At 43.6% G+C, this 72,089-nt stretch overlaps 1 pseudogene; it reads left to right on the top strand.

Moving 5' to 3' along the window:
- The first annotated feature begins 27,989 nt into the window (after positions 1-27,989).
- On the top strand, positions 27,990-33,480 carry LOC148316048 (uncharacterized; annotated as a pseudogene).
- The last annotated feature ends 38,609 nt before the right edge of the window (positions 33,481-72,089 follow it).

The following is a 72,089-nucleotide window of genomic DNA, read 5'->3' on the forward strand; positions in this document are numbered from 1 at the left end:
GCGATAACTGAGGGTTCACTGTACTCCATAAAATTTACAAAAAGCGAGGTGAAACACTCAACCAGAGCTGCTTTTTTTTAACATTTCTCGAGGGCCATGGCGAGCCATTTCAAAAAAGCTGCACAACTAACGTATAAAATATTGATAAATTTGCTCGGCCTGATGTGTGTGTAAAGTTTCACGAGTTGTCGTTCATATTTAGAACCTCATAATCAGCGTTGTTTTATTGCCGAACAGTGCAATGCCACTCCCACAACTTTTCACGAAAAATCACGAATTTCGTATTGTGACATCCTCATGGCCGAAACAGTCATCCGAGCATATATGAGGGCGACCTTGTTGAGTTGCACGGAGAAAAACATCCAAGAAAATAACTTGTATTAGCTTTTACCAGTTGGTGGCGCTACTACTACGATGTAAAATAAGTTGGTAGATGTCTTCTGGGCTGAAGTATCCTCAAATGTGTACAACTTCGAGAAGATAGGATCATCTGAGTCATGTTGCCGGAGCTTTTGTTGCCACAGAGTACAATCGGACTTTTCAGCACCTTAATAGCCACGCCTTTTGCCAAAACGTCACAAAATTCGGCAGAGAGTAAGATCATTGTCTTGAGTCTTTTCTGACTAATTTTCAGTCGGATTCGTCAAAAGGGCACCGTGCAGTACGTGAAAATTAAAATAAAAAAAAATTTTTGATTCCACTTGGCGGCACTGTGTGTATAACAAAATAATAACATTAAGATGTCTTCAGGTCGGGACGTTTTATTTACAGGTGAAGGTTTGGATTTTTAGGAGCATGTGCAGGGGAGTTATTAAGCATTCATTTATTTGTATTAGGTTCATTTTGTCTTCTTATTATTGATATTTGACTGATTCATTAAAAGCAGACAATTATGTTTTAGGTTAATTTTTTACCTGACATGTTTCGGCGAGTCTTTCGCCTTCTTCAGAGTGTCGCATGATGGTGTCTTGAGACCCGTCTTTATCAGCTGATGTTCCATGAGGGTGTGACTTACCTGTCAAAAAAATGAAAAAATCAGAGCAGTAAAAGAACAAGCACAACATGAACATTACAAATCAGCAATCACTGACCACTGCAAAAGGGAAAACCACATCATGGACCGGGAGAAGGGCAGGGTCATCCGCACAGAAGAGAACAAACAACAGCGCTGGATCAGAGAGGCCATTGAGATCTGCAAGCGAGGCATAAAAACCATGAACAGAGACAAGGGAGCCTTCATCCTCTCTACCACCTGGACCAGCATCTTGGCGGAGTGAACGGACAGCGGGGGGCGTGACTTGCCTTCATTCTTGTGACAGGTAAGTCACGCCCTCATGGAACATCAGCTGATAAAGACGGGTCACAAGACAGCATCATGTGACACTCTGAAGAAGGCGAAAGACTTTTGTATTGTGACATGCTCAAGGCCTAAACACTCATCCGAGCAAATATAAGGTAGATTTTGTTCACCTGCCCGGAGAAAAACATCAACGAAAATAATTTGTATTTGTTTTAACCAGTTGGTGGCGCTACCACTGCGATCAAAAATAAGTTGGCAGCCGTCTTCAGGGCCTGAATATCCTCAAATGTGAAAGATTTCCAGAAGATGGATCATCTGAATCATTTTGCAGGAACTTTTGTTGCCACGGAGAATAATCAGACTCTGCGGCACCGTAATAGCCACGCCCTTTGAAGGAAAGTCATAAAAATAGGGATAGAGTAAGATCAATGTCTTGAGTCTTTTCTAGCCAATTTTCAATCGGATTCGTTAAAAGGGCACCATGCAGTACGTCAAAATGTAAAAAATGATATTGATTGGCGCAAGGTGTATAACTGAATATAAACATATAGATGTCTTCAGGTACAGACTCTTTATGTACATGTGAAGTTTTGGATTTTTAGCAGCATGTGCAGGAGAGTTATTAAGCATTTTGTCCATTGCGGCGAAGGAAATCTTAAGTGAAAACTTTGAAGCCCCGCCCCCGTCATATAGTATTTCGGAAACAAAAAATTTTAGCCCCAGTGTTTGTCCCAGGTCTTCAGATGCTACAGACAGAATTTTAAGGCAATCAGATGAAGCCTTTAGGATCAGGGTGCAAAAGAATGACCCCTGTAAACATGCAAAAAACGGCAAAAGTCGGACTTTCAAAAATTCATAACTCACTTCCTGTTCATATTAGACGTTAAAATATCAAATTTTTCGCCATGCCCGATGAGACTGCCAAATTTGGTGAGTTTTTGTGCATGTTTCGGGGGTCAAAAATGCGATCGAACAATCGGAAAAATAATAATAATAATAATTTCTACAAAAACAATAGGGACTTCGCAGCGGTCGCTGCTCAGGCCCTAATAATAATAATAATAATAATAATAAAAGTAATAATGTTTTCTACAAAAACAATAGGGACCTCGCCGCGGTCGCTGCTCGGGCCCCAATAATAATTTCTACACAAAGTCCATTGTGGTGACCCGCCCCCTTTTAAATAAATTCAAAATGGCCGACTTCCTGTAAAACCTAGCTCATTGCTCCAAGAGACTTTTTTGTAGGTCTTGGTCTTATACATACAGTGAACCCTCGCTACTTCGCGGTTCACCTTTCGCGGGTTCAGTGCTTCGCGGGTCTAAAAAATATTCGGGGGCATTGTAGTTTCGCCGAGCGGCACGACGGGGCGCTGGAGCGGTTAGACGGCCGGCGTGCGCCGAAGAAGAGCGTGGGCGAAGAGGAGAGTGGACGAAGAAGAGCACGTTCCCCCGGACACGATCGGTGGCGACGTTTCGCGCGGTTCGGACCGTACCAGAGCTCCGGCCGGCGTGCGTGGCAGTTAAGCCGTAGAGGAGCACCTTCCCCGGGCACGGGCGGTTCCAAGCGGCCCCTAAGTTTAACCGAATGGAAGCTCCGGAGGAGGAGGGCATGCTCGCGTCACAGTAAGCCGAAGAGGAGCACCTTCCCCGGGCACGGGCGGTGCCAAGCGGCCCCTAAGTTTAACCGAATGGAAGCTCCGGGGGAGGAGGGCGGGCGTGTGTCACAGTTAAGCCAAATTGGAGCACCTCTTCTGCCCGGGCACGAGCGGAGCGCGAGGCTGTCAGTTATGAATGAATAAATGAATAAATAAATAAAGAATGCCACCTTTCATTTCACAGGGCACACCGGACGGCGTACCAGCAGGTAAAAGTCGGAGTAATTAAATAAATACTAAAAGAATGGCTGGGGAATAAAAAAATAATACGTTTTAATAATAATTTGGTTTTTTTGTTATAACATGAATTTCACTCTCTCTCTCCCCGTATATATATATATATATATATATATATATATATTTATTATATATATTGTTTATTTTTTTTAAGCATTTTTGAAGGTGCGCCGCTACTTCGCGGATTTTCAGTTTTCGCGGGTGGTCTCGGTCCCCGTTAACCGCGATAACCGAGGGTTCACTGTACTCCATAAAATTTACAAAAAGCGAGGTGAAACACTCAACCAGAGCTGCTTTTTTTAACATTTCTCGAGGGCCATGGCGAGCCATTTCAAAAAAGCTGCACAACTAACGTATAAAATATTGATAAATTTGCTCGGCCTGATGTGTGTGTAAAGTTTTACGAGTTGTCGTTCATATTTAGAACCTCATAATCAGCTTTGTTTTATTGCCGAACAGTGCAATGCCACTCCCACAACTTTTCATGAAAAAGGACGAATTTCGTATTGTGACATCCTCATGGCCGAAACAGTCATCCGAGCATATATGAGGGCGACCTTGTTGAGTTGCACGGAGAAAAACATCCAAGAAAATAACTTGTATTAGCTTTTACCAGTTGGTGGCGCTACTACTACGATGTAAAATAAGTTGGTAGATGTCTTCAGGGCTGAAGTATCCTCAAATGTGTACAACTTCGAGAAGATAGGATCATCTGAGTCATGTTGCCGGAGCTTTTGTTGCCACAGAGTACAATCGGACTTTTCAGCACCTTAATAGCCACGCCTTTTGCCAAAACGTCACAAAATTCGGCAGAGAGTAAGATCATTGTCTTGAATCTTTTCTGACTCATTTTCAGTCGGATTCGTCAAAAGGGCACCGTGCAGTACGTGAAAATTAAAATAAAAACAAATTTTTGATTCCACTTGGCGGCACTGTGTGTATAACAAAATAATAACATTAAGATGTCTTCAGGTCGGGACGTTTTATTTACAGATGAAGGTTTGGATTTTTAGGAGCATGTGCAGGGGAGTTATTAAGCATTCATTTATTTGTATTAGGTTCATTTTGTCTTCTTATTATTGATATTTGACTGATTCATTAAAAGCAGACAATTATGTTTTAGGTTAATTTTTTACCTGACATGTTTCGGCGAGTCTTTTGCCTTCTTCAGAGTGTCGCATGATGGTGTCTTGAGCTGATGTTCCATGAGGGTGTGACTTACCTGTCAAAAAAATGAAAAAATCAGAGCAGTAAAAGAACAAGCACAACATGAACATTACAAATCAGCAATCACTGACCACTGCAAAAGGGAAAACCACATCATGGACCGGGAGAAGGGCAGGGTCATCCGCACAGAAGAGAACAAACAACAGCGCTGGATCAGAGAGGCCATTGAGATCTGCAAGCGAGGCATAAAAACCATGAACAGAGACAAGGGAGCCTTCATCCTCTCTACCACCTGGAGCAGCATCTTGGCGGAGTGAACGGACAGCGGGGGGCGTGACTTGCCTTCATTCTTGTGACAGGTAAGTCACGCCCTCATGGAACATCAGCTGATAAAGACGGGTCACAAGACAGCATCATGTGACACTCTGAAGAAGGCGAAAGACTTTCGTATTGTGACATGCTCAAGGCCTAAACACTCATCCGAGCAAATATAAGGTAGATTTTGTTCACCTGCCCGGAGAAAAACATCAACGAAAATAATTTGTATTTGTTTTAACCAGTTGGTGGCACTACCACTGCGATCAAAAATAAGTTGGCAGCCGTCTTCAGGGCCTGAATATCCTCAAATGTGAAAGATTTCCAGAAGATGGATCATCTGAATCATTTTGCAGGAACTTTTGTTGCCACGGAGAATAATCAGACTCTGCGGCACCGTAATAGCCACGCCCTTTGAAGGAAAGTCGTAAAAATAGGGATAGAGTAAGATCAATGTCTTGAGTCTTTTCTAGCCAATTTTCAATCAGATTCGTTAAAAGGGCTACGTGCAGTACGTCAAAATGTAAAAAATTATATTGATTGGCGCAAGGTGTATAACTGAATATAAACATATAGATGTCTTCAGGTACAGACTCTTTATGTACATGTGAAGTTTTGGATTTTTAGCAGCATGTGCAGGAGAGTTATTAAGCATTTTGTCCATTGCGGCGAAGGAAATCTTAAGTGAAAACTTTGATGCCCCGCCCCCGTCATATAGTATTTCGGAAACAAAAAATTTTAGCCCCAGTGTTTGTCCCAGGTCTTCAGATGCTACAGACAGAATTTTAAGGCAATCAGATGAAGCCTTTAGGATCAGGGTGCAAAAGAATGACCCCTGTAAACATGCAAAAAAGGGCAAAAGTCGGACTTTCATAAATTCATAACTCACTTCCTGTTCATATTAGACGTTAAAATATCAAATTTTTCGCCATGCCCGATGAGACTGCCAAGTTTGGTGAGTTTTTGTGCATGTTTCGGGGGTCAAAAATGCGATCGAACAATCGGAAAAATAATAATAATAATAATTTCTACAAAAACAATAGGGACTTCGCAGCGGTCGCTGCTCAGGCCCTAATAATAATAATAATAATAATAATAAAAGTAATAATATTTTCTACAAAAACAATAGGGACCTCGCCGCGGTCGCTGCTCGGGCCCCAATAATAATTTCTACACAAAGTCCATTGTGGTGACCCGCCCCCTTTTAAGTAAATTCAAAATGGCCGACTTCCTGTAAAACCTAGCTCATTGCTCCAAGAGACTTTTTTGTAGGTCTTGGTCTTATACATACAGTGAACCCTCGCTACTTCGCGGTTCACCTTTCGCGGGTTCAGTGCTTCGCGGGTCTAAAAAATATTCGGGGGCATTGTAGTTTCGCCGAGCGGCACGATGGGGCGCTGGAGCGGTTAGACGGCCGGCGTGCGCCGAAGAAGAGCGTGGGCGAAGAGGAGAGTGGACGAAGAAGAGCACGTTCCCCCGGACACGATCGGTGGCGACGTTTCGCGCGGTTCGGACCGTACCAGAGCTCCGGCCAGCGTGCGTGGCAGTTAAGCCGTAGAGGAGCACCTTCCCCGGGCACGGGCGGTGCCAAGCGGCCCCTAAGTTTAACCGAATGGAAGCTCCGGAGGAGGAGGGCATGCTCGCGTCACAGTAAGCCGAAGAGGAGCACCGTCCCCGGGCACGGGCGGTTCCAAGCGGCCCCTAAGTTTAACCGAATGGAAGCTCCGGAGGAGGAGGGCATGCTCGCGTCACAGTAAGCCGAAGAGGAGCACCTTCCCCGGGCACGGGCGGTGCCAAGCGGCCCCTAAGTTTAACCGAATGGAATCTCCGGGGGAGGAGGACGGGCGTGTGTCACAGTTAAGCCAAATTGGAGCACCTCTTCTGCCCGGGCACGAGCGGAGCGCGAGGCTGTCAGTTATGAATGAATAAATGAATAAATAAATAAAGAATGCCACCTTTCATTTCACAGGGCACACCGGACGGCGTACCAGCAGGTAAAAGTTGGAGTAATTAAATAAATACAAAAAGAATGGCTGGGGAATAAAAAAATAATACGTTTTAATAATAATTAGTTTTTTTTGTTAAAACATGAATTTCACTCTCTCTCTCCCCGTATATATATATATATATATATATATATATATATATATATATATATATATATATATATATATATATATATATTTATTATATATATTGTATATTTTTTTAAGCATTTTTGAAGGTGCGCCGCTACTTCGCGGATTTTCAGTTTTCGCGGGTGGTCTCGGTCCCCATTAACCGCGATAACCGAGGGTTCACTGTACTCCATAAAATTTACAAAAAGCGAGGTGAAACACTCAACCAGAGCTGCTTTTTTTTAACATTTCTCGAGGGCCATGGCGAGCCATTTCAAAAAAGCTGCACAACTAACGTATAAAATATTGATAAATTTGCTCGGCCTGATGTGTGTGTAAAGTTTCACGAGTTGTCGTTCATATTTAGAACCTCATAATCAGCGTTGTTTTATTGCCGAACAGTGCAATGCCACTCCCACAACTTTTCACGAAAAAGGACTAATTTCGTATTGTGACATCCTCATGGCCGAAACAGTCATCCGAGCATATATGAGGGCGACCTTGTTGAGTTGCACGGAGAAAAACATCCAAGAAAATAACTTGTATTAGCTTTTACCAGTTGGTGGCGCTACTACTACAATGTAAAATAAGTTGGTAGATGTCTTCAGGGCTGAAGTATCCTCAAATGTGTACAACTTCGAGAAGATAGGATCATCTGAGTCATGTTGCCGGAGCTTTTGTTGCCACAGAGTACAATCGGACTTTTCAGCACCTTAATAGCCACGCCTTTTGCCAAAACGTCACAAAATTCGGCAGAGAGTAAGATCATTGTCTTGAGTCTTTTCTGACTAATTTTCAGTCGGATTCGTCAAAAGGGCACCGTGCAGTACGTGAAAATTAAAATTAAAAAAAATTTTTGATTCCACTTGGCGGCACTGTGTGTATAACAAAATAATAACATTAAGATGTCTTCAGGTCGGGACGTTTTATTTACAGGTGAAGGTTTGGATTTTTAGGAGCATGTGCAGGGGAGTTATTAAGCATTCATTTATTTGTATTAGGTTCATTTTGTCTTCTTATTATTGAGATTTGACTGATTCATTAAAAGCAGACAATTATGTTTTAGGTTAATTTTTTACCTGACATGTTTCGGCGAGTCTTTCGCCTACTTCAGAGTGTCGCATGATGGTGTCTTGAGACCCGTCTTTATCAGCTGATGTTCCATGAGGGTGTGACTTACCTGTCAAAAAAATGAAAAAATCAGAGCAGTAAAAGAACAAGCACAACATGAACATTACAAATCAGCAATCACTGACCACTGCAAAAGGGAAAACCACATCATGGACCGGGAGAAGGGCAGGGTCATCCGCACAGAAGAGAACAAACAACAGCGCTGGATCAGAGAGGCCATTGAGATCTGCAAGCGAGGCATAAAAACCATGAACAGAGACAAGGGAGCCTTCATCCTCTCTACCACCTGGACCAGCATCTTGGCGGAGTGAACGGACAGCGGGGGGCGTGACTTGCCTTCATTCTTGTGACAGGTAAGTCACGCCCTCATGGAACATCAGCTGATAAAGACGGGTCACAAGACAGCATCATGTGACACTCTGAAGAAGGCGAAAGACTTTTGTATTGTGACATGCTCAAGGCCTAAACACTCATCCGAGCAAATATAAGGTAGATTTTGTTCACCTGCCCGGAGAAAAACATCAACGAAAATAATTTGTATTTGTTTTAACCAGTTGGTGGCGCTACCACTGCGATCAAAAATAAGTTGGCAGCCGTCTTCAGGGCCTGAATATCCTCAAATGTGAAAGATTTCCAGAAGATGGATCATCTGAATCATTTTGCAGGAACTTTTGTTGCCACGGAGAATAATCAGACTCTGCGGCACCGTAATAGCCACGCCCTTTGAAGGAAAGTCATAAAAATAGGGATAGAGTAAGATCAATGTCTTGAGTCTTTTCTAGCCAATTTTCAATCGGATTCGTTAAAAGGGCACCATGCAGTACGTCAAAATGTAAAAAATGATATTGATTGGCGCAAGGTGTATAACTGAATATAAACATATAGATGTCTTCAGGTACAGACTCTTTATGTACATGTGAAGTTTTGGATTTTTAGCAGCATGTGCAGGAGAGTTATTAAGCATTTTGTCCATTGCGGCGAAGGAAATCTTAAGTGAAAACTTTGAAGCCCCGCCCCCGTCATATAGTATTTCGGAAACAAAAAATTTTAGCCCCAGTGTTTGTCCCAGGTCTTCAGATGCTACAGACAGAATTTTAAGGCAATCAGATGAAGCCTTTAGGATCAGGGTGCAAAAGAATGACCCCTGTAAACATGCAAAAAAGGGCAAAAGTCGGACTTTCAAAAATTCATAACTCACTTCCTGTTCATATTAGACGTTAAAATATCAAATTTTTCGCCATGCCCGATGAGACTGCCAAGTTTGGTGAGTTTTTGTGCATGTTTCGGGGGTCAAAAATGCGATCGAACAATCGGAAAAATAATAATAATAATAATTTCTACAAAAACAATAGGGACTTCGCAGCGGTCGCTGCTCAGGCCCTAATAATAATAATAATAATAATAATAAAAGTAATAATGTTTTCTACAAAAACAATAGGGACCTCGCCGCGGTCGCTGCTCGGGCCCCAATAATAATTTCTACACAAAGTCCATTGTGGTGACCCGCCCCCTTTTAAGTAAATTCAAAATGGCCGACTTCCTGTAAAACCTAGCTCATTGCTCCAAGAGACTTTTTTGTAGGTCTTGGTCTTATACATACAGTGAACCCTCGCTACTTTGCGGTTCACCTTTCGCGGGTTCAGTGCTTCGCGGGTCTAAAAAATATTCGGGGGCATTGTAGTTTCGCCGAGCGGCACGACGGGGCGCTGGAGCGGTTAGACGGCCGGCGTGCGCCGAAGAAGAGCGTGGGCGAAGAGGAGAGTGGACGAAGAAGAGCACGTTCCCCCGGACACGATCGGTGGCGACGTTTCGCGCGGTTCGGACCGTACCAGAGCTCCGGCCGGCGTGCGTGGCAGTTAAGCCGTAGAGGAGCACCTTCCCCGGGCACGGGCGGTTCCAAGCGGCCCCTAAGTTTAACCGAATGGAAGCTCCGGAGGAGGAGGGCATGCTCGCGTCACAGTAAGCCGAAGAGGAGCACCTTCCCCGGGCACGGGCGGTGCCAAGCGGCCCCTAAGTTTAACCGAATGGAAGCTCCGGGGGAGGAGGGCGGGCGTGTGTCACAGTTAAGCCAAATTGGAGCACCTCTTCTGCCCGGGCACGAGCGGAGCGCGAGGCTGTCAGTTATGAATGAATAAATGAATAAATAAATAAAGAATGCCACCTTTCATTTCACAGGGCACACCGGACGGCGTACCAGCAGGTAAAAGTCGGAGTAATTAAATAAATACTAAAAGAATGGCTGGGGAATAAAAAAATAATACGTTTTAATAATAATTTGGTTTTTTTGTTATAACATGAATTTCACTCTCTCTCTCCCCGTATATATATATATATATATATATATATATATATATATATATTTATTATATATATTGTTTATTTTTTTTAAGCATTTTTGAAGGTGCGCCGCTACTTCGCGGATTTTCAGTTTTCGCGGGTGGTCTCGGTCCCCGTTAACCGCGATAACCGAGGGTTCACTGTACTCCATAAAATTTACAAAAAGCGAGGTGAAACACTCAACCAGAGCTGCTTTTTTTAACATTTCTCGAGGGCCATGGCGAGCCATTTCAAAAAAGCTGCACAACTAACGTATAAAATATTGATAAATTTGCTCGGCCTGATGTGTGTGTAAAGTTTTACGAGTTGTCGTTCATATTTAGAACCTCATAATCAGCTTTGTTTTATTGCCGAACAGTGCAATGCCACTCCCACAACTTTTCATGAAAAAGGACGAATTTCGTATTGTGACATCCTCATGGCCGAAACAGTCATCCGAGCATATATGAGGGCGACCTTGTTGAGTTGCACGGAGAAAAACATCCAAGAAAATAACTTGTATTAGCTTTTACCAGTTGGTGGCGCTACTACTACGATGTAAAATAAGTTGGTAGATGTCTTCAGGGCTGAAGTATCCTCAAATGTGTACAACTTCGAGAAGATAGGATCATCTGAGTCATGTTGCCGGAGATTTTGTTGCCACAGAGTACAATCGGACTTTTCAGCACCTTAATAGCCACGCCTTTTGCCAAAACGTCACAAAATTCGGCAGAGAGTAAGATCATTGTCTTGAGTCTTTTCTGACTAATTTTCAGTCGGATTCGTCAAAAGGGCACCGTGCAGTACGTGAAAATTAAAATAAAAACAAATTTTTTATTCCACTTGGCGGCACTGTGTGTATAACAAAATAATAACATTAAGATGTCTTCAGGTCGGGACGTTTTATTTACAGGTGAAGGTTTGGATTTTTAGGAGCATGTGCAGGGGAGTTATTAAGCATTCATTTATTTGTATTAGGTTCATTTTGTCTTCTTATTATTGATATTTGACTGATTCATTAAAAGCAGACAATTATGTTTTAGGTTAATTTTTTACCTGACATGTTTCGGCGAGTCTTTCGCCTTCTTCAGAGTGTCGCATGATGGTGTCTTGAGCTGATGTTCCATGAGGGTGTGACTTACCTGTCAAAAAAATGAAAAAAATCAGAGCAGTAAAAGAACAAGCACAACATGAACATTACAAATCAGCAATCACTGACCACTGCAAAAGGGAAAACCACATCATGGACCGGGAGAAGGGCAGGGTCATCCGCACAGAAGAGAACAAACAACAGCGCTGGATCAGAGAGGCCATTGAGATCTGCAAGCGAGGCATAAAAACCATGAACAGAGACAAGGGAGCCTTCATCCTCTCTACCACCTGGACCAGCATCTTGGCGGAGTGAACGGACAGCGGGGGGCGTGACTTGCCTTCATTCTTGTGACAGGTAAGTCACGCCCTCATGGAACATCAGCTGATAAAGACGGGTCACAAGACAGCATCATGTGACACTCTGAAGAAGGCGAAAGACTTTCGTATTGTGACATGCTCAAGGCCTAAACACTCATCCGAGCAAATATAAGGTAGATTTTGTTCACCTGCCCGGAGAAAAACATCAACGAAAATAATTTGTATTTGTTTTAACCAGTTGGTGGCGCTACCACTGCGATCAAAAATAAGTTGGCAGCCGTCTTCAGGGCCTGAATATCCTCAAATGTGAAAAATTTCGAGAAGATGGATCATCTGAATCATTTTGCAGGAACTTTTGTTGCCACGGAGAATAATCAGACTCTGCGGCACCGTAATAGCCACGCCCTTCGAAGGAAAGTCACAAAAATAGGGATAGAGTAAGATCAATGTCTTGAGTCTTTTCTAGCCAATTTTCAATCAGATTCGTTAAAAGGGCACCGTGCAGTACGTAAAAATGTAAAAAATGATATTGATTGGCGCAAGGTGTATAACTGAATATAAACATATAGATGTCTTCAGGTACAGACTTTTTATGTACATGTGAAGTTTTGGATTTTTAGCAGCATGTGCAGGAGAGTTATTAAGCATTTTGTCCATTGCGGCGAAGGAAATCTTAAGTGAAAACTTTGAAGCCCCGCCCCCGTCATATAGTATTTCGGAAACAAAAAATTTTAGCCCCAGTGTTTGTCCCAGGTCTTCAGATGCTACAGACAGAATTTTAAGGCAATCAGATGAAGCCTTTAGGATCAGGGTGCAAAAGAATGACCCCTGTAAACATGCAAAAAAGGGCAAAAGTCGGACTTTCAAAAATTCATAACTCACTTCCTGTTCATATTAGACGTTAAAATATCAAATTTTTCGCCATGCCCGATGAGACTGCCAAGTTTGGTGAGTTTTTGTGCATGTTTCGGGGGTCAAAAATGCGATCGAACAATCGGAAAAATAATAATAATAATAATTTCTACAAAAACAATAGGGACTTCGCAGCGGTCGCTGCTCAGGCCCTAATAATAATAATAATAATATTAATAATAATAAAAGTAATAATATTTTCTACAAAAACAATAGGGACCTCGCAGCCGTCGCAGCTCGGGCCCTAATAACAATTTCTAGAAAAACAATAGGGACCTCGCAGCGGTCACTGCTCGGGCCCTAATAATAATAATAATAAAAATAATAATAATTTCCACAAAAACAATGGGGACCTCGTAGCGGTCGCTGCTCAGGCCCTAATAATAATTTCTACAAAAACAATAGGGACCTCGCCGCCGTCGCTGCTCGGGCCCCAATAATAATTTCTACACAAAGTCCATTGTGGTGACCCGCCCCCTTTTAAGTAAATTCAAAATGGCCGACTTCCTGTAAAACCTAGCTCATTGCTCCAAGAGACTTTTTTGTAGGTCTTGGTCTTATACATACAGTGAACCCTCGCTACTTCGCGGTTCACCTTTCGCGGGTTCAGTGCTTCGCGGGTCTAAAAAATATTCGGGGGCATTGTAGTTTCGCCGAGCGGCACGACGGGGCGCTGGAGCGGTTAGACGGCCGGCGTGCGCCGAAGAAGAGCGTGGGCGAAGAGGAGAGTGGACGAAGAAGAGCACGTTCTCCCGGACACGATCGGTGGCGACGTTTCGCGCGGTTCGGACCGTACCAGAGCTCCGGCCGGCGTGCGTGGCAGTTAAGCCGTAGAGGAGCACCTTCCCCGGGCACGGGCGGTGCCAAGCGGCCCCTAAGTTTAACCGAATGGAAGCTCCGGAGGAGGAGGGCATGCTCGCGTCACAGTAAGCCGAAGAGGAGCACCTTCCCCGGGCACGGGCGGTTCCAAGCGGCCCCTAAGTTTAACCGAATGGAAGCTCCGGAGGAGGAGGGCATGCTCGCGTCACAGTAAGCCGAAGAGGAGCACCTTCCCCGGGCACGGGCGGTTCCAAGCGGCCCCTAAGTTTAACTGAATGGAAGCTCCGGAGGAGGAGGGCATGCTCGCGTCACAGTAAGCCGAAGAGGAGCACCTTCCCCGGGCACGGGCGGTGCCAAGCGGCCCCTAAGTTTAACCGAATGGAAGTTCCGGGGGAGGAGGGCGGGCGTGTGTCACAGTTAAGCCGAATTGGAGCACCTCTTCCGCCCGGGCACGAGCGGAGCGCGAGGCTGTCAGTTATGAATGAATAAATGAATAAATAAATAAAGAATGCCACCTTTCATTTCACAGGGCACACCGGACGGCGTACCAGCAGGTAAAAGTCGGAGTAATTAAATAAATACAAAAAGAATGGCTGGGGAATAAAAAAATAATACGTTTTAATAATAATTTGGTTTTTTTGTTATAAAATGAATTTCACTCTCTCTCTCCCCGTATATATATATATATATATATATATATATATATATATATATATATATATATATATATTTATTATATATATTGTATATTTTTTTTAAGCATTTTTGAAGGTGCGCCGCTACTTCGCGGATTTTCAGTTTTCGCGGGTGGTCTCGGTCCCCATTAACCGCGATAACCGAGGGTTCACTGTACTCCATAAAATTTACAAAAAGCGAGGTGAAACACTCAATCAGGGCTGCTTTTTTGAACATTTCTCGAGGGCCATGGCGAGCCATTTCAAAAAAGCTGCACAACTAACGTATAAAATATTGATAAATTTGCTCGGCCTGATGTGTGTGTAAAGTTTCACGAGTTGTCGTTCATATTTAGAACCTCATAATCAGCGTTGTTTTATTGCCGAACAGTGCAATGCCACTCCCACAACTTTTCACGAAAAAGGACTAATTTCGTATTGTGACATCCTCATGGCCGAAACAGTCATCCGAGCATATATGAGGGCAACCTTGTTGAGTTGCACGGAGAAAAACATCCAAGAAAATAACTTGTATTAGCTTTTACCAGTTGGTGGCGCTACTACTACGATGAAAAATAAGTCGGTAGATGTCTTCAGGGCTGAAGTATCCTCAAATGTGTACAACTTCGAGAAGATAGGATCATCTGAGTCATGTTGCCAGAGTTTTTGTTGCCACAGAGTACAATCGGACTTTTCAGCACCTTAATAGCCACGCCTTTTGCCAAAACGTCACAAAATTCGGCAGAGAGTAAGATCATTGTCTTGAGTCTTTTCTGACTAATTTTCAGTCGGATTCGTCAAAAGGGCACCGTGCAGTACGTGAAAATTAAAATAAAAACAAATTTTTGATTCCACTTGGCGGCACTGTGTGTATAACAAAATAATAACATTAAGATGTCTTCAGGTCGGGACGTTTTATTTACAGGTGAAGGTTTGGATTTTTAGGAGCATGTGCAGGGGAGTTATTAAGCATTCATTTATTTGTATTAGGTTCATTTTGTCTTCTTATTATTGATATTTGACTGATTCATTAAAAGCAGACAATTATGTTTTAGGTTAATTTTTTACCTGACATGTTTCGGCGAGTCTTTCGCCTTCTTCAGAGTGTCGCATGATGGTGTCTTGAGCTGATGTTCCATGAGGGTGTGACTTACCTGTCAAAAAAATGAAAAAAATCAGAGCAGTAAAAGAACAAGCACAACATGAACATTACAAATCAGCAATCACTGACCACTGCAAAAGGGAAAACCACATCATGGACCGGGAGAAGGGCAGGGTCATCCGCACAGAAGAGAACAAACAACAGCGCTGGATCAGAGAGGCCATTGAGATCTGCAAGCGAGGCATAAAAACCATGAACAGAGACAAGGGAGCCTTCATCCTCTCTACCACCTGGACCAGCATCTTGGCGGAGTGAACGGACAGCGGGGGGCGTGACTTGCCTTCATTCTTGTGACAGGTAAGTCACGCCCTCATGGAACATCAGCTGATAAAGACGGGTCACAAGACAGCATCATGTGACACTCTGAAGAAGGCGAAAGACTTTCGTATTGTGACATGCTCAAGGCCTAAACACTCATCCGAGCAAATATAAGGTAGATTTTGTTCACCTGCCCGGAGAAAAACATCAACGAAAATAATTTGTATTTGTTTTAACCAGTTGGTGGCACTACCACTGCGATCAAAAATAAGTTGGCAGCCGTCTTCAGGGCCTGAATATCCTCAAATGTGAAAGATTTCCAGAAGATGGATCATCTGAATCATTTTGCAGGAACTTTTGTTGCCACGGAGAATAATCAGACTCTGCGGCACCGTAATAGCCACGCCCTTTGAAGGAAAGTCGTAAAAATAGGGATAGAGTAAGATCAATGTCTTGAGTCTTTTCTAGCCAATTTTCAATCAGATTCGTTAAAAGGGCTACGTGCAGTACGTCAAAATGTAAAAAATGATATTGATTGGCGCAAGGTGTATAACTGAATATAAACATATAGATGTCTTCAGGTACAGACTCTTTATGTACATGTGAAGTTTTGGATTTTTAGCAGCATGTGCAGGAGAGTTATTAAGCATTTTGTCCATTGCGGCGAAGGAAATCTTAAGTGAAAACTTTGATGCCCCGCCCCCGTCATATAGTATTTCGGAAACAAAAAATTTTAGCCCCAGTGTTTGTCCCAGGTCTTCAGATGCTACAGACAGAATTTTAAGGCAATCAGATGAAGCCTTTAGGATCAGGGTGCAAAAGAATGACCCCTGTAAACATGCAAAAAAGGGCAAAAGTCGGACTTTCAAAAATTCATAACTCACTTCCTGTTCATATTAGACGTTAAAATATCAAATTTTTCGCCATGCCCGATGAGACTGCCAAGTTTGGTGAGTTTTTGTGCATGTTTCGGGGGTCAAAAATGCGATCGAACAATCGGAAAAATAATAATAATAATAATTTCTACAAAAACAATAGGGACTTCGCAGCGGTCGCTGCTCAGGCCCTAATAATAATAATAATAATAATAATAAAAGTAATAATATTTTCTACAAAAACAATAGGGACCTCGCCGCGGTCGCTGCTCGGGCCCCAATAATAATTTCTACACAAAGTCCATTGTGGTGACCCGCCCCCTTTTAAGTAAATTCAAAATGGCCGACTTCCTGTAAAACCTAGCTCATTGCTCCAAGAGACTTTTTTGTAGGTCTTGGTCTTATACATACAGTGAACCCTCGCTACTTCGCGGTTCACCTTTCGCGGGTTCAGTGCTTCGCGGGTCTAAAAAATATTCGGGGGCATTGTAGTTTCGCCGAGCGGCACGATGGCGCGCTGGAGCGGTTAGACGGCCGGCGTGCGCCGAAGAAGAGCGTGGGCGAAGAGGAGAGTGGACGAAGAAGAGCACGTTCCCCCGGACACGATCGGTGGCGACGTTTCGCGCGGTTCGGACCGTACCAGAGCTCCGGCCAGCGTGCGTGGCAGTTAAGCCGTAGAGGAGCACCTTCCCCGGGCACGGGCGGTGCCAAGCGGCCCCTAAGTTTAACCGAATGGAAGCTCCGGAGGAGGAGGGCATGCTCGCGTCACAGTAAGCCGAAGAGGAGCACCGTCCCCGGGCACGGGCGGTTCCAAGCGGCCCCTAAGTTTAACCGAATGGAAGCTCCGGAGGAGGAGGGCATGCTCGCGTCACAGTAAGCCGAAGAGGAGCACCTTCCCCGGGCACGGGCGGTGCCAAGCGGCCCCTAAGTTTAACCGAATGGAATCTCCGGGGGAGGAGGACGGGCGTGTGTCACAGTTAAGCCAAATTGGAGCACCTCTTCTGCCCGGGCACGAGCGGAGCGCGAGGCTGTCAGTTATGAATGAATAAATGAATAAATAAATAAAGAATGCCACCTTTCATTTCACAGGGCACACCGGACGGCGTACCAGCAGGTAAAAGTCGGAGTAATTAAATAAATACAAAAAGAATGGCTGGGGAATAAAAAAATAATACGTTTTAATAATAATTTGGTTTTTTTGTTATAACATGAATTTCACTCTCTCTCTCCCCGTATATATATATATATATTTATATATATATATATATATATATATATATATATATATATATTTATATATTTATTGTATATATTGTATATTTTTTTTAAGCATTTTTGAAGGTGCGCCGCTACTTCGCGGATTTTCAGTTTTCGCGGGTGGTCTCGGTCCCCATTAACCGCGATAACCGAGGGTTCACTGTACTCCATAAAATTTACAAAAAGCGAGGTGAAACACTCAACCAGAGCTGCTTTTTTTTAACATTTCTCGAGGGCCATGGCGAGCCATTTCAAAAAAGCTGCACAACTAACGTATAAAATATTGATAAATTTGCTCGGCCTGATGTGTGTGTAAAGTTTTACGAGTTGTCGTTCATATTTAGAACCTCATAATCAGCTTTGTTTTATTGCCGAACAGTGCAATGCCACTCCCACAACTTTTCACGAAAAATCACGAATTTCGTATTGTGACATCCTCATGGCCGAAACAGTCATCCGAGCATATATGAGGGCGACCTTGTTGAGTTGCACGGAGAAAAACATCCAAGAAAATAACTTGTATTAGCTTTTACCAGTTGGTGGCGCTACTACTACAATGTAAAATAAGTTGGTAGATGTCTTCAGGGCTGAAGTATCCTCAAATGTGTACAACTTCGAGAAGATAGGATCATCTGAGTCATGTTGCCGGAGCTTTTGTTGCCACAGAGTACAATCGGACTTTTCAGCACCTTAATAGCCACGCCTTTTGCCAAAACGTCACAAAATTCGGCAGAGAGTAAGATCATTGTCTTGAGTCTTTTCTGACTAATTTTCAGTCGGATTCGTCAAAAGGGCACCGTGCAGTACGTGAAAATTAAAATTAAAAAAATTTTTTGATTCCACTTGGCGGCGCTGTGTGTATAACAAAATAATAACATTAAGATGTCTTCAGGTCGGGACGTTTTATTTACAGGTGAAGGTTTGGATTTTTAGGAGCATGTGCAGGGGAATTATTAAGCATTCATTTATTTGTATTAGGTTCATTTTGTCTTCTTATTATTGATATTTGACTGATTCATTAAAAGCAGACAATTATGTTTTAGGTTAATTTTTTACCTGACATGTTTCGGCGAGTCTTTTGCCTTCTTCAGAGTGTCGCATGATGGTGTCTTGAGACCCGTCTTTATCAGCTGATGTTCCATGAGGGTGTGACTTACCTGTCAAAAAAATGAAAAAATCAGAGCAGTAAAAGAACAAGCACAACATGAACATTACAAATCAGCAATCACTGACCACTGCAAAAGGGAAAACCACATCATGGACCGGGAGAAGGGCAGGGTCATCCGCACCGAAGAGAACAAACAACAGCGCTGGATCAGAGAGGCCATTGAGATCTGCAAGCGAGGCATAAAAACCATGAACAGAGACAAGGGAGCCTTCATCCTCTCTACCACCTGGAGCAGCATTTTGGCGGAGTGAACGGACAGCGGGGGGCGTGACTTGCCTTCATTCTTGTGACAGGTAAGTCACGCCCTCATGGAACATCAGCTGATAAAGACGGGCCACAAGACACCATCATGTGACACTCTGAAGAAGGCGAAAGACTTTCGTATTGTGACATCCTCAAGGCCTAAACACTCATCCGAGCAAATGTAAGGTAGATTTTGTTAACCTGCCCGGAGAAAAAAATCAACGAAAATAATTTGTATTTGTTTTAACCAGTTGGTGGCGCTACCACTGCGATCAAAAATAAGTTGGCAGCCGTCTTCAGGGCCTGAATATCCTCAAATGTGAAAAATTTCGAGAAGATGGATCATCTGAATCATTTTGCAGGAACTTTTGTTGCCACGGAGAATAATCAGACTCTGCGGCACCGTAATAGCCACGCCCTTCGAAGGAAAGTCACAAAAATAGGGATAGAGTAAGATCAATGTCTTGAGTCTTTTCTAGCCAATTTTCAATCAGATTCGTTAAAAGGGCACCGTGCAGTACGTCAAAATGTAAAAAATGATATTGATTGGCGCAAGGTGTATAACTGAATATAAACATATAGATGTCTTCAGGTACAGACTCTTTATGTACATGTGAAGTTTTGGATTTTTAGCAGCATGTGCAGGAATGTTATTAAGCATTTTGTCCATTGCGGCGAAGGAAATCTTAAGTGAAAACTTTGAAGCCCCGCCCCCGTCATATAGTATTTCGGAAACAAAAAATTTTAGCCCCAGTGTTTGTCCCAGGTCTTCAGATGCTACAGACAGAATTTTAAGGCAATCAGATGAAGCCTTTAGGATCAGGGTGCAAAAGAATGACCCCTGTAAACATGCAAAAAAGGGCAAAAGTCGGACTTTCAAAAATTCATAACTCACTTCCTGTTCATATTAGACGTTAAAATATCAAATTTTTCGCCATGCCCGATGAGACTGCCAAGTTTGGTGAGTTTTTGTGCATGTTTCGGGGGTCAAAAATGCGATAGAACAATCGGAAAAATAATAATAATAATAATTTCTACAAAAACAATAGGGACTTCGCAGCGGTCGCTGCTCAGGCCCTAATAATAATAATAATAATAATAATAAAAGTAATAATATTTTCTACAAAAACAATAGGGACCTCGCCGCGGTCGCGGCTCGGACCCCAATAATAATTTCTACACAAAGTCCATTGTGGTGACCCGCCCCCTTTTAAGTAAATTCAAAATGGCCGACTTCCAGTAAAACCTAGCTCATTGCTCCAAGAGACTTTTTTGTAGGTCTTGGTCTTATACATACAGTGAACCCTCGCTACTTCGCGGTTCACCTTTCGCGGGTTCAGTGCTTCGCGGGTCTAAAAAATATTCGGGGGCATTGTAGTTTCGCCGAGCGGCACGACGGGGCGCTGGAGCGGTTAGACGGCCGGCGTGCGCCGAAGAAGAGCGTGGGCGAAGAGGAGAGTGGACGAAGAAGAGCACGTTCTCCCGGACACGATCGGTGGCGACGTTTCGCGCGGTTCGGACCGTACCAGAGCTCCGGCCAGCGTGCGTGGCAGTTAAGCCGTAGAGGAGCACCTTCCCCGGGCACGAGCGGTGCCAAGCGGCCCCTAAGTTTAACCGAATGGAAGCTCCGGAGGAGGAGGGCATGCTCGCGTCACAGTAAGCCGAAGAGGAGCACCTTCCCCGGGCACGGGCGGTGCCAAGCGGCCCCTAAGTTTAACCGAATGGAAGCTCCGGGGGAGGAGGGCGGGCGTGTGTCACAGTTAAGCCAAATTGGAGCACCTCTTCTGCCCGGGCACGAGCGGAGCGCGAGGCTGTCAGTTATGAATGAATAAATGAATAAATAAATAAAGAATGCCACCTTTCATTTCACAAGGCACACCGGACGGCGTACCAGCAGGTAAAAGTCGGAGAAATTAAATAAATACAAAAAGAATGGCTGGGGAATAAAAAAATAATACGTTTTAATAATAATTAGTTTTTTTTGTTATAACATGAATTTCACTCTCTCTCTCCCCGTATATATATATATATATATATATATATATATATATATATATATATATATATATATATATATATATATATATATATATATATATATATATATATATTTATTATATATATTGTATATTTTTTTTAAGCATTTTTGAAGGTGCGCCGCTACTTCGCGGATTTTCAGTTTTCGCGGGTGGTCTCGGTCCCCATTAACCGCGATAACCGAGGGTTCACTGTACTCCATAAAATTTACAAAAAGCGAGGTGAAACACTCAACCAGAGCTGCTTTTTTTTAACATTTCTCGAGGGCCATGGCGAGCCATTTCAAAAAAGCTGCACAACTAACTAATAAAATATTGATAAATTTGCTCGGCCTGATGTGTGTGTAAAGTTTCACGAGTTGTCGTTCATATCTAGAACCTCATAATCAGCGTTGTTTTATTGCCGAACAGTGCAATGCCACTCCCACAACTTTTCACGAAAAAGGACTAATTTCGTATTGTGACATCCTCATGGCCGAAACAGTCATCCGAGCATATATGAGGGCGACCTTGTTGAGTTGCACGGAGAAAAACATCCAAGAAAATAACTTGTATTAGCTTTTACCAGTTGGTGGCGCTACTACTACGATGTAAAATAAGTTGGTAGATGTCTTCTGGGCTGAAGTATCCTCAAATGTGTACAACTTCGAGAAGATAGGATCATCTGAGTCATGTTGCCGGAGCTTTTGTTGCCACAGAGTACAATCGGACTTTTCAGCACCTTAATAGCCACGCCTTTTGCCAAAACGTCACAAAATTCGGCAGAGAGTAAGATCATTGTCTTGAGTCTTTTCTGACTAATTTTCAGTCGGATTCGTCAAAAGGGCACCGTGCAGTACGTGAAAATTAAAATTAAAAAAAAAATTTTATTCCACTTGGCGGCACTGTGTGTATAACAAAATAATAACATTAAGATGTCTTCAGGTCGGGACGTTTTATTTACAGGTGAAGGTTTGGATTTTTAGGAGCATGTGCAGGGGAGTTATTAAGCATTCATTTATTTGTATTAGGTTCATTTTGTCTTCTTATTATTGATATTTGACTGATTCATTAAAAGCAGACAATTATGTTTTAGGTTAATTTTTTACCTGACATGTTTCGGCGAGTCTTTCGCCTTCTTCAGAGTGTCGCATGATGGTGTCTTGAGACCCGTCTTTATCAGCTGATGTTCCATGAGGGTGTGACTTACCTGTCAAAAAAATGAAAAAATCAGAGCAGTAAAAGAACAAGCACAACATGAACATTACAAATCAGCAATCACTGACCACTGCAAAAGGGAAAACCACATCATGGACCGGGAGAAGGGCAGGGTCATCCGCACCGAAGAGAACAAACAACAGCGCTGGATCAGAGAGGCCATTGAGATCTGCAAGCGAGGCATAAAAACCATGAACAGAGACAAGGGAGCCTTCATCCTCTCTACCACCTGGAGCAGCATTTTGGCGGAGTGAACGGACAGCGGGGGGCGTGACTTGCCTTCATTCTTGTGACAGGTAAGTCACGCCCTCATGGAACATCAGCTGATAAAGACGGGTCACAAGACAGCATCATGTGACACTCTGAAGAAGGCGAAAGACTTTCGTATTGTGACATGCTCAAGGCCTAAACACTCATCCGAGCAAATATAAGGTAGATTTTGTTCACCTGCCCGGAGAAAAACATCAACGAAAATAATTTGTATTTGTTTTAACCAGTTGGTGGCGCTACCACTGCGATCAAAAATAAGTTGGCAGCCGTCTTCAGGGCCTGAATATCCTCAAATGTGAAAGATTTCCAGAAGATGGATCATCTGAATCATTTTGCAGGAACTTTTGTTGCCACGGAGAATAATCAGACTCTGCGGCACCGTAATAGCCACGCCCTTTGAAGGAAAGTCATAAAAATAGGGATAGAGTAAGATCAATGTCTTGAGTCTTTTCTAGCCAATTTTCAATCGGATTCGTTAAAAGGGCACCATGCAGTACGTCAAAATGTAAAAAATGATATTGATTGGCGCAAGGTGTATAACTGAATATAAACATATAGATGTCTTCAGGTACAGACTCTTTATGTACATGTGAAGTTTTGGATTTTTAGCAGCATGTGCAGGAATGTTATTAAGCATTTTGTCCATTGCGGCGAAGGAAATCTTAAGTGAAAACTTTGAAGCCCCGCCCCCGTCATATAGTATTTCGGAAACAAAAAATTTTAGCCCCAGTGTTTGTCCCAGGTCTTCAGATGCTACAGACAGAATTTTAAGGCAATCAGATGAAGCCTTTAGGATCAGGGTGCAAAAGAATGACCCCTGTAAACATGCAAAAAAGGGCAAAAGTCGGACTTTCAAAAATTCATAACTCACTTCCTGTTCATATTAGACGTTAAAATATCAAATTTTTCGCCATGCCCGATGAGACTGCCAAGTTTGGTGAGTTTTTGTGCATGTTTCGGGGGTCAAAAATGCGATCGAACAATCGGAAAAATAATAATAATAATAATTTCTACAAAAACAATAGGGACTTCGCAGCGGTCGCTGCTCAGGCCCTAATAATAATAATAATAATAATAATAAAAGTAATAATGTTTTCTACAAAAACAATAGGGACCTCGCCGCGGTCGCTGCTCGGGCCCCAATAATAATTTCTACACAAAGTCCATTGTGGTGACCCGCCCCCTTTTAAGTAAATTCAAAATGGCCGACTTCCTGTAAAACCTAGCTCATTGCTCCAAGAGACTTTTTTGTAGGTCTTGGTCTTATACATACAGTGAACCCTCGCTACTTCGCGGTTCACCTTTCGCGGGTTCAGTGCTTCGCGGGTCTAAAAAATATTCGGGGGCATTGTAGTTTCGCCGAGCGGCACGACGGGGCGCTGGAGCGGTTAGACGGCCGGCGTGCGCCGAAGAAGAGCGTGGGCGAAGAGGAGAGTGGACGAAGAAGAGCACGTTCCCCCGGACAAGATCGGTGGCGACGTTTCGCGCGGTTCGGACCGTACCAGAGCTCCGGCCGGCGTGCGTGGCAGTTAAGCCGTAGAGGAGCACCTTCCCCGGGCACGGGCGGTTCCAAGCGGCCCCTAAGTTTAACCGAATGGAAGCTCCGGAGGAGGAGGGCATGCTCGCGTCACAGTAAGCCGAAGAGGAGCACCTTCCCCGGGCACGGGCGGTGCCAAGCGGCCCCTAAGTTTAACCGAATGGAAGCTCCGGGGGAGGAGGGCGGGCGTGTGTCACAGTTAAGCCAAATTGGAGCACCTCTTCTGCCCGGGCACGAGCGGAGCGCGAGGCTGTCAGTTATGAATGAATAAATGAATAAATAAATAAAGAATGCCACCTTTCATTTCACAGGGCACACCGGACGGCGTACCAGCAGGTAAAAGTCGGAGTAATTAAATAAATACTAAAAGAATGGCTGGGGAATAAAAAAATAATACGTTTTAATAATAATTTGGTTTTTTTGTTATAACATGAATTTCACTCTCTCTCTCCCCGTATATATATATATATATATTTATTATATATATTGTATATTTTTTTTAAGCATTTTTGAAGGTGCGCCGCTACTTCGCGGATTTTCAGTTTTCGCGGGTGGTCTCGGTCCCCATTAACCGCGATAACCGAGGGTTCACTGTACTCCATAAAATTTACAAAAAGCGAGGTGAAACACTCAACCAGAGCTGCTTTTTTTAACATTTCTCGAGGGCCATGGCGAGCCATTTCAAAAAAGCTGCACAACTAACGTATAAAATATTGATAAATTTGCTCGGCCTGATGTGTGTGTAAAGTTTTACGAGTTGTCGTTCATATTTAGAACCTCATAATCAGCTTTGTTTTATTGCCGAACAGTGCAATGCCACTCCCACAACTTTTCACGAAAAAGGACGAATTTCGTATTGTGACATCCTCATGGCCGAAACAGTCATCCGAGCATATATGAGGGCGACCTTGTTGAGTTGCACGGAGAAAAACATCCAAGAAAATAACTTGTATTAGCTTTTACCAGTTGGTGGCGCTACTACTACGATGTAAAATAAGTTGGTAGATGTCTTCAGGGCTGAAGTATCCTCAAATGTGTACAACTTCGAGAAGATAGGATCATCTGAGTCATGTTGCCGGAGATTTTGTTGCCACAGAGTACAATCGGACTTTTCAGCACCTTAATAGCCACGCCTTTTGCCAAAACGTCACAAAATTCGGCAGAGAGTAAGCTCATTGTCTTGAGTCTTTTCTGACTAATTTTCAGTCGGATTCGTCAAAAGGGCACCGTGCAGTACGTGAAAATTAAAATAAAAACAAATTTTTGATTCCACTTGGCGGCACTGTGTGTATAACAAAATAATAACATTAAGATGTCTTCAGGTCGGGACGTTTTATTTACAGGTGAAGGTTTGGATTTTTAGGAGCATGTGCAGGGGAGTTATTAAGCATTCATTTATTTGTATTAGGTTCATTTTGTCTTCTTATTATTGAGATTTGACTGATTCATTAAAAGCAGACAATTATGTTTTAGGTTAATTTTTTACCTGACATGTTTCGGCGAGTCTTTCGCCTTCTTCAGAGTGTCGCATGATGGTGTCTTGAGCTGATGTTCCATGAGGGTGTGACTTACCTGTCAAAAAAATGAAAAAAATCAGAGCAGTAAAAGAACAAGCACAACATGAACATTACAAATCAGCAATCACTGACCACTGCAAAAGGGAAAACCACATCATGGACCGGGAGAAGGGCAGGGTCATCCGCACAGAAGAGAACAAACAACAGCGCTGGATCAGAGAGGCCATTGAGATCTGCAAGCGAGGCATAAAAACCATGAACAGAGACAAGGGAGCCTTCATCCTCTCTACCACCTGGACCAGCATCTTGGCGGAGTGAACGGACAGCGGGGGGCGTGACTTGCCTTCATTCTTGTGACAGGTAAGTCACGCCCTCATGGAACATCAGCTGATAAAGACGGGTCACAAGACAGCATCATGTGACACTCTGAAGAAGGCGAAAGACTTTCGTATTGTGACATGCTCAAGGCCTAAACACTCATCCGAGCAAATATAAGGTAGATTTTGTTCACCTGCCCGGAGAAAAACATCAACGAAAATAATTTGTATTTGTTTTAACCAGTTGGTGGCGCTACCACTGCGATCAAAAATAAGTTGGCAGCCGTCTTCAGGGCCTGAATATCCTCAAATGTGAAAAATTTCGAGAAGATGGATCATCTGAATCATTTTGCAGGAACTTTTGTTGCCACGGAGAATAATCAGACTCTGCGGCACCGTAATAGCCACGCCCTTCGAAGGAAAGTCACAAAAATAGGGATAGAGTAAGATCAATGTCTTGAGTCTTTTCTAGCCAATTTTCAATCAGATTCGTTAAAAGGGCACCGTGCAGTACGTAAAAATGTAAAAAATGATATTGATTGGCGCAAGGTGTATAACTGAATATAAACATATAGATGTCTTCAGGTACAGACTTTTTATGTACATGTGAAGTTTTGGATTTTTAGCAGCATGTGCAGGAGAGTTATTAAGCATTTTGTCCATTGCGGCGAAGGAAATCTTAAGTGAAAACTTTGAAGCCCCGCCCCCGTCATATAGTATTTCGGAAACAAAAAATTTTAGCCCCAGTGTTTGTCCCAGGTCTTCAGATGCTACAGACAGAATTTTAAGGCAATCAGATGAAGCCTTTAGGATCAGGGTGCAAAAGAATGACCCCTGTAAACATGCAAAAAAGGGCAAAAGTCGGACTTTCAAAAATTCATAACTCACTTCCTGTTCATATTAGACGTTAAAATATCAAATTTTTCGCCATGCCCGATGAGACTGCCAAGTTTGGTGAGTTTTTGTGCATGTTTCGGGGGTCAAAAATGCGATCGAACAATCGGAAAAATAATAATAATAATAATTTCTACAAAAACAATAGGGACTTCGCAGCGGTCGCTGCTCAGGCCCTAATAATAATAATAATAATATTAATAATAATAAAAGTAATAATATTTTCTACAAAAACAATAGGGACCTCGCAGCCGTCGCAGCTCGGGCCCTAATAACAATTTCTAGAAAAACAATAGGGACCTCGCAGCGGTCACTGCTCGGGCCCTAATAATAATAATAATAAAAATAATAATAATTTCCACAAAAACAATGGGGACCTCGTAGCGGTCGCTGCTCAGGCCCTAATAATAATTTCTACAAAAACAATAGGGACCTCGCCGCCGTCGCTGCTCGGGCCCCAATAATAATTTCTACACAAAGTCCATTGTGGTGACCCGCCCCCTTTTAAGTAAATTCAAAATGGCCGACTTCCTGTAAAACCTAGCTCATTGCTCCAAGAGACTTTTTTGTAGGTCTTGGTCTTATACATACAGTGAACCCTCGCTACTTCGCGGTTCACCTTTCGCGGGTTCAGTGCTTCGCGGGTCTAAAAAATATTCGGGGGCATTGTAGTTTCGCCGAGCGGCACGACGGGGCGCTGGAGCGGTTAGACGGCCGGCGTGCGCCGAAGAAGAGCGTGGGCGAAGAGGAGAGTGGACGAAGAAGAGCACGTTCTCCCGGACACGATCGGTGGCGACGTTTCGCGCGGTTCGGACCGTACCAGAGCTCCGGCCGGCGTGCGTGGCAGTTAAGCCGTAGAGGAGCACCTTCCCCGGGCACGGGCGGTGCCAAGCGGCCCCTAAGTTTAACCGAATGGAAGCTCCGGAGGAGGAGGGCATGCTCGCGTCACAGTAAGCCGAAGAGGAGCACCTTCCCCGGGCACGGGCGGTTCCAAGCGGCCCCTAAGTTTAACCGAATGGAAGCTCCGGAGGAGGAGGGCATGCTCGCGTCACAGTAAGCCGAAGAGGAGCACCTTCCCCGGGCACGGGCGGTTCCAAGCGGCCCCTAAGTTTAACTGAATGGAAGCTCCGGAGGAGGAGGGCATGCTCGCGTCACAGTAAGCCGAAGAGGAGCACCTTCCCCGGTGAAGTGAAATATGGTTTATTAATGTTGTTTTACCACATAAATGCTGCATAATAACCATTTTATACCTATATGCACGCGTTAGTAGATGTCTGTGTTTATGTGTTATGAGAATTTGCGCAGGCTGTGTCAATGTGTTGTGAGAATTTGCACAGGCTACATCTATGTGTTATGAGAATTTGCACAGGTTGTATCTATGTGTTATGAGAACGGGAATAATTGGAAAGAATTCGTACAGGGCCTAAGCACCAGGAATGTCTGACTCATGTGAAAAGGTACAGTCGATAACGAAAAGGGAGTGAGGATTGGCAGAGGCCAAAGTTGTGCGAAGGGCCATGCGAACCATCAAAGCGCACTCGAACGGGAGGGGTTGGGGTGCGATATTGGCTATAAGAATGTGACGAAGGCAAAACGAAAGTAGAGTCGGCTGAGGGTTTTACGCGCGGACGCCCAGCATCGTATTTTTTGCTCGCATTACTGAGGACGCCGGGGCTCTCCGTCCTTCCAGCACACGGTAATGAGATTTATGTCTTGCATGTAATCTATGAGCTGAAATACAATTGTTGCTTGCTTGCTTGCTTGTACACTTTATACTGTGGGTTAAATAAAATGTGCCGCTTGTTTAACGCAGTGAAGTGTTTGTTGTCCATGTGAGTCGCCGACGATCCGCGATCCTGAAGTTAATAATAAGTCATAGCAATTGATCTGAGTTGTGACTATTATATTATTTGATACTGTAATTGATTGTAAGCAGTGTCTACTCAAGGGCTCACGCTTGTCTGATTGGACATAACAGACAGCTTAACCCATTGTAGCCTGACGATTGGGCATCAGTCTCGCTACTAGTCACTCTTATTGATGCTGTAATTGATCATAAGCAGTATCAGGAATTGTTTCAAAACATTTATGGCGTTGTCGGCAGGATCTCGGGAAAACTGCGACTTGGACATGGCTTGTTGTTTGAGTAAGAGTAAAACTTTGGATGAACCCGAGGGGGGTTTTGCTGACTGCGTCTCGGGAGTGCCGGGGTGCAACAGTCGTGCTGACTGCGTCTCGGGAGTGCCGGGGTGGGACAGTCGTGAGTTTAGAGGACCCGAAGGGGGGTTTGTTGACTGCGTCTCGGGAGTGCCGGGGTGGGACAGTCGTGCTGACTGCGTCTCGGGAGTGCCGGGGTGGGACAGTCGTGCTGACTGCGTCTCGGGAGTGCCGGGGTGGGACAGTCGTGAGTTTAGAGGACCCGAAGGGGGGTTTGTTGACTGCGTCTCGGGAGTGCCGGGGTGGGACAGTCATGAGTTTAGAGAAATTGGGAAATTGTTGACGCGGAATGGGGGACGCCCTGGTCCGTGGGTTAACATGCCAGTGGGGGCCAGCCCGACGTCAGTTAAGGATTTACTGACTCAGGTGGTGGTCTGTAAAAGAGCGCCTTTGGGGGGTGTGCGGAAGATGATGTGGATTTGTGCAGAAGCATGGCGGGAGAAGAATAAGGCGTTAGACGCTGCTCTCCTCGCTGGTGCGCGTAAAGATCAAGAAATTCTAATGCAGAACAATAAGATCGAAGAACTAGAGAAGGAAATATCTAGATTAAATTCTGTGTTGGAAAAAACAATTGTGCATATTTCCAAGAAAGCACGAGCTAACCAGCGGAAAACTGATCGCCGCGTTGAAACGCAACAAATACGGGCGTTTACGAGAGATCTTGCGGGCGAATGGGAGCCGGAGGGCTGGGAAGGAGATATATGGGGGGATGGTGACGTTGAAGTAACAGCCCCTGCCACCGGGCAGTCCCTCTATCCAAAATTATCACATTTGCAAATAAAACCGATAGCACGCAGGCGTGAAGAGCAAAATGTGGTATTGCCTATTGTGGATGTCGAGCGGGATGCTAATGGGGTTGTCGTAGTGGACGCTGAAGGAAACCCCATTGTGCGGAGACAGGAGTTTCCTCAACCCGCACCGCGAGTAACTGTAACTAAGGAAGATTATTCACAGGACGAAATCACACAAATTTCCACCAAATATAAACAGCGTGGTGGGGAGCCCACTGACTCATGGATCAGACGTCTGTACGAGGAAGGTGCAGTTGCAATTGGGCTGGATCAGGGGGACAGACGCGCTATGTGGAGAGCGTTAATAGACGCGGGAGTCCCTCATTCGGAGAGTGATGGACAATCAAACGAGTTTTTGATGGCCAGGTGCAGACAAAGAGGACTTAAAGTTAATTGTTTGCGCTTTGAAGAACGATCCGGTCGTTCTGAACTTGCAGAATTGGCAGGACTGCTTAAAGATATGATAAAACCAGCTGTGCCCTCTGCCCCTCCCGTGGAGGGGAACAGAGAGGAATGTTTGGAAAGCAGCAGTGAGGATGAAAGGTATGTTGCAGCCGTTCGAAGAAAAAAAAAAAAAAGGGGCAAGAGGTCTCAAGTCTTTGATCTCTTAGGATAGGATGAAGGTCAAGCCTTTGTTGCCAGCCAGTCAAAATTGTCAGAACGAAGGAGTGTCGGTGATATTCGACCCCATGTAAAGCTAGAAATTTATTGGAATAATTCGGTTCAATGTGTTTTGGCACTGGTTGACACAGGGGCGGAGGCCTCGTTGATTCAAGGAAATCCCAACAAAATGAAGGGCACCCTAGTCCCGGTACAAGGAATAGGGGGGCAAATTATAAATGGAAAGGCAGTAACTTTGCCTTTGAAAATTGGACACATGCCAATTCGGAAATATGAAGTGGTGGTTACACCCATCGCAGAATGGATAATTGAAATGGACACACTGGCTGGAATGACCTTGCACCTGAAAGGGCAGTAAAATCGCCCAGTTGGTAATAAAACCGTGCAATATGACAACAGTTCAGGAAATTCCTAAACCAGTGATAAGATCTGGACGAGGCTCAGGGGGCTTTGGCTCAACCGACAGGGCCGGAGCTAAGGTTTGGGTAAAACAAAACTCAGGGCCCCCCCGGGCTGCTGAGATAATTGCACAAGGAGACGACGCTACAGTGAGCGTCTTATTTGAAGGAGAAGAAAAATGTGTTATTTACGTGAAAACTAATCTGTGCCTTTCAATTGTAGGAACTAACTGTGTTCATTACAGCCGGTGTGAATGACGTGGTGGGAGTTGCTTGTGGGACGGGCCGGCAACGGATCAAGACGCCATGGCCGTCATCGAAGTCCGGCACGGTGGTGGTGTCGGCTGCTTGGTCATCCTCTTCCTTGACCTTGGTGCCATGGTCCACCTCTCCTGGGAGCAAACGACCGGACGCCTTCTGTACCCCCCGAATGCAGGGCCCGCTGTCATGGAATCTGACCGGCAGTGAGAGGGTCAAGGGGGTCAACGTGACCCAGGATGGAGTGACGTGTCCGGGGGGCGGGCTGTGTGCGGTGGCCAACCTCACCGCTGATGCAGTATTCTGGAGTCCTGGAAAAGAATCAACCCAATGGCTGTTTCGTAATGGAACTAGAATCTGGATCAAGTCCAGGGTGGAGCTGTGCGCAGTGAAACCAGGTACGATGGAAGGAGATGTCAAGAGCTTTTGGTTCAGAGCAGAGTGTGATCCGACCCGTCAAGGAAAGAACTGGACCAAATGACTCATCCCAGAGAAGGGGAGAGGCGTTAGTAAAGCGACCCCCCCCCCCACACACACATTACAAACACCCAGCTGGTACCTATAATTGATACATGTACACCCTTGGCACAATCAGCAATAACTACGAAAATGTATTGGAAAGTTGTATTTCCTGTTTTTCCCACGTGTGTTCGAAAGAAGAGAGAGTGTTAACACGACACCTTATTGGGGGGAACCGGAACGTTATTGGGGGTATCTAACACCATTGATAATGAAGTGACACGCTATAAATTAGCTGGGACCGGACAGGGAACTCATGATGCCCTACTAAAAGTAGGAATGTGGCTTCCTAATTCAATAGTGGGACAAAACGAAAATGCTAAACTGTGGCAAAATGTATTTAAATGGGAATTAAATATGTGGAACGCCACTAGTGAAGTGTTAACCAATGTAACTAAAGAGCTAAACTGGACCACATGTAGCATACAAAACCTACATGCGCAGACGCAAAAAGAGCGTTTCGTACGAGTAATGACTACAGGAAATTACCAGGAGTGGCGTAGTGTCTGGAATATATCCTCTGAGTTGTGGTGAACCCAAACACAAACCAGACCTTTAATACCGATCTTTGCGAAAACACTGATAAAGGACTAGCTTGTAAATTGCATCATGAATTTGTTAATTCTTGCTTAACCAACGAAAACTTCACCTTGTGCGATTGGTCGAGGGAACCTAGTAGGGACATTTTGTGGCAGGTGGGGCCGCATACCTCAGTGGGGAAACGGGACGTATTGGTTGACAAATTACACAGTTGCTAGCCGGTTTACGGCTGTACAATGGGAAGTGCTACGCACACCATGGCAAATCTCTTTGGAGCGTTTCAAATGCGCATTGGAACGATCCACTGAGGTAAAGAAATTGATAAAGTCACATGTGTCCAATGTTTCCCAACTGATGGTATCGACATTGCATGCTGCTAAAATCATTCAGCAACAGTCTGCTCATCATTGGTGGGACATATTTTCAGGCTTGTCACAAACTGCTAGGGCAACGTTGCTTCCACCAATGATTTTGGTTTTAATAGCTATCGCTTTGACTACGCTATGCAATATTGGAATTTGTGTTTATGTTCGACGAATTCGATTAGAAGTAGAAAAAGAAATATATCATTGCATGGAACCATGAGAATAAAAATTGAAACTGTCAATTCTTGGTATAACCGTTATGTGTGTGAACTAACTTTAAATTTAGAAGAAGAAGGGCATATCTTTGAATATGTCCGCCGGATTGGAAATGAATATACCAGGCGAGAAATCCATTGTACCACGCGCATAGACATGTTGACTCATGTGGTGGTAAATGTTTTACAGGATCATCATTGGTTTTGCTTTGCTCACTCATATAATGTACCATGGTTTCAGTGGATATTGGATAATTGGGAACAACACGTTAACGGGTTAATAAATTAGTGGAACCTGTTTGCATCAATTGGTGGTAAAACACCAGGAGTGGAATGAAGTGAAATATGGTTTATTAATGTTGTTTTACCACATAAATGCTGCATAATAACCATTTTATACCTATATGCACGCGTTAGTAGATGTCTGTGTTTATGTGTTATGAGAATTTGCGCAGGCTGTGTCAATGTGTTGTGAGAATTTGCACAGGCTACATCTATGTGTTATGAGAATTTGCACAGGTTGTATCTATGTGTTATGAGAACGGGAATAATTGGAAAGAATTCGTACAGGGCCTAAGCACCAGGAATGTCTGACTCATGTGAAAAGGTACAGTCGATAACGAAAAGGGAGTGAGGATTGGCAGAGGCCAAAGTTGTGCGAAGGGCCATGCGAACCATCAAAGCGCACTCGAACGGGAGGGGTTGGGGTGCGATATTGGCTATAAGAATGTGACGAAGGCAAAACGAAAGTAGAGTCGGCTGAGGGTTTTACGCGCAGACGCCCAGCATCGTATTTTTTGCTCGCATTACTGAGGACGCCGGGGCTCTCCGTCCTTCCAGCACACGGTAATGAGATTTATGTCTTGCATGTAATCTATGAGCTGAAATACAATTGTTGCTTGCTTGCTTGCTTGTACACTTTATACTGTGGGTTAAATAAAATGTGCCGCTTGTTTAACGCAGTGAAGTGTTTGTTGTCCATGTGAGTCGCCGACGATCCGCGATCCTGAAGTTAATAATAAGTCATAGCAATTGATCTGAGTTGTGACTATTATATTATTTGATACTGTAATTGATTGTAAGCAGTGTCTACTCAAGGGCTCACGCTTGTCTGATTGGACATAACAGACAGCTTAACCCATTGTAGCCTGACGATTGGGCATCAGTCTCGCTACTAGTCACTCTTATTGATGCTGTAATTGATCATAAGCAGTATCAGAATTGTTTTCAAAACACCCGGGCACGGGCGGTGCCAAGCGGCCCCTAAGTTTAACCGAATGGAAGTTCCGGGGGAGGAGGGCGGGCGTGTGTCACAGTTAAGCCGAATTGGAGCACCTCTTCCGCCCGGGCACGAGCGGAGCGCGAGGCTGTCAGTTATGAATGAATAAATGAATAAATAAATAAAGAATGCCACCTTTCATTTCACAGGGCACACCGGACGGCGTACCAGCAGGTAAAAGTCGGAGTAATTAAATAAATACAAAAAGAATGGCTGGGGAATAAAAAAATAATACGTTTTAATAATAATTTGGTTTTTTTGTTATAAAATGAATTTCACTCTCTCTCTCCCCGTATATATATATATATATATATATATATATATATATATATATATATATATTTATTATATATATTGTATATTTTTTTTAAGCATTTTTGAAGGTGCGCCGCTACTTCGCGGATTTTCAGTTTTCGCGGGTGGTCTCGGTCCCCATTAACCGCGATAACCGAGGGTTCACTGTACTCCATAAAATTTACAAAAAGCGAGGTGAAACACTCAATCAGGGCTGCTTTTTTGAACATTTCTCGAGGGCCATGGCGAGCCATTTCAAAAAAGCTGCACAACTAACGTATAAAATATTGATAAATTTGCTCGGCCTGATGTGTGTGTAAAGTTTCACGAGTTGTCGTTCATATTTAGAACCTCATAATCAGCGTTGTTTTATTGCCGAACAGTGCAATGCCACTCCCACAACTTTTCACGAAAAAGGACTAATTTCGTATTGTGACATCCTCATGGCCGAAACAGTCATCCGAGCATATATGAGGGCAACCTTGTTGAGTTGCACGGAGAAAAACATCCAAGAAAATAACTTGTATTAGCTTTTACCAGTTGGTGGCGCTACTACTACGATGAAAAATAAGTCGGTAGATGTCTTCAGGGCTGAAGTATCCTCAAATGTGTACAACTTCGAGAAGATAGGATCATCTGAGTCATGTTGCCGGAGTTTTTGTTGCCACAGAGTACAATCGGACTTTTCAGCACCTTAATAGCCACGCCTTTTGCCAAAACGTCACAAAATTCGGCAGAGAGTAAGATCATTGTCTTGAGTCTTTTCTGACTAATTTTCAGTCGGATTCGTCAAAAGGGCACCGTGCAGTACGTGAAAATTAAAATAAAAACAAATTTTTGATTCCACTTGGCGGCACTGTGTGTATAACAAAATAATAACATTAAGATGTCTTCAGGTCGGGACGTTTTATTTACAGGTGAAGGTTTGGATTTTTAGGAGCATGTGCAGGGGAGTTATTAAGCATTCATTTATTTGTATTAGGTTCATTTTGTCTTCTTATTATTGATATTTGACTGATTCATTAAAAGCAGACAATTATGTTTTAGGTTAATTTTTTACCTGACATGTTTCGGCGAGTCTTTCGCCTTCTTCAGAGTGTCGCATGATGGTGTCTTGAGCTGATGTTCCATGAGGGTGTGACTTACCTGTCAAAAAAATGAAAAAAATCAGAGCAGTAAAAGAACAAGCACAACATGAACATTACAAATCAGCAATCACTGACCACTGCAAAAGGGAAAACCACATCATGGACCGGGAGAAGGGCAGGGTCATCCGCACAGAAGAGAACAAACAACAGCGCTGGATCAGAGAGGCCATTGAGATCTGCAAGCGAGGCATAAAAACCATGAACAGAGACAAGGGAGCCTTCATCCTCTCTACCACCTGGACCAGCATCTTGGCGGAGTGAACGGACAGCGGGGGGCGTGACTTGCCTTCATTCTTGTGACAGGTAAGTCACGCCCTCATGGAACATCAGCTGATAAAGACGGGTCACAAGACAGCATCATGTGACACTCTGAAGAAGGCGAAAGACTTTCGTATTGTGACATGCTCAAGGCCTAAACACTCATCCGAGCAAATATAAGGTAGATTTTGTTCACCTGCCCGGAGAAAAACATCAACGAAAATAATTTGTATTTGTTTTAACCAGTTGGTGGCACTACCACTGCGATCAAAAATAAGTTGGCAGCCGTCTTCAGGGCCTGAATATCCTCAAATGTGAAAGATTTCCAGAAGATGGATCATCTGAATCATTTTGCAGGAACTTTTGTTGCCACGGAGAATAATCAGACTCTGCGGCACCGTAATAGCCACGCCCTTTGAAGGAAAGTCGTAAAAATAGGGATAGAGTAAGATCAATGTCTTGAGTCTTTTCTAGCCAATTTTCAATCAGATTCGTTAAAAGGGCTACGTGCAGTACGTCAAAATGTAAAAAATGATATTGATTGGCGCAAGGTGTATAACTGAATATAAACATATAGATGTCTTCAGGTACAGACTCTTTATGTACATGTGAAGTTTTGGATTTTTAGCAGCATGTGCAGGAGAGTTATTAAGCATTTTGTCCATTGCGGCGAAGGAAATCTTAAGTGAAAACTTTGATGCCCCGCCCCCGTCATATAGTATTTCGGAAACAAAAAATTTTAGCCCCAGTGTTTGTCCCAGGTCTTCAGATGCTACAGACAGAATTTTAAGGCAATCAGATGAAGCCTTTAGGATCAGGGTGCAAAAGAATGACCCCTGTAAACATGCAAAAAAGGGCAAAAGTCGGACTTTCAAAAATTCATAACTCACTTCCTGTTCATATTAGACGTTAAAATATCAAATTTTTCGCCATGCCCGATGAGACTGCCAAGTTTGGTGAGTTTTTGTGCATGTTTCGGGGGTCAAAAATGCGATCGAACAATCGGAAAAATAATAATAATAATAATTTCTACAAAAACAATAGGGACTTCGCAGCGGTCGCTGCTCAGGCCCTAATAATAATAATAATAATAATAATAAAAGTAATAATATTTTCTACAAAAACAATAGGGACCTCGCCGCGGTCGCTGCTCGGGCCCCAATAATAATTTCTACACAAGGTCCATTGTGGTGACCCGCCCCCTTTTAAGTAAATTCAAAATGGCCGACTTCCTGTAAAACCTAGCTCATTGCTCCAAGAGACTTTTTTGTAGGTCTTGGTCTTATACATACAGTGAACCCTCGCTACTTCGCGGTTCACCTTTCGCGGGTTCAGTGCTTCGCGGGTCTAAAAAATATTCGGGGGCATTGTAGTTTCGCCGAGCGGCACGATGGGGCGCTGGAGCGGTTAGACGGCCGGCGTGCGCCGAAGAAGAGCGTGGGCGAAGAGGAGAGTGGACGAAGAAGAGCACGTTCCCCCGGACACGATCGGTGGCGACGTTTCGCGCGGTTCGGACCGTACCAGAGCTCCGGCCAGCGTGCGTGGCAGTTAAGCCGTAGAGGAGCACCTTCCCCGGGCACGGGCGGTGCCAAGCGGCCCCTAAGTTTAACCGAATGGAAGCTCCGGAGGAGGAGGGCATGCTCGCGTCACAGTAAGCCGAAGAGGAGCACCGTCCCCGGGCACGGGCGGTTCCAAGCGGCCCCTAAGTTTAACCGAATGGAAGCTCCGGAGGAGGAGGGCATGCTCGCGTCACAGTAAGCCGAAGAGGAGCACCTTCCCCGGGCACGGGCGGTGCCAAGCGGCCCCTAAGTTTAACCGAATGGAATCTCCGGGGGAGGAGGACGGGCGTGTGTCACAGTTAAGCCAAATTGGAGCACCTCTTCTGCCCGGGCACGAGCGGAGCGCGAGGCTGTCAGTTATGAATGAATAAATGAATAAATAAATAAAGAATGCCACCTTTCATTTCACAGGGCACACCGGACGGCGTACCAGCAGGTAAAAGTCGGAGTAATTAAATAAATACAAAAAGAATGGCTGGGGAATAAAAAAATAATACGTTTTAATAATAATTTGGTTTTTTTGTTATAACATGAATTTCACTCTCTCTCTCCCCGTATATATATATATATATTTATATATATATATATATATATATATATATATATATATATATATATATATATATATATATATATATATATATATATATATATATATATATATATTTATTGTATATATTGTATATTTTTTTTAAGCATTTTTGAAGGTGCGCCGCTACTTCGCGGATTTTCAGTTTTCGCGGGTGGTCTCGGTCCCCATTAACCGCGATAACCGAGGGTTCACTGTACTCCATAAAATTTACAAAAAGCGAGGTGAAACACTCAACCAGAGCTGCTTTTTTTTAACATTTCTCGAGGGCCATGGCGAGCCATTTCAAAAAAGCTGCACAACTAACGTATAAAATATTGATAAATTTGCTCGGCCTGATGTGTGTGTAAAGTTTTACGAGTTGTCGTTCATATTTAGAACCTCATAATCAGCTTTGTTTTATTGCCGAACAGTGCAATGCCACTCCCACAACTTTTCACGAAAAATCACGAATTTCGTATTGTGACATCCTCATGGCCGAAACAGTCATCCGAGCATATATGAGGGCGACCTTGTTGAGTTGCACGGAGAAAAACATCCAAGAAAATAACTTGTATTAGCTTTTACCAGTTGGTGGCGCTACTACTACAATGTAAAATAAGTTGGTAGATGTCTTCAGGGCTGAAGTATCCTCAAATGTGTACAACTTCGAGAAGATAGGATCATCTGAGTCATGTTGCCGGAGCTTTTGTTGCCACAGAGTACAATCGGACTTTTCAGCACCTTAATAGCCACGCCTTTTGCCAAAACGTCACAAAATTCGGCAGAGAGTAAGATCATTGTCTTGAGTCTTTTCTGACTAATTTTCAGTCGGATTCGTCAAAAGGGCACCGTGCAGTACGTGAAAATTAAAATTAAAAAAAATTTTTGATTCCACTTGGCGGCGCTGTGTGTATAACAAAATAATAACATTAAGATGTCTTCAGGTCGGGACGTTTTATTTACAGGTGAAGGTTTGGATTTTTAGGAGCATGTGCAGGGGAATTATTAAGCATTCATTTATTTGTATTAGGTTCATTTTGTCTTCTTATTATTGATATTTGACTGATTCATTAAAAGCAGACAATTATGTTTTAGGTTAATTTTTTACCTGACATGTTTCGGCGAGTCTTTTGCCTTCTTCAGAGTGTCGCATGATGGTGTCTTGAGACCCGTCTTTATCAGCTGATGTTCCATGAGGGTGTGACTTACCTGTCAAAAAAATGAAAAAATCAGAGCAGTAAAAGAACAAGCACAACATGAACATTACAAATCAGCAATCACTGACCACTGCAAAAGGGAAAACCACATCATGGACCGGGAGAAGGGCAGGGTCATCCGCACCGAAGAGAACAAACAACAGCGCTGGATCAGAGAGGCCATTGAGATCTGCAAGCGAGGCATAAAAACCATGAACAGAGACAAGGGAGCCTTCATCCTCTCTACCACCTGGAGCAGCATTTTGGCGGAGTGAACGGACAGCGGGGGGCGTGACTTGCCTTCATTCTTGTGACAGGTAAGTCACGCCCTCATGGAACATCAGCTGATAAAGACGGGCCACAAGACACCATCATGTGACACTCTGAAGAAGGCGAAAGACTTTCGTATTGTGACATCCTCAAGGCCTAAACACTCATCCGAGCAAATGTAAGGTAGATTTTGTTAACCTGCCCGGAGAAAAAAATCAACGAAAATAATTTGTATTTGTTTTAACCAGTTGGTGGCGCTACCACTGCGATCAAAAATAACTTGGCAGCCGTCTTCAGGGCCTGAATATCCTCAAATGTGAAAAATTTCGAGAAGATGGATCATCTGAATCATTTTGCAGGAACTTCTGTTGCCACGGAGAATAATCAGACTCTGCGGCACCGTAATAGCCACGCCCTTCGAAGGAAAGTCACAAAAATAGGGATAGAGTAAGATCAATGTCTTGAGTCTTTTCTAGCCAATTTTCAATCAGATTCGTTAAAAGGGCACCGTGCAGCACGTCAAAATGTAAAAAATGATATTGATTGGCGCAAGGTGTATAACTGAATATAAACATATAGATGTCTTCAGGTACAGACTCTTTATGTACATGTGAAGTTTTGGATTTTTAGCAGCATGTGCAGGAATGTTATTAAGCATTTTGTCCATTGCGGCGAAGGAAATCTTAAGTGAAAACTTTGAAGCCCCGCCCCCGTCATATAGTATTTCGGAAACAAAAAATTTTAGCCCCAGTGTTTGTCCCAGGTCTTCAGATGCTACAGACAGAATTTTAAGGCAATCAGATGAAGCCTTTAGGATCAGGGTGCAAAAGAATGACCCCTGTAAACATGCAAAAAAGGGCAAAAGTCGGACTTTCAAAAATTCATAACTCACTTCCTGTTCATATTAGACGTTAAAATATCAAATTTTTCGCCATGCCCGATGAGACTGCCAAGTTTGGTGAGTTTTTGTGCATGTTTCGGGGGTCAAAAATGCGATCGAACAATCGGAAAAATAATAATAATAATAATTTCTACAAAAACAATAGGGACTTCGCAGCGGTCGCTGCTCAGGCCCTAATAATAATAATAATAATAATAATAAAAGTAATAATATTTTCTACAAAAACAATAGGGACCTCGCCGCGGTCGCGGCTCGGGCCCCAATAATAATTTCTACACAAAGTCCATTGTGGTGACCCGCCCCCTTTTAAGTAAATTCAAAATGGCCGACTTCCTGTAAAACCTAGCTCATTGCTCCAAGAGACTTTTTTGTAGGTCTTGGTCTTATACATACAGTGAACCCTCGCTACTTCGCGGTTCACCTTTCGCGGGTTCAGTGCTTCGCGGGTCTAAAAAATATTCGGGGGCATTGTAGTTTCGCCGAGCGGCACGACGGGGCGCTGGAGCGGTTAGACGGCCGGCGTGCGCCGAAGAAGAGCGTGGGCGAAGAGGAGAGTGGACGAAGAAGAGCACGTTCTCCCGGACACGATCGGTGGCGACGTTTCGCGCGGTTCGGACCGTACCAGAGCTCCGGCCAGCGTGCGTGGCAGTTAAGCCGTAGAGGAGCACCTTCCCCGGGCACGAGCGGTGCCAAGCGGCCCCTAAGTTTAACCGAATGGAAGCTCCGGAGGAGGAGGGCATGCTCGCGTCACAGTAAGCCGAAGAGGAGCACCTTCCCCGGGCACGGGCGGTTCCAAGCGGCCCCTAAGTTTAACCGAATGGAAGCTCCGGAGGAGGAGGGCATGCTCGCGTCACAGTAAGCCGAAGAGGAGCACCTTCCCCGGGCACGGGCGGTGCCAAGCGGCCCCTAAGTTTAACCGAATGGAAGCTCCGGGGGAGGAGGGCGGGCGTGTGTCACAGTTAAGCCAAATTGGAGCACCTCTTCTGCCCGGGCACGAGCGGAGCGCGAGGCTGTCAGTTATGAATGAATAAATGAATAAATAAATAAAGAATGCCACCTTTCATTTCACAAGGCACACCGGACGGCGTACCAGCAGGTAAAAGTCGGAGAAATTAAATAAATACAAAAAGAATGGCTGGGGAATAAAAAAATAATACGTTTTAATAATAATTAGTTTTTTTTGTTATAACATGAATTTCACTCTCTCTCTCCCCGTATATATATATATATATATATATATATATATATATATATATATATATATATATATATATATATATATATATATATATATATATATATATTTATTATATATATTGTATATTTTTTTTAAGCATTTTTGAAGGTGCGCCGCTACTTCGCGGATTTTCAGTTTTCGCGGGTGGTCTCGGTCCCCATTAACCGCGATAACCGAGGGTTCACTGTACTCCATAAAATTTACAAAAAGCGAGGTGAAACACTCAACCAGAGCTGCTTTTTTTTAACATTTCTCGAGGGCCATGGCGAGCCATTTCAAAAAAGCTGCACAACTAACGTATAAAATATTGATAAATTTGCTCGGCCTGATGTGTGTGTAAAGTTTCACGAGTTGTCGTTCATATCTAGAACCTCATAATCAGCGTTGTTTTATTGCCGAACAGTGCAATGCCACTCCCACAACTTTTCACGAAAAAGGACTAATTTCGTATTGTGACATCCTCATGGCCGAAACAGTCATCCGAGCATATATGAGGGCGACCTTGTTGAGTTGCACGGAGAAAAACATCCAAGAAAATAACTTGTATTAGCTTTTACCAGTTGGTGGCGCTACTACTACGATGTAAAATAAGTTGGTAGATGTCTTCTGGGCTGAAGTATCCTCAAATGTGTACAACTTCGAGAAGATAGGATCATCTGAGTCATGTTGCCGGAGCTTTTGTTGCCACAGAGTACAATCGGACTTTTCAGCACCTTAATAGCCACGCCTTTTGCCAAAACGTCACAAAATTCGGCAGAGAGTAAGATCATTGTCTTGAGTCTTTTCTGACTAATTTTCAGTCGGATTCGTCAAAAGGGCACCGTGCAGTACGTGAAAATTAAAATTAAAAAAAAAATTTTATTCCACTTGGCGGCACTGTGTGTATAACAAAATAATAACATTAAGATGTCTTCAGGTCGGGACGTTTTATTTACAGGTGAAGGTTTGGATTTTTAGGAGCATGTGCAGGGGAGTTATTAAGCATTCATTTATTTGTATTAGGTTCATTTTGTCTTCTTATTATTGATATTTGACTGATTCATTAAAAGCAGACAATTATGTTTTAGGTTAATTTTTTACCTGACATGTTTCGGCGAGTCTTTCGCCTTCTTCAGAGTGTCGCATGATGGTGTCTTGAGACCCGTCTTTATCAGCTGATGTTCCATGAGGGTGTGACTTACCTGTCAAAAAAATGAAAAAATCAGAGCAGTAAAAGAACAAGCACAACATGAACATTACAAATCAGCAATCACTGACCACTGCAAAAGGGAAAACCACATCATGGACCGGGAGAAGGGCAGGGTCATCCGCACCGAAGAGAACAAACAACAGCGCTGGATCAGAGAGGCCATTGAGATCTGCAAGCGAGGCATAAAAACCATGAACAGAGACAAGGGAGCCTTCATCCTCTCTACCACCTGGAGCAGCATTTTGGCGGAGTGAACGGACAGCGGGGGGCGTGACTTGCCTTCATTCTTGTGACAGGTAAGTCACGCCCTCATGGAACATCAGCTGATAAAGACGGGTCACAAGACAGCATCATGTGACACTCTGAAGAAGGCGAAAGACTTTCGTATTGTGACATGCTCAAGGCCTAAACACTCATCCGAGCAAATATAAGGTAGATTTTGTTCACCTGCCCGGAGAAAAACATCAACGAAAATAATTTGTATTTGTTTTAACCAGTTGGTGGCGCTACCACTGCGATCAAAAATAAGTTGGCAGCCGTCTTCAGGGCCTGAATATCCTCAAATGTGAAAGATTTCCAGAAGATGGATCATCTGAATCATTTTGCAGGAACTTTTGTTGCCACGGAGAATAATCAGACTCTGCGGCACCGTAATAGCCACGCCCTTTGAAGGAAAGTCATAAAAATAGGGATAGAGTAAGATCAATGTCTTGAGTCTTTTCTAGCCAATTTTCAATCGGATTCGTTAAAAGGGCACCATGCAGTACGTCAAAATGTAAAAAATGATATTGATTGGCGCAAGGTGTATAACTGAATATAAACATATAGATGTCTTCAGGTACAGACTCTTTATGTACATGTGAAGTTTTGGATTTTTAGCAGCATGTGCAGGAATGTTATTAAGCATTTTGTCCATTGCGGCGAAGGAAATCTTAAGTGAAAACTTTGAAGCCCCGCCCCCGTCATATAGTATTTCGGAAACAAAAAATTTTAGCCCCAGTGTTTGTCCCAGGTCTTCAGATGCTACAGACAGAATTTTAAGGCAATCAGATGAAGCCTTTAGGATCAGGGTGCAAAAGAATGACCCCTGTAAACATGCAAAAAAGGGCAAAAGTCGGACTTTCAAAAATTCATAACTCACTTCCTGTTCATATTAGACGTTAAAATATCAAATTTTTCGCCATGCCCGATGAGACTGCCAAGTTTGGTGAGTTTTTGTGCATGTTTCGGGGGTCAAAAATGCGATCGAACAATCGGAAAAATAATAATAATAATAATTTCTACAAAAACAATAGGGACTTCGCAGCGGTCGCTGCTCAGGCCCTAATAATAATAATAATAATAATAATAAAAGTAATAATGTTTTCTACAAAAACAATAGGGACCTCGCCGCGGTCGCTGCTCGGGCCCCAATAATAATTTCTACACAAAGTCCATTGTGGTGACCCGCCCCCTTTTAAGTAAATTCAAAATGGCCGACTTCCTGTAAAACCTAGCTCATTGCTCCAAGAGACTTTTTTGTAGGTCTTGGTCTTATACATACAGTGAACCCTCGCTACTTCGCGGTTCACCTTTCGCGGGTTCAGTGCTTCGCGGGTCTAAAAAATATTCGGGGGCATTGTAGTTTCGCCGAGCGGCACGACGGGGCGCTGGAGCGGTTAGACGGCCGGCGTGCGCCGAAGAAGAGCGTGGGCGAAGAGGAGAGTGGACGAAGAAGAGCACGTTCCCCCGGACAAGATCGGTGGCGACGTTTCGCGCGGTTCGGACCGTACCAGAGCTCCGGCCGGCGTGCGTGGCAGTTAAGCCGTAGAGGAGCACCTTCCCCGGGCACGGGCGGTTCCAAGCGGCCCCTAAGTTTAACCGAATGGAAGCTCCGGAGGAGGAGGGCATGCTCGCGTCACAGTAAGCCGAAGAGGAGCACCTTCCCCGGGCACGGGCGGTGCCAAGCGGCCCCTAAGTTTAACCGAATGGAAGCTCCGGGGGAGGAGGGCGGGCGTGTGTCACAGTTAAGCCAAATTGGAGCACCTCTTCTGCCCGGGCACGAGCGGAGCGCGAGGCTGTCAGTTATGAATGAATAAATGAATAAATAAATAAAGAATGCCACCTTTCATTTCACAGGGCACACCGGACGGCGTACCAGCAGGTAAAAGTCGGAGTAATTAAATAAATACTAAAAGAATGGCTGGGGAATAAAAAAATAATACGTTTTAATAATAATTTGGTTTTTTTGTTATAACATGAATTTCACTCTCTCTCTCCCCGTATATATATATATATATATTTATTATATATATTGTATATTTTTTTTAAGCATTTTTGAAGGTGCGCCGCTACTTCGCGGATTTTCAGTTTTCGCGGGTGGTCTCGGTCCCCATTAACCGCGATAACCGAGGGTTCACTGTACTCCATAAAATTTACAAAAAGCGAGGTGAAACACTCAACCAGAGCTGCTTTTTTTAACATTTCTCGAGGGCCATGGCGAGCCATTTCAAAAAAGCTGCACAACTAACGTATAAAATATTGATAAATTTGCTCGGCCTGATGTGTGTGTAAAGTTTTACGAGTTGTCGTTCATATTTAGAACCTCATAATCAGCTTTGTTTTATTGCCGAACAGTGCAATGCCACTCCCACAACTTTTCACGAAAAAGGACGAATTTCGTATTGTGACATCCTCATGGCCGAAACAGTCATCCGAGCATATATGAGGGCGACCTTGTTGAGTTGCACGGAGAAAAACATCCAAGAAAATAACTTGTATTAGCTTTTACCAGTTGGTGGCGCTACTACTACGATGTAAAATAAGTTGGTAGATGTCTTCAGGGCTGAAGTATCCTCAAATGTGTACAACTTCGAGAAGATAAGATCATCTGAGTCATGTTGCCGGAGCTTTTGTTGCCACAGAGTACAATCGGACTTTTCAGCACCTTAATAGCCACGCCTTTTGCCAAAACGTCACAAAATTCGGCAGAGAGTAAGATCATTGTCTTGAGTCTTTTCTGACTAATTTTCAGTCGGATTCGTCAAAAGGGCACCGTGCAGTACGTGAAAATTAAAATAAAAACAAATTTTTGATTCCACTTGGCGGCACTGTGTGTATAACAAAATAATAACATTACGATGTCTTCAGGTCGGGACGTTTTATTTACAGGTGAAGGTTTGGATTTTTAGGAGCATGTGCAGGGGAGTTATTAAGCATTCATTTATTTGTATTAGGTTCATTTTGTCTTCTTATTATTGAGATTTGACTGATTCATTAAAAGCAGACAATTATGTTTTAGGTTAATTTTTTACCTGACATGTTTCGGCGAGTCTTTCGCCTTCTTCAGAGTGTCGCATGATGGTGTCTTGAGCTGATGTTCCATGAGGGTGTGACTTACCTGTCAAAAAAATGAAAAAAATCAGAGCAGTAAAAGAACAAGCACAACATGAACATTACAAATCAGCAATCACTGACCACTGCAAAAGGGAAAACCACATCATGGACCGGGAGAAGGGCAGGGTCATCCGCACAGAAGAGAACAAACAACAGCGCTGGATCAGAGAGGCCATTGAGATCTGCAAGCGAGGCATAAAAACCATGAACAGAGACAAGGGAGCCTTCATCCTCTCTACCACCTGGACCAGCATCTTGGCGGAGTGAACGGACAGCGGGGGGCGTGACTTGCCTTCATTCTTGTGACAGGTAAGTCACGCCCTCATGGAACATCAGCTGATAAAGACGGGTCACAAGACAGCATCATGTGACACTCTGAAGAAGGCGAAAGACTTTCGTATTGTGACATGCTCAAGGCCTAAACACTCATCCGAGCAAATATAAGGTAGATTTTGTTCACCTGCCCGGAGAAAAACATCAACGAAAATAATTTGTATTTGTTTTAACCAGTTGGTGGCGCTACCACTGCGATCAAAAATAAGTTGGCAGCCGTCTTCAGGGCCTGAATATCCTCAAATGTGAAAAATTTCGAGAAGATGGATCATCTGAATCATTTTGCAGGAACTTTTGTTGCCACGGAGAATAATCAGACTCTGCGGCACCGTAATAGCCACGCCCTTCGAAGGAAAGTCACAAAAATAGGGATAGAGTAAGATCAATGTCTTGAGTCTTTTCTAGCCAATTTTCAATCAGATTCGTTAAAAGGGCACCGTGCAGTACGTCAAAATGTAAAAAATGATATTGATTGGCGCAAGGTGTATAACTGAATATAAACATATAGATGTCTTCAGGTACAGACTTTTTATGTACATGTGAAGTTTTGGATTTTTAGCAGCATGTGCAGGAGAGTTATTAAGCATTTTGTCCATTGCGGCGAAGGAAATCTTAAGTGAAAACTTTGAAGCCCCGCCCCCGTCATATAGTATTTCGGAAACAAAAAATTTTAGCCCCAGTGTTTGTCCCAGGTCTTCAGATGCTACAGACAGAATTTTAAGGCAATCAGATGAAGCCTTGAGGATCAGGGTGCAAAAGAATGACCCCTGTAAACATGCGTAAAAGGGCAAAAGTCGGACTTTCAAAAATTCATAACTCACTTCCTGTTCATATTAGACGTTAAAATATCAAATTTTTCGCCATGCCCGATGAGACTGCCAAGTTTGGTGAGTTTTTGTGCATGTTTCGGGGGTCAAAAATGCGATCGAACAATCGGAAAAATAATAATAATAATAATTTCTACAAAAACAATAGGGACTTCGCAGCGGTCGCTGCTCAGGCCCTAATAATAATAATAATAATATTAATAATAATAAAAGTAATAATATTTTCTACAAAAACAATAGGGACCTCGCAGCCGTCGCAGCTCGGGCCCTAATAACAATTTCTAGAAAAACAATAGGGACCTCGCAGCGGTCACTGCTCGGGCCCTAATAATAATAATAATAAAAATATTAATAATTTCCACAAAAACAATGGGGACCTCGTAGCGGTCGCTGCTCAGGCCCTAATAATAATTTCTACAAAAACAATAGGGACCTCGCCGCCGTCGCTGCTCGGGCCCCAATAATAATTTCTACACAAAGTCCATTGTGGTGACTCGCCCCCTTTTAAGTAAATTCAAAATGGCCGACTTCCTGTAAAACCTAGCTCATTGCTCCAAGAGACTTTTTTGTAGGTCTTGGTCTTATACATACAGTGAACCCTCACTACTTCGCGGTTCACCTTTCGCCGGTTCAGTGCTTCGCGGGTCTAAAAAATATTCGGGGGCAGTGTAGTTTCGCCGAGCGGCACGACGGGGCGCTGGAGCGGTTAGACGGCCGGCGTGCGCCGAAGAAGAGCGTGGGCGAAGAGGAGAGTGGACGAAGAAGAGCACGTTCTCCCGGACACGATCGGTGGCGACGTTTCGCGCGGTTCGGACCGTACCAGAGCTCCGGCCGGCGTGCGTGGCAGTTAAGCCGTAGAGGAGCACCTTCCCCGGGCACGGGCGGTTCCAAGCGGCCCCTAAGGTTAACCGAATGGAAGCTCCGGAGGAGGAGGGCATGCTCGCGTCACAGTAAGCCGAAGAGGAGCACCTTCCCCGGGCACGGGCGGTTCCAAGCGGCCCCTAAGTTTAACTGAATGGAAGCTCCGGAGGAGGAGGGCATGCTCGCGTCACAGTAAGCCGAAGAGGAGCACCTTCCCTGGGCACGGGCGGTGCCAAGCGGCCCCTAAGTTTAACCGAATGGAAGTTCCGGGGGAGGAGGGCGGGCGTGTGTCACAGTTAAGCCGAATTGGAGCACCTCTTCCGCCCGGGCACGAGCGGAGCGCGAGGCTGTCAGTTATGAATGAATAAATGAATAAATAAATAAAGAATGCCACCTTTCATTTCACAGGGCACACCGGACGGCGTACCAGCAGGTAAAAGTCGGAGTAATTAAATAAATACAAAAAGAATGGCTGGGGAATAAAAAAATAATACGTTTTAATAATAATTTGGTTTTTTTGTTATAAAATGAATTTCACTCTCTCTCTCCCCGTATATATATATATATATATATATATATATATATATATATATATATATATTTATTATATATATATATATATATATATATATATATATATATATATTTATTATATATATTGTATATTTTTTTTAAGCATTTTTGAAGGTGCGCCGCTACTTCGCGGATTTTCAGTTTTCGCGGGTGGTCTCGGTCCCCATTAACCGCGATAACCGAGGGTTCACTGTACTCCATAAAATTTACAAAAAGCGAGGTGAAACACTCAACCAGAGCTGCTTTTTTTTAACATTTCTCGAGGGCCATGGCGAGCCATTTCAAAAAAGCTGCACAACTAACGTATAAAATATTGATAAATTTGCTCGGCCTGATGTGTGTGTAAAGTTTCACGAGTTGTCGTTCATATTTAGAACCTCATAATCAGCGTTGTTTTATTGCCGAACAGTGCAATGCCACTCCCACAACTTTTCACGAAAAAGGACTAATTTCGTATTGTGACATCCTCATGGCCGAAACAGTCATCCGAGCATATATGAGGGCGACCTTGTTGAGTTGCACGGAGAAAAACATCCAAGAAAATAACTTGTATTAGCTTTTACCAGTTGGTGGCGCTACTAATACGATGTAAAATAAGTTGGTAGATGTCTTCAGGGCTGAAGTATCCTCAAAAGTGTACAACTTCGAGAAGATAGGATCATCTGAGTCATGTTGCCGGAGCTTTTGTTGCCACAGAGTACAATCGGACTTTTCAGCACCTTAATAGCCACGCCTTTTGCCAAAACGTCACAAAATTCGGCAGAGAGTAAGATCATTGTCTTGAGTCTTTTCTGACTAATTTTCAGTCGGATTCGTCAAAAGGGCACCGTGCAGTACGTGAAAATTAAAATTAAAAAAAATTTTTGATTCCACTTGGCGGCACTGTGTGTATAACAAAATAATAACATTAAGATGTCTTCAGGTCGGGACGTTTTATTTACAGGTGAAGGTTTGGATTTTTAGGAGCATGTGCAGGGGAGTTATTAAGCATTCATTTATTTGTATTAGGTTCATTTTGTCTTCTTATTATTGATATTTGACTGATTCATTAAAAGCAGACAATTATGTTTTAGGTTAATTTTTTACCTGACATGTTTCGGCGAGTCTTTCGCCTTCTTCAGAGTGTCGCATGATGGTGTCTTGAGACCCGTCTTTATCAGCTGATGTTCCATGAGGGTGTGACTTACCTGTCAAAAAAATGAAAAAAATCAGAGCAGTAAAAGAACAAGCACAACATGAACATTACAAATCAGCAATCACTGACCACTGCAAAAGGGAAAACCACATCATGGACCGGGAGAAGGGCAGGGTCATCCGCACAGAAGAGAACAAACAACAGCGCTGGATCAGAGAGGCCATTGAGATCTGCAAGCGAGGCATAAAAACCATGAACAGAGACAAGGGAGCCTTCATCCTCTCTACCACCTGGACCAGCATCTTGGCGGAGTGAACGGACAGCGGGGGGCGTGACTTGCCTTCATTCTTGTGACAGGTAAGTCACGCCCTCATGGAACATCAGCTGATAAAGACGGGTCACAAGACAGCATCATGTGACACTCTGAAGAAGGCGAAAGACTTTCGTATTGTGACATGCTCAAGGCCTAAACACTCATCCGAGCATATATAAGGTAGATTTTGTTCACCTGCCCGGAGAAAAACATCAACGAAAATAATTTGTATTTGTTTTAACCAGTTGGTGGCGCTACCACTGCGATCAAAAATAAGTTGGCAGCCGTCTTCAGGGCCTGAATATCCTCAAATGTGAAAAATTTCGAGAAGATGGATCATCTGAATCATTTTGCAGGAACTTTTGTTGCCACGGAGAATAATCAGACTCTGCGGCACCGTAATAGCCACGCCCTTCGAAGGAAAGTCACAAAAATAGGGATAGAGTAAGAGCAATGTCTTGAGTCTTTTCTAGCCAATTTTCAATCAGATTCGTTAAAAGGGCACCGTGCAGTACGTCAAAATGTAAAAAATGATATTGATTGGCGCAAGGTGTATAACTGAATATAAACATATAGATGTCTTCAGGTACAGACTTTTTATGTACATGTGAAGTTTTGGATTTTTAGCAGCATGTGCAGGAGAGTTATTAAGCATTTTGTCCATTGCGGCGAAGGAAATCTTAAGTGAAAACTTTGAAGCCCCGCCCCCGTCATATAGTATTTCGGAAACAAAAAATTTTAGCCCCAGTGTTTGTCCCAGGTCTTCAGATGCTACAGACAGAATTTTAAGGCAATCAGATGAAGCCTTTAGGATCAGGGTGCAAAAGAATGACCCCTGTAAACATGCAAAAAAGGGCAAAAGTCGGACTTTCAAAAATTCATAACTCACTTCCTGTTCATATTAGACGTTAAAATATCAAATTTTTCGCCATGCCCGATGAGACTGCCAAGTTTGGTGAGTTTTTGTGCATGTTTCGGGGGTCAAAAATGCGATCGAACAATCGGAAAAATAATAATAATAATAATAATTTCTACAAAAACAATAGGGACTTCGCAGCGGTCGCTGCTCAGGCCCTAATAATAATAATAATAATATTAATAATAATAAAAGTAATAATATTTTCTACAAAAACAATAGGGACCTCGCAGCCGTCGCAGCTCGGGCCCTAATAACAATTTCTAGAAAAACAATAGGGACCTCGCAGCGGTCACTGCTCGGGCCCTAATAATAATAATAATAAAAATAATAATAATTTCCACAAAAACAATGGGGACCTCGTAGCGGTCGCTGCTCAGGCCCTAATAATAATTTCTACAAAAACAATAGGGACCTCGCCGCCGTCGCTGCTCGGGCCCCAATAATAATTTCTACACAAAGTCCATTGTGGTGACCCGCCCCCTTTTAAGTAAATTCAAAATGGCCGACTTCCTGTAAAACCTAGCTCATTGCTCCAAGAGACTTTTTTGTAGGTCTTGGTCTTATACATACAGTGAACCCTCGCTACTTCGCGGTTCACCTTTCGCGGGTTCAGTGCTTCGCGGGTCTAAAAAATATTCGGGGGCATTGTAGTTTCGCCGAGCGGCACGACGGGGCGCTGGAGCGGTTAGACGGCCGGCGTGCGCCGAAGAAGAGCGTGGGCGAAGAGGAGAGTGGACGAAGAAGAGCACGTTCTCCCGGACACGATCGGTGGCGACGTTTCGCGCGGTTCGGACCGTACCAGAGCTCCGGCCGGCGTGCGTGGCAGTTAAGCCGTAGAGGAGAACCTTCCCCGGGCACGGGCGGTGCCAAGCGGCCCCTAAGTTTAACCGAATGGAAGCTCCGGAGGAGGAGGGCATGCTCGCGTCACAGTAAGCCGAAGAGGAGCACCTTCCCCGGGCACGGGCGGTTCCAAGCGGCCCCTAAGGTTAACCGAATGGAAGCTCCGGAGGAGGAGGGCATGCTCGCGTCACAGTAAGCCGAAGAGGAGCACCTTCCCCGGGCACGGGCGGTTCCAAGCGGCCCCTAAGTTTAACTGAATGGAAGCTCCGGAGGAGGAGGGCATGCTCGCGTCACAGTAAGCCGAAGAGGAGCACCTTCCCCGGGCACGGGCGGTGCCAAGCGGCCCCTAAGTTTAACCGAATGGAAGTTCCGGGGGAGGAGGGCGGGCGTGTGTCACAGTTAAGCCGAATTGGAGCACCTCTTCCGCCCGGGCACGAGCGGAGCGCGAGGCTGTCAGTTATGAATGAATAAATGAATAAATAAATAAAGAATGCCACCTTTCATTTCACAGGGCACACCGGACGGCGTACCAGCAGGTAAAAGTCGGAGTAATTAAATAAATACAAAAAGAATGGCTGGGGAATAAAAAAATAATACGTTTTAATAATAATTTGGTTTTTTTGTTATAAAATGAATTTCACTCTCTCTCTCCCCGTATATATATATATATATATATATATATATATATATATATATATATATTTATTATATATATTGTATATTTTTTTTAAGCATTTTTGAAGGTGCGCCGCTACTTCGCGGATTTTCAGTTTTCGCGGGTGGTCTCGGTCCCCATTAACCGCGATAACCGAGGGTTCACTGTACTCCATAAAATTTACAAAAAGCGAGGTGAAACACTCAACCAGAGCTGCTTTTTTTTTAACATTTCTCGAGGGCCATGGCGAGCCATTTCAAAAAAGCTGCACAACTAACTTATAAAATATTGATAAATTTGCTCGGCCTGATGTGTGTGTAAAGTTTTACGAGTTGTCGTTCATATTTAGAACCTCATAATCAGCTTTGTTTTATTGCCGAACAGTGCAATGCCACTCCCACAACTTTTCACGAAAAATCACGAATTTCGTATTGTGACATCCTCATGGCCGAAACAGTCATCCGAGCATATATGAGGGCAACCTTGTTGAGTTGCACGGAGAAAAACATCCAAGAAAATAACTTGTATTAGCTTTTACCAGTTGGTGGCGCTACTACTACGATGTAAAATAAGTTGGTAGATGTCTTCAGGGCTGAAGTATCCTCAAATGTGTACAACTTCGAGAAGATAGGATCATCTGAGTCATGTTGCCGGAGCTTTTGTTGCCACAAAGTACAATCGGACTTTTCAGCACCTTAATAGCCACGCCTTTTGCCAAAACGTCACAAAATTCGGCAGAGAGTAAGATCATTGTCTTGAGTCTTTTCTGACTAATTTTCAGTCGGATTCGTCAAAAGGGCACCGTGCAGTACGTGAAAATTAAAATAAAAACAAATTTTTGATTCCACTTGGCGGCACTGTGTGTATAACAAAATAATAACATTAAGATGTCTTCAGGTCGGGACGTTTTATTTACAGGTGAAGGTTTGGATTTTTAGGAGCATGTGCAGGGGAGTTATTAAGCATTCATTTATTTGTATTAGGTTCATTTTGTCTTCTTATTATTGATATTTGACTGATTCATTAAAAGCAGACAATTATGTTTTAGGATAATTTTTTACCTGACATGTTTCGGCGAGTCTTTCGCCTTCTTCAGAGTGTCGCATGATGGTGTCTTGAGCTGATGTTCCATGAGGGTGTGGCTTACCTGTCAAAAAAATGAAAAAAATCAGAGCAGTAAAAGAACAAGCACAACATGAACATTACAAATCAGCAATCACTGACCACTGCAAAAGGGAAAACCACATCATGGACCGGGAGAAGGGCAGGGTCATCCGCACAGAAGAGAACAAACAACAGCGCTGGATCAGAGAGGCCATTGAGATCTGCAAGCGAGGCATAAAAACCATGAACAGAGACAAGGGAGCCTTCATCCTCTCCACCACCTGGACCAGCATCTTGGCGGAGTGAACGGACAGCGGGGGGCGTGACTTGCCTTCATTCTTGTGACAGGTAAGTCACGCCCTCATGGAACATCAGCTGATAAAGACGGGTCACAAGACACCATCATGTGACACTCTGAAGAAGGCGAAAGACTTTTGTATTGTGACATGCTCAAGGCCTAAACACTCATCCGAGCAAATATAAGGTAGATTTTGTTAACCTGCCCGGAGAAAAACATCAACGAAAATAATTTGTATTTGTTTTAACCAGTTGGTGGCGCTACCACTGCGATCAAAAATAAGTTGGCAGCCGTCTTCAGGGCCTGAATATCCTCAAATGTGAAAAATTTCGAGAAGATGGATCATCTGAATCATTTTGCAGGAACTTTTGTTGCCACGGAGAATAATCAGACTCTGCGGCACCGTAATAGCCACGCCCTTCGAAGGAAAGTCACAAAAATAGGGATAGAGTAAGATCAATGTCTTGAGTCTTTTCTAGCCAATTTTCAATCAGATTCGTTAAAAGGGCACCGTGCAGTACGTCAAAATGTAAAAAATGATATTGATTGGCGCAAGGTGTATAACTGAATATAAACATATAGATGTCTTCAGGTACAGACTTTTTATGTACATGTGAAGTTTTGGATTTTTAGCAGCATGTGCAGGAGAGTTATTAAGCATTTTGTCCATTGCGGCGAAGGAAATCTTAAGTGAAAACTTTGAAGCCCCGTCATATAGTATTTCGGAAACAAAAAATTTTAGCCCCAGTGTTTGTCCCAGGTCTTCAGATGCTACAGACAGAATTTTAAGGCAATCAGATGAAGCCTTTAGGATCAGGGTGCAAAAGAATGACCCCTGTAAACATGCAAAAAAGGGCAAAAGTCGGACTTTCAAAAATTCATAACTCACTTCCTGTTCATATTAGACGTTAAAATATCAAATTTTTCGCCATGCCCGATGAGACTGCCAAGTTTGGTGAGTTTTTGTGCATGTTTCGGGGGTCAAAAATGCGATCGAACAATCGGAAAAATAATAATAATAATAATTTCTACAAAAACAATAGGGACTTCGCAGCGGTCGCTGCTCAGGCCCTAATAATAATAATAATAATAATAATAAAAGTAATAATATTTTCTACAAAAACAATAGGGACCTCGCCGCGGTCGCGGCTCGGGCCCCAATAATAATTTCTACACAAAGTCCATTGTGGTGACCCGCCCCCTTTTAAGTAAATTCAAAATGGCCGACTTCCTGTAAAACCTAGCTCATTGCTCCAAGAGACTTTTTTGTAGGTCTTGGTCTTATACATACAGTGAACCCTCGCTACTTCGCGGTTCACCTTTCGCGGGTTCAGTGCTTCGCGGGTCTAAAAAATATTCGGGGGCATTGTAGTTTCGCCGAGCGGCACGACGGGGCGCTGGAGCGGTTAGACGGCCGGCGTGCGCCGAAGAAGAGCGTGGGCGAAGAGGAGAGTGGACGAAGAAGAGCACGTTCTCCCGGACACGATCGGTGGCGACGTTTCGCGCGGTTCGGACCGTACCAGAGCTCCGGCCAGCGTGCGTGGCAGTTAAGCCGTAGAGGAGCACCTTCCCCGGGCACGAGCGGTGCCAAGCGGCCCCTAAGTTTAACCGAATGGAAGCTCCGGAGGAGGAGGGCATGCTCGCGTCACAGTAAGCCGAAGAGGAGCACCTTCCCCGGGCACGGGCGGTTCCAAGCGGCCCCTAAGTTTAACCGAATGGAAGCTCCGGAGGAGGAGGGCATGCTCGCGTCACAGTAAGCCGAAGAGGAGCACCTTCCCCGGGCACGGGCGGTGCCAAGCGGCCCCTAAGTTTAACCGAATGGAAGCTCCGGGGGAGGAGGGCGGGCGTGTGTCACAGTTAAGCCAAATTGGAGCACCTCTTCTGCCCGGGCACGAGCGGAGCGCGAGGCTGTCAGTTATGAATGAATAAATGAATAAATAAATAAAGAATGCCACCTTTCATTTCACAAGGCACACCGGACGGCGTACCAGCAGGTAAAAGTCGGAGAAATTAAATAAATACAAAAAGAATGGCTGGGGAATAAAAAAATAATACGTTTTAATAATAATTAGTTTTTTTTGTTATAACATGAATTTCACTCTCTCTCTCCCCGTATATATATATATATATATATATATATATATATATATATATATATATATATATATATATATATATATATATATATATATATATATATATTTATTATATATATTGTATATTTTTTTTAAGCATTTTTGAAGGTGCGCCGCTACTTCGCGGATTTTCAGTTTTCGCGGGTGGTCTCGGTCCCCATTAACCGCGATAACCGAGGGTTCACTGTACTCCATAAAATTTACAAAAAGCGAGGTGAAACACTCAACCAGAGCTGCTTTTTTTTAACATTTCTCGAGGGCCATGGCGAGCCATTTCAAAAAAGCTGCACAACTAACGTATAAAATATTGATAAATTTGCTCGGCCTGATGTGTGTGTAAAGTTTCACGAGTTGTCGTTCATATCTAGAACCTCATAATCAGCGTTGTTTTATTGCCGAACAGTGCAATGCCACTCCCACAACTTTTCACGAAAAAGGACTAATTTCGTATTGTGACATCCTCATGGCCGAAACAGTCATCCGAGCATATATGAGGGCGACCTTGTTGAGTTGCACGGAGAAAAACATCCAAGAAAATAACTTGTATTAGCTTTTACCAGTTGGTGGCGCTACTACTACGATGTAAAATAAGTTGGTAGATGTCTTCTGGGCTGAAGTATCCTCAAATGTGTACAACTTCGAGAAGATAGGATCATCTGAGTCATGTTGCCGGAGCTTTTGTTGCCACAGAGTACAATCGGACTTTTCAGCACCTTAATAGCCACGCCTTTTGCCAAAACGTCACAAAATTCGGCAGAGAGTAAGATCATTGTCTTGAGTCTTTTCTGACTAATTTTCAGTCGGATTCGTCAAAAGGGCACCGTGCAGTACGTGAAAATTAAAATTAAAAAAAAAATTTTATTCCACTTGGCGGCACTGTGTGTATAACAAAATAATAACATTAAGATGTCTTCAGGTCGGGACGTTTTATTTACAGGTGAAGGTTTGGATTTTTAGGAGCATGTGCAGGGGAGTTATTAAGCATTCATTTATTTGTATTAGGTTCATTTTGTCTTCTTATTATTGATATTTGACTGATTCATTAAAAGCAGACAATTATGTTTTAGGTTAATTTTTTACCTGACATGTTTCGGCGAGTCTTTCGCCTTCTTCAGAGTGTCGCATGATGGTGTCTTGAGACCCGTCTTTATCAGCTGATGTTCCATGAGGGTGTGACTTACCTGTCAAAAAAATGAAAAAATCAGAGCAGTAAAAGAACAAGCACAACATGAACATTACAAATCAGCAATCACTGACCACTGCAAAAGGGAAAACCACATCATGGACCGGGAGAAGGGCAGGGTCATCCGCACCGAAGAGAACAAACAACAGCGCTGGATCAGAGAGGCCATTGAGATCTGCAAGCGAGGCATAAAAACCATGAACAGAGACAAGGGAGCCTTCATCCTCTCTACCACCTGGAGCAGCATTTTGGCGGAGTGAACGGACAGCGGGGGGCGTGACTTGCCTTCATTCTTGTGACAGGTAAGTCACGCCCTCATGGAACATCAGCTGATAAAGACGGGTCACAAGACAGCATCATGTGACACTCTGAAGAAGGCGAAAGACTTTCGTATTGTGACATGCTCAAGGCCTAAACACTCATCCGAGCAAATATAAGGTAGATTTTGTTCACCTGCCCGGAGAAAAACATCAACGAAAATAATTTGTATTTGTTTTAACCAGTTGGTGGCGCTACCACTGCGATCAAAAATAAGTTGGCAGCCGTCTTCAGGGCCTGAATATCCTCAAATGTGAAAGATTTCCAGAAGATGGATCATCTGAATCATTTTGCAGGAACTTTTGTTGCCACGGAGAATAATCAGACTCTGCGGCACCGTAATAGCCACGCCCTTTGAAGGAAAGTCATAAAAATAGGGATAGAGTAAGATCAATGTCTTGAGTCTTTTCTAGCCAATTTTCAATCGGATTCGTTAAAAGGGCACCATGCAGTACGTCAAAATGTAAAAAATGATATTGATTGGCGCAAGGTGTATAACTGAATATAAACATATAGATGTCTTCAGGTACAGACTCTTTATGTACATGTGAAGTTTTGGATTTTTAGCAGCATGTGCAGGAATGTTATTAAGCATTTTGTCCATTGCGGCGAAGGAAATCTTAAGTGAAAACTTTGAAGCCCCGCCCCCGTCATATAGTATTTCGGAAACAAAAAATTTTAGCCCCAGTGTTTGTCCCAGGTCTTCAGATGCTACAGACAGAATTTTAAGGCAATCAGATGAAGCCTTTAGGATCAGGGTGCAAAAGAATGACCCCTGTAAACATGCAAAAAAGGGCAAAAGTCGGACTTTCAAAAATTCATAACTCACTTCCTGTTCATATTAGACGTTAAAATATCAAATTTTTCGCCATGCCCGATGAGACTGCCAAGTTTGGTGAGTTTTTGTGCATGTTTCGGGGGTCAAAAATGCGATCGAACAATCGGAAAAATAATAATAATAATAATTTCTACAAAAACAATAGGGACTTCGCAGCGGTCGCTGCTCAGGCCCTAATAATAATAATAATAATAATAATAAAAGTAATAATGTTTTCTACAAAAACAATAGGGACCTCGCCGCGGTCGCTGCTCGGGCCCCAATAATAATTTCTACACAAAGTCCATTGTGGTGACCCGCCCCCTTTTAAGTAAATTCAAAATGGCCGACTTCCTGTAAAACCTAGCTCATTGCTCCAAGAGACTTTTTTGTAGGTCTTGGTCTTATACATACAGTGAACCCTCGCTACTTCGCGGTTCACCTTTCGCGGGTTCAGTGCTTCGCGGGTCTAAAAAATATTCGGGGGCATTGTAGTTTCGCCGAGCGGCACGACGGGGCGCTGGAGCGGTTAGACGGCCGGCGTGCGCCGAAGAAGAGCGTGGGCGAAGAGGAGAGTGGACGAAGAAGAGCACGTTCCCCCGGACAAGATCGGTGGCGACGTTTCGCGCGGTTCGGACCGTACCAGAGCTCCGGCCGGCGTGCGTGGCAGTTAAGCCGTAGAGGAGCACCTTCCCCGGGCACGGGCGGTTCCAAGCGGCCCCTAAGTTTAACCGAATGGAAGCTCCGGAGGAGGAGGGCATGCTCGCGTCACAGTAAGCCGAAGAGGAGCACCTTCCCCGGGCACGGGCGGTGCCAAGCGGCCCCTAAGTTTAACCGAATGGAAGCTCCGGGGGAGGAGGGCGGGCGTGTGTCACAGTTAAGCCAAATTGGAGCACCTCTTCTGCCCGGGCACGAGCGGAGCGCGAGGCTGTCAGTTATGAATGAATAAATGAATAAATAAATAAAGAATGCCACCTTTCATTTCACAGGGCACACCGGACGGCGTACCAGCAGGTAAAAGTCGGAGTAATTAAATAAATACTAAAAGAATGGCTGGGGAATAAAAAAATAATACGTTTTAATAATAATTTGGTTTTTTTGTTATAACATGAATTTCACTCTCTCTCTCCCCGTATATATATATATATATATTTATTATATATATTGTATATTTTTTTTAAGCATTTTTGAAGGTGCGCCGCTACTTCGCGGATTTTCAGTTTTCGCGGGTGGTCTCGGTCCCCATTAACCGCGATAACCGAGGGTTCACTGTACTCCATAAAATTTACAAAAAGCGAGGTGAAACACTCAACCAGAGCTGCTTTTTTTAACATTTCTCGAGGGCCATGGCGAGCCATTTCAAAAAAGCTGCACAACTAACGTATAAAATATTGATAAATTTGCTCGGCCTGATGTGTGTGTAAAGTTTTACGAGTTGTCGTTCATATTTAGAACCTCATAATCAGCTTTGTTTTATTGCCGAACAGTGCAATGCCACTCCCACAACTTTTCACGAAAAAGGACGAATTTCGTATTGTGACATCCTCATGGCCGAAACAGTCATCCGAGCATATATGAGGGCGACCTTGTTGAGTTGCACGGAGAAAAACATCCAAGAAAATAACTTGTATTAGCTTTTACCAGTTGGTGGCGCTACTACTACGATGTAAAATAAGTTGGTAGATGTCTTCAGGGCTGAAGTATCCTCAAATGTGTACAACTTCGAGAAGATAAGATCATCTGAGTCATGTTGCCGGAGCTTTTGTTGCCACAGAGTACAATCGGACTTTTCAGCACCTTAATAGCCACGCCTTTTGCCAAAACGTCACAAAATTCGGCAGAGAGTAAGATCATTGTCTTGAGTCTTTTCTGACTAATTTTCAGTCGGATTCGTCAAAAGGGCACCGTGCAGTACGTGAAAATTAAAATAAAAACAAATTTTTGATTCCACTTGGCGGCACTGTGTGTATAACAAAATAATAACATTACGATGTCTTCAGGTCGGGACGTTTTATTTACAGGTGAAGGTTTGGATTTTTAGGAGCATGTGCAGGGGAGTTATTAAGCATTCATTTATTTGTATTAGGTTCATTTTGTCTTCTTATTATTGAGATTTGACTGATTCATTAAAAGCAGACAATTATGTTTTAGGTTAATTTTTTACCTGACATGTTTCGGCGAGTCTTTCGCCTTCTTCAGAGTGTCGCATGATGGTGTCTTGAGCTGATGTTCCATGAGGGTGTGACTTACCTGTCAAAAAAATGAAAAAAATCAGAGCAGTAAAAGAACAAGCACAACATGAACATTACAAATCAGCAATCACTGACCACTGCAAAAGGGAAAACCACATCATGGACCGGGAGAAGGGCAGGGTCATCCGCACAGAAGAGAACAAACAACAGCGCTGGATCAGAGAGGCCATTGAGATCTGCAAGCGAGGCATAAAAACCATGAACAGAGACAAGGGAGCCTTCATCCTCTCTACCACCTGGACCAGCATCTTGGCGGAGTGAACGGACAGCGGGGGGCGTGACTTGCCTTCATTCTTGTGACAGGTAAGTCACGCCCTCATGGAACATCAGCTGATAAAGACGGGTCACAAGACAGCATCATGTGACACTCTGAAGAAGGCGAAAGACTTTCGTATTGTGACATGCTCAAGGCCTAAACACTCATCCGAGCAAATATAAGGTAGATTTTGTTCACCTGCCCGGAGAAAAACATCAACGAAAATAATTTGTATTTGTTTTAACCAGTTGGTGGCGCTACCACTGCGATCAAAAATAAGTTGGCAGCCGTCTTCAGGGCCTGAATATCCTCAAATGTGAAAAATTTCGAGAAGATGGATCATCTGAATCATTTTGCAGGAACTTTTGTTGCCACGGAGAATAATCAGACTCTGCGGCACCGTAATAGCCACGCCCTTCGAAGGAAAGTCACAAAAATAGGGATAGAGTAAGATCAATGTCTTGAGTCTTTTCTAGCCAATTTTCAATCAGATTCGTTAAAAGGGCACCGTGCAGTACGTCAAAATGTAAAAAATGATATTGATTGGCGCAAGGTGTATAACTGAATATAAACATATAGATGTCTTCAGGTACAGACTTTTTATGTACATGTGAAGTTTTGGATTTTTAGCAGCATGTGCAGGAGAGTTATTAAGCATTTTGTCCATTGCGGCGAAGGAAATCTTAAGTGAAAACTTTGAAGCCCCGCCCCCGTCATATAGTATTTCGGAAACAAAAAATTTTAGCCCCAGTGTTTGTCCCAGGTCTTCAGATGCTACAGACAGAATTTTAAGGCAATCAGATGAAGCCTTGAGGATCAGGGTGCAAAAGAATGACCCCTGTAAACATGCGTAAAAGGGCAAAAGTCGGACTTTCAAAAATTCATAACTCACTTCCTGTTCATATTAGACGTTAAAATATCAAATTTTTCGCCATGCCCGATGAGACTGCCAAGTTTGGTGAGTTTTTGTGCATGTTTCGGGGGTCAAAAATGCGATCGAACAATCGGAAAAATAATAATAATAATAATTTCTACAAAAACAATAGGGACTTCGCAGCGGTCGCTGCTCAGGCCCTAATAATAATAATAATAATATTAATAATAATAAAAGTAATAATATTTTCTACAAAAACAATAGGGACCTCGCAGCCGTCGCAGCTCGGGCCCTAATAACAATTTCTAGAAAAACAATAGGGACCTCGCAGCGGTCACTGCTCGGGCCCTAATAATAATAATAATAAAAATAATAATAATTTCCACAAAAACAATGGGGACCTCGTAGCGGTCGCTGCTCAGGCCCTAATAATAATTTCTACAAAAACAATAGGGACCTCGCCGCCGTCGCTGCTCGGGCCCCAATAATAATTTCTACACAAAGTCCATTGTGGTGACTCGCCCCCTTTTAAGTAAATTCAAAATGGCCGACTTCCTGTAAAACCTAGCTCATTGCTCCAAGAGACTTTTTTGTAGGTCTTGGTCTTATACATACAGTGAACCCTCACTACTTCGCGGTTCACCTTTCGCCGGTTCAGTGCTTCGCGGGTCTAAAAAATATTCGGGGGCAGTGTAGTTTCGCCGAGCGGCACGACGGGGCGCTGGAGCGGTTAGACGGCCGGCGTGCGCCGAAGAAGAGCGTGGGCGAAGAGGAGAGTGGACGAAGAAGAGCACGTTCTCCCGGACACGATCGGTGGCGACGTTTCGCGCGGTTCGGACCGTACCAGAGCTCCGGCCGGCGTGCGTGGCAGTTAAGCCGTAGAGGAGCACCTTCCCCGGGCACGGGCGGTTCCAAGCGGCCCCTAAGGTTAACCGAATGGAAGCTCCGGAGGAGGAGGGCATGCTCGCGTCACAGTAAGCCGAAGAGGAGCACCTTCCCCGGGCACGGGCGGTTCCAAGCGGCCCCTAAGTTTAACTGAATGGAAGCTCCGGAGGAGGAGGGCATGCTCGCGTCACAGTAAGCCGAAGAGGAGCACCTTCCCTGGGCACGGGCGGTGCCAAGCGGCCCCTAAGTTTAACCGAATGGAAGTTCCGGGGGAGGAGGGCGGGCGTGTGTCACAGTTAAGCCGAATTGGAGCACCTCTTCCGCCCGGGCACGAGCGGAGCGCGAGGCTGTCAGTTATGAATGAATAAATGAATAAATAAATAAAGAATGCCACCTTTCATTTCACAGGGCACACCGGACGGCGTACCAGCAGGTAAAAGTCGGAGTAATTAAATAAATACAAAAAGAATGGCTGGGGAATAAAAAAATAATACGTTTTAATAATAATTTGGTTTTTTTGTTATAAAATGAATTTCACTCTCTCTCTCCCCGTATATATATATATATATATATATATATATATATATATATATATATATATATTATTATATATATATATATATATATATATATATATATATATATTTATTATATATATTGTATATTTTTTTTAAGCATTTTTGAAGGTGCGCCGCTACTTCGCGGATTTTCAGTTTTCGCGGGTGGTCTCGGTCCCCATTAACCGCGATAACCGAGGGTTCACTGTACTCCATAAAATTTACAAAAAGCGAGGTGAAACACTCAACCAGAGCTGCTTTTTTTTAACATTTCTCGAGGGCCATGGCGAGCCATTTCAAAAAAGCTGCACAACTAACGTATAAAATATTGATAAATTTGCTCGGCCTGATGTGTGTGTAAAGTTTCACGAGTTGTCGTTCATATTTAGAACCTCATAATCAGCGTTGTTTTATTGCCGAACAGTGCAATGCCACTCCCACAACTTTTCACGAAAAAGGACTAATTTCGTATTGTGACATCCTCATGGCCGAAACAGTCATCCGAGCATATATGAGGGCGACCTTGTTGAGTTGCACGGAGAAAAACATCCAAGAAAATAACTTGTATTAGCTTTTACCAGTTGGTGGCGCTACTAATACGATGTAAAATAAGTTGGTAGATGTCTTCAGGGCTGAAGTATCCTCAAAAGTGTACAACTTCGAGAAGATAGGATCATCTGAGTCATGTTGCCGGAGCTTTTGTTGCCACAGAGTACAATCGGACTTTTCAGCACCTTAATAGCCACGCCTTTTGCCAAAACGTCACAAAATTCGGCAGAGAGTAAGATCATTGTCTTGAGTCTTTTCTGACTAATTTTCAGTCGGATTCGTCAAAAGGGCACCGTGCAGTACGTGAAAATTAAAATAAAAAAAAATTTTTGATTCCACTTGGCGGCACTGTGTGTATAACAAAATAATAACATTAAGATGTCTTCAGGTCGGGACGTTTTATTTACAGGTGAAGGTTTGGATTTTTAGGAGCATGTGCAGGGGAGTTATTAAGCATTCATTTATTTGTATTAGGTTCATTTTGTCTTCTTATTATTGATATTTGACTGATTCATTAAAAGCAGACAATTATGTTTTAGGTTAATTTTTTACCTGACATGTTTCGGCGAGTCTTTCGCCTTCTTCAGAGTGTCGCATGATGGTGTCTTGAGACCCGTCTTTATCAGCTGATGTTCCATGAGGGTGTGACTTACCTGTCAAAAAAATGAAAAAAATCAGAGCAGTAAAAGAACAAGCACAACATGAACATTACAAATCAGCAATCACTGACCACTGCAAAAGGGAAAACCACATCATGGACCGGGAGAAGGGCAGGGTCATCCGCACAGAAGAGAACAAACAACAGCGCTGGATCAGAGAGGCCATTGAGATCTGCAAGCGAGGCATAAAAACCATGAACAGAGACAAGGGAGCCTTCATCCTCTCTACCACCTGGACCAGCATCTTGGCGGAGTGAACGGACAGCGGGGGGCGTGACTTGCCTTCATTCTTGTGACAGGTAAGTCACGCCCTCATGGAACATCAGCTGATAAAGACGGGTCACAAGACAGCATCATGTGACACTCTGAAGAAGGCGAAAGACTTTCGTATTGTGACATGCTCAAGGCCTAAACACTCATCCGAGCATATATAAGGTAGATTTTGTTCACCTGCCCGGAGAAAAACATCAACGAAAATAATTTGTATTTGTTTTAACCAGTTGGTGGCGCTACCACTGCGATCAAAAATAAGTTGGCAGCCGTCTTCAGGGCCTGAATATCCTCAAATGTGAAAAATTTCGAGAAGATGGATCATCTGAATCATTTTGCAGGAACTTTTGTTGCCACGGAGAATAATCAGACTCTGCGGCACCGTAATAGCCACGCCCTTCGAAGGAAAGTCACAAAAATAGGGATAGAGTAAGAGCAATGTCTTGAGTCTTTTCTAGCCAATTTTCAATCAGATTCGTTAAAAGGGCACCGTGCAGTACGTCAAAATGTAAAAAATGATATTGATTGGCGCAAGGTGTATAACTGAATATAAACATATAGATGTCTTCAGGTACAGACTTTTTATGTACATGTGAAGTTTTGGATTTTTAGCAGCATGTGCAGGAGAGTTATTAAGCATTTTGTCCATTGCGGCGAAGGAAATCTTAAGTGAAAACTTTGAAGCCCCGCCCCCGTCATATAGTATTTCGGAAACAAAAAATTTTAGCCCCAGTGTTTGTCCCAGGTCTTCAGATGCTACAGACAGAATTTTAAGGCAATCAGATGAAGCCTTTAGGATCAGGGTGCAAAAGAATGACCCCTGTAAACATGCAAAAAAGGGCAAAAGTCGGACTTTCAAAAATTCATAACTCACTTCCTGTTCATATTAGACGTTAAAATATCAAATTTTTCGCCATGCCCGATGAGACTGCCAAGTTTGGTGAGTTTTTGTGCATGTTTCGGGGGTCAAAAATGCGATCGAACAATCGGAAAAATAATAATAATAATAATAATTTCTACAAAAACAATAGGGACTTCGCAGCGGTCGCTGCTCAGGCCCTAATAATAATAATAATAATATTAATAATAATAAAAGTAATAATATTTTCTACAAAAACAATAGGGACCTCGCAGCCGTCGCAGCTCGGGCCCTAATAACAATTTCTAGAAAAACAATAGGGACCTCGCAGCGGTCACTGCTCGGGCCCTAATAATAATAATAATAAAAATAATAATAATTTCCACAAAAACAATGGGGACCTCGTAGCGGTCGCTGCTCAGGCCCTAATAATAATTTCTACAAAAACAATAGGGACCTCGCCGCCGTCGCTGCTCGGGCCCCAATAATAATTTCTACACAAAGTCCATTGTGGTGACCCGCCCCCTTTTAAGTAAATTCAAAATGGCCGACTTCCTGTAAAACCTAGCTCATTGCTCCAAGAGACTTTTTTGTAGGTCTTGGTCTTATACATACAGTGAACCCTCGCTACTTCGCGGTTCACCTTTCGCGGGTTCAGTGCTTCGCGGGTCTAAAAAATATTCGGGGGCATTGTAGTTTCGCCGAGCGGCACGACGGGGCGCTGGAGCGGTTAGACGGCCGGCGTGCGCCGAAGAAGAGCGTGGGCGAAGAGGAGAGTGGACGAAGAAGAGCACGTTCTCCCGGACACGATCGGTGGCGACGTTTCGCGCGGTTCGGACCGTACCAGAGCTCCGGCCGGCGTGCGTGGCAGTTAAGCCGTAGAGGAGAACCTTCCCCGGGCACGGGCGGTGCCAAGCGGCCCCTAAGTTTAACCGAATGGAAGCTCCGGAGGAGGAGGGCATGCTCGCGTCACAGTAAGCCGAAGAGGAGCACCTTCCCCGGGCACGGGCGGTTCCAAGCGGCCCCTAAGGTTAACCGAATGGAAGCTCCGGAGGAGGAGGGCATGCTCGCGTCACAGTAAGCCGAAGAGGAGCACCTTCCCCGGGCACGGGCGGTTCCAAGCGGCCCCTAAGTTTAACTGAATGGAAGCTCCGGAGGAGGAGGGCATGCTCGCGTCACAGTAAGCCGAAGAGGAGCACCTTCCCCGGGCACGGGCGGTGCCAAGCGGCCCCTAAGTTTAACCGAATGGAAGTTCCGGGGGAGGAGGGCGGGCGTGTGTCACAGTTAAGCCGAATTGGAGCACCTCTTCCGCCCGGGCACGAGCGGAGCGCGAGGCTGTCAGTTATGAATGAATAAATGAATAAATAAATAAAGAATGCCACCTTTCATTTCACAGGGCACACCGGACGGCGTACCAGCAGGTAAAAGTCGGAGTAATTAAATAAATACAAAAAGAATGGCTGGGGAATAAAAAAATAATACGTTTTAATAATAATTTGGTTTTTTTGTTATAAAATGAATTTCACTCTCTCTCTCCCCGTATATATATATATATATATATATATATATATATATATATATATATTTATTATATATATTGTATATTTTTTTTAAGCATTTTTGAAGGTGCGCCGCTACTTCGCGGATTTTCAGTTTTCGCGGGTGGTCTCGGTCCCCATTAACCGCGATAACCGAGGGTTCACTGTACTCCATAAAATTTACAAAAAGCGAGGTGAAACACTCAACCAGAGCTGCTTTTTTTTTAACATTTCTCGAGGGCCATGGCGAGCCATTTCAAAAAAGCTGCACAACTAACTTATAAAATATTGATAAATTTGCTCGGCCTGATGTGTGTGTAAAGTTTTACGAGTTGTCGTTCATATTTAGAACCTCATAATCAGCTTTGTTTTATTGCCGAACAGTGCAATGCCACTCCCACAACTTTTCACGAAAAATCACGAATTTCGTATTGTGACATCCTCATGGCCGAAACAGTCATCCGAGCATATATGAGGGCAACCTTGTTGAGTTGCACGGAGAAAAACATCCAAGAAAATAACTTGTATTAGCTTTTACCAGTTGGTGGCGCTACTACTACGATGTAAAATAAGTTGGTAGATGTCTTCAGGGCTGAAGTATCCTCAAATGTGTACAACTTCGAGAAGATAGGATCATCTGAGTCATGTTGCCGGAGCTTTTGTTGCCACAAAGTACAATCGGACTTTTCAGCACCTTAATAGCCACGCCTTTTGCCAAAACGTCACAAAATTCGGCAGAGAGTAAGATCATTGTCTTGAGTCTTTTCTGACTAATTTTCAGTCGGATTCGTCAAAAGGGCACCGTGCAGTACGTGAAAATTAAAATAAAAACAAATTTTTGATTCCACTTGGCGGCACTGTGTGTATAACAAAATAATAACATTAAGATGTCTTCAGGTCGGGACGTTTTATTTACAGGTGAAGGTTTGGATTTTTAGGAGCATGTGCAGGGGAGTTATTAAGCATTCATTTATTTGTATTAGGTTCATTTTGTCTTCTTATTATTGATATTTGACTGATTCATTAAAAGCAGACAATTATGTTTTAGGATAATTTTTTACCTGACATGTTTCGGCGAGTCTTTCGCCTTCTTCAGAGTGTCGCATGATGGTGTCTTGAGCTGATGTTCCATGAGGGTGTGGCTTACCTGTCAAAAAAATGAAAAAAATCAGAGCAGTAAAAGAACAAGCACAACATGAACATTACAAATCAGCAATCACTGACCACTGCAAAAGGGAAAACCACATCATGGACCGGGAGAAGGGCAGGGTCATCCGCACAGAAGAGAACAAACAACAGCGCTGGATCAGAGAGGCCATTGAGATCTGCAAGCGAGGCATAAAAACCATGAACAGAGACAAGGGAGCCTTCATCCTCTCCACCACCTGGACCAGCATCTTGGCGGAGTGAACGGACAGCGGGGGGCGTGACTTGCCTTCATTCTTGTGACAGGTAAGTCACGCCCTCATGGAACATCAGCTGATAAAGACGGGTCACAAGACACCATCATGTGACACTCTGAAGAAGGCGAAAGACTTTTGTATTGTGACATGCTCAAGGCCTAAACACTCATCCGAGCAAATATAAGGTAGATTTTGTTAACCTGCCCGGAGAAAAACATCAACGAAAATAATTTGTATTTGTTTTAACCAGTTGGTGGCGCTACCACTGCGATCAAAAATAAGTTGGCAGCCGTCTTCAGGGCCTGAATATCCTCAAATGTGAAAAATTTCGAGAAGATGGATCATCTGAATCATTTTGCAGGAACTTTTGTTGCCACGGAGAATAATCAGACTCTGCGGCACCGTAATAGCCACGCCCTTCGAAGGAAAGTCACAAAAATAGGGATAGAGTAAGATCAATGTCTTGAGTCTTTTCTAGCCAATTTTCAATCAGATTCGTTAAAAGGGCACCGTGCAGTACGTCAAAATGTAAAAAATGATATTGATTGGCGCAAGGTGTATAACTGAATATAAACATATAGATGTCTTCAGGTACAGACTTTTTATGTACATGTGAAGTTTTGGATTTTTAGCAGCATGTGCAGGAGAGTTATTAAGCATTTTGTCCATTGCGGCGAAGGAAATCTTAAGTGAAAACTTTGAAGCCCCGTCATATAGTATTTCGGAAACAAAAAATTTTAGCCCCAGTGTTTGTCCCAGGTCTTCAGATGCTACAGACAGAATTTTAAGGCAATCAGATGAAGCCTTTAGGATCAGGGTGCAAAAGAATGACCCCTGTAAACATGCAAAAAAGGGCAAAAGTCGGACTTTCAAAAATTCATAACTCACTTCCTGTTCATATTAGACGTTAAAATATCAAATTTTTCGCCATTCCCGATGAGACTGCCAAGTTTGGTGAGTTTTTGTGCATGTTTCGGGGGTCAAAAATGCGATCGAACAATCGGAAAAATAATAATAATAATAATTTCTACAAAAACAATAGGGACTTCGCAGCGGTCGCTGCTCAGGCCCTAATAATAATAATAATAATATTAATAATAATAAAAGTAATAATATTTTCTACAAAAACAATAGGGACCTCGCAGCCGTCGCAGCTCGGGCCCTAATAACAATTTCTAGAAAAACAATAGGGACCTCGCAGCGGTCACTGCTCGGGCCCTAATAATAATAATAATAAAAATAATAATAATTTCCACAAAAACAATGGGGACCTCGTAGCGGTCGCTGCTCAGGCCCTAATAATAATTTCTACAAAAACAATAGGGACCTCGCCGCCGTCGCTGCTCGGGCCCCAATAATAATTTCTACACAAAGTCCATTGTGGTGACTCGCCCCCTTTTAAGTAAATTCAAAATGGCCGACTTCCTGTAAAACCTAGCTCATTGCTCCAAGAGACTTTTTTGTAGGTCTTGGTCTTATACATACAGTGAACCCTCGCTACTTCGCGGTTCACCTTTCGCGGGTTCAGTGCTTCGCGGGTCTAAAAAATATTCGGGGGCATTGTAGTTTCGCCGAGCGGCACGACGGGGCGCTGGAGCGGTTAGACGGCCGGCGTGCGCCGAAGAAGAGCGTGGGCGAAGAGGAGAGTGGACGAAGAAGAGCACGTTCTCCCGGACACGATCGGTGGCGACGTTTCGCGCGGTTCGGACCGTACCAGAGCTCCGGCCGGCGTGCGTGGCAGTTAAGCCGTAGAGGAGCACCTTCCCCGGGCACGGGCGGTGCCAAGCGGCCCCTAAGTTTAACCGAATGGAAGCTCCGGAGGAGGAGGGCATGCTCGCGTCACAGTAAGCCGAAGAGGAGCACCTTCCCCGGGCACGGGCGGTTCCAAGCGGCCCCTAAGTTTAACTGAATGGAAGCTCCGGAGGAGGAGGGCATGCTCGCGTCACAGTAAGCCGAAGAGGAGCACCTTCCCCGGGCACGGGCGGTGCCAAGCGGCCCCTAAGTTTAACCGAATGGAAGTTCCGGGGGAGGAGGGCGGGCGTGTGTCACAGTTAAGCCGAATTGGAGCACCTCTTCCGCCCGGGCACGAGCGGAGCGCGAGGCTGTCAGTTATGAATGAATAAATGAATAAATAAATAAAGAATGCCACCTTTCATTTCACAGGGCACACCGGACGGCGTACCAGCAGGTAAAAGTCGGAGTAATTAAATAAATACAAAAAGAATGGCTGGGGAATAAAAAAATAATACGTTTTAATAATAATTTGGTTTTTTTGTTATAAAATGAATTTCACTCTCTCTCTCCCCGTATATATATATATATATATATATATATATATATATATATATATATATTTATTATATAAATTGTATATTTTTTTTAAGCATTTTTGAAGGTGCGCCGCTACTTCGCGGATTTTCAGTTTTCGCGGGTGGTCTCGGTCCCCATTAACCGCGATAACCGAGGGTTCACTGTACTCCATAAAATTTACAAAAAGCGAGGTGAAACACTCAACCAGAGCTGCTTTTTTTTAACATTTCTCGAGGGCCATGGCGAGCCATTTCAAAAAAGCTGCACAACTAACGTATAAAATATTGATAAATTTGCTCGGCCTGATGTGTGTGTAAAGTTTCACGAGTTGTCGTTCATATTTAGAACCTCATAATCAGCGTTGTTTTATTGCCGAACAGTGCAATGCCACTCCCACAACTTTTCACGAAAAAGGACTAATTTCGTATTGTGACATCCTCATGGCCGAAACAGTCATCCGAGCATATATGAGGGCGACCTTGTTGAGTTGCACGGAGAAAAACATCCAAGAAAATAACTTGTATTAGCTTTTACCAGTTGGTGGCGCTACTACTACGATGTAAAATAAGTTGGTAGATGTCTTCAGGGCTGAAGTATCCTCAAAAGTGTACAACTTCGAGAAGATAGGATCATCTGAGTCATGTTGCCGGAGCTTTTGTTGCCACAGAGTACAATCGGACTTTTCAGCACCTTAATAGCCACGCCTTTTGCCAAAACGTCACAAAATTCGGCAGAGAGTAAGATCATTGTCTTGAGTCTTTTCTGACTAATTTTCAGTCGGATTCGTCAAAAGGGCACCGTGCAGTACGTGAAAATTAAAATTAAAAAAAATTTTTGATTCCACTTGGCGGCACTGTGTGTATAACAAAATAATAACATTAAGATGTCTTCAGGTCGGGACGTTTTATTTACAGGTGAAGGTTTGGATTTTTAGGAGCATGTGCAGGGGAGTTATTAAGCATTCATTTATTTGTATTAGGTTCATTTTGTCTTCTTATTATTGATATTTGACTGATTCATTAAAAGCAGACAATTATGTTTTAGGTTAATTTTTTACCTGACATGTTTCGGCGAGTCTTTCGCCTTCTTCAGAGTGTCGCATGATGGTGTCTTGAGCTGATGTTCCATGAGGGTGTGGCTTACCTGTCAAAAAAATGAAAAAAATCAGAGCAGTAAAAGAACAAGCACAACATGAACATTACAAATCAGCAATCACTGACCACTGCAAAAGGGAAAACCACATCATGGACCGGGAGAAGGGCAGGGTCATCCGCACAGAAGAGAACAAACAACAGCGCTGGATCAGAGAGGCCATTGAGATCTGCAAGCGAGGCATAAAAACCATGAACAGAGACAAGGGAGCCTTCATCCTCTCCACC

Source organism: Idiotropiscis lumnitzeri, unplaced genomic scaffold, assembly GCF_059441095.1.
Source record: "Idiotropiscis lumnitzeri isolate Australia: NSW breed Sydney's pygmy pipehorse unplaced genomic scaffold, RoL_Ilum_1.0 HiC_scaffold_24, whole genome shotgun sequence".
Lineage (NCBI taxonomy): Eukaryota > Metazoa > Chordata > Actinopteri > Syngnathiformes > Syngnathidae > Idiotropiscis > Idiotropiscis lumnitzeri.